Genomic DNA, 72,089 nt, shown 5'->3' with positions numbered 1-72,089 from the left:
CTGAGCATGCGCTGGGTTTTGCCAGAATGATTCAGCACGTGGCGGGGTTAAGACATGTTTGTTTATTACTGTAAATAAAAGGTCTCTAATTCTTCCAGAATATGATTCTTTGTTGTTAACCCACGGTATGTTTAAATAGAAGAGATATAACACGGTGTCAGAAGTGCTTTTGGAAGAATAATACGGGAGAATTGAGAATCGAAGATAATGGAAAAAAGGAGAAGAAGAAAAAAGTTTGAACTGCAAACAGTAAAATGGAAGGCTTACAAAGCTGTGCTCCGCTCCATATAACTGGGAATGCAGCGGGAGAGGTATATAATAATTTTGTCTTTGAAGAGGGAAATAATTTCAATTTATAGTCGATAATGGACAGATTTGAAATATTTTGTATACCTAAGTGCAATTTAACGTAGGAATGATATAAATTCTTCACATGTGCGCAGACAGCTGCTGAAATGATTGATCAGTATGTTACTGAGTTAAGAAAATGTAGTAGCACGTGCAAGTCTGGATTGCTCACAGACTCTCTTATTAAGGCGGATGAGTTGAGGGCGTGGATTGACACGTGGAATTATGATGTTGTAGCAATTACTGAAACTTGGCTACAGGAGGGGCAGGACTGACAGCTTAATATTCCAGGGTTCCGATGTTTCAGATGTGATCGAGGCAGAGGAATGAAAGGTGGGGGAGTAGCATTGCTTGTTAGGGAAAATATTACAGCAGTGCTCAGGCAGGACAGATTAGAGGGCTTGTCTACTGAGTCCTTATGGGTGGAGCTGAGAAACAGGAAAGATATGGCCACATTAGTGGGATTGTATTACAGTCCACCCAATAGTCAACGAGACTTGGAAGAGCAAATCTGCAGAGAGATAGCAAGCAACTGCAGGAAACATAAAGTTGTGGTGGTAGGGGATTTTAATTTTCCATACATTGATTGGGACTCCCATACTGTTAGGGGTCCAGATGGTTTAGAGTTTGTAAAATGTGTTCAGGAAAGTTTTCTAAATCAGTATATAGAGGGACCAACTAGAGGGGATGCAATATTGGATCTCCTGTTAGGAAACGAATTAGGGCAAGTGACGGAAGTCTGTCTAGGGGAGCACTTTGGTTCCAGTGATCATAACGCCAATAGTTTCAATTTGATCATGGACAAGGATAGATCTGGTCCTAGGGTTGAGATTCTGAACTGGAAGAAGGCCAAATTTAAAGAAATGAGAAAGGATCTAAAAAGCGTAGATTGGGACAGGTTGTTCTCTGGCAAAGATGTGATTGGTAGGTGGGAAGCCTTCAAAGGGGAAATTTTGAGAGTGCAGAGTTTGTATGTTCCTGTCAGGATTAAAGGCAAATTGAATAGGAATAAGGAACCTTGGTTCTCAAGGGATATTGCAACTCTGATAAAGAAGAAGAGGGAGTTGTATGAAATGTATGGGAAACAGGGGGTAAATCAGGTGCTTGAGGAGTATAAGAAGTGCAAGAAAATACTTAAGAAAGAAATCAGGAGAGCAAAAGGAAGACATGAGGTTGCCTTGGCAGTCAAAGTGAAGGTTAATCCAAAGAGCTTTTACAAGTATATTAAGAGCAAAAGGATTGTAAGGGATAAAATTGGTCCTCTTGAAGATCAGAGTGGTCGGCTTTGTGCGGAACCAAAGGAAATGGGGGAGATCTTAAATAGGTTTTTTGCGTCTGTATTTACTAAGGAAGCTGGCATGAAATCTATGGAATTGAGGGAATCAAGTAGTGAGACCATGGAAACTGTACAGATTGAAAAGGAGGAGGTGCTTGCTGTCTTGAGGAAAATTAAAGTGGATAAATCCCCAGGACCTGACAGGGTGTTCCCTCGGACCTTGAAGGAGACTAGTGTTGAAATTGCGGGGGCCCTGGCAGAAATATTTAAAATGTCGCTGTCCACAGGTGAAGTGCCGGAGGATTGGAGAGTGGCTCATGTTGTTCCGTTGTTTAAAAAAGAATCGAAAAGTAATCCAGGAAATTATAGGCCGGTGAGTTTAACATCAATAGTAGGTAAGTTATTGGAGGGAGTACTAAGAGACAGAATCTGCAAGCATTTGGATAGACAGGGGCTTATTAGGGAGAGTCAACATGGCTTTGTGCGTGGTAGGTCATGTTTGACCAATCTGTTGGAGTTTTTTGAGGAGGTTACCAGGGAAGTGGATGAAGGGAAGGCAGTGGATATTGTCTACATGGACTTCAGTAAGGCCTTTGACAAGGTCCCGCATGAGAGGTTAGTTAGGAAAATTCAGTCGCAAGGTATACATGGAGAGGTGGTAAATTGGATTGGACATTGGCTCGATGGAAGAAGCCAGAGAGTGGTGGTAGAGAATTGCTTCTCTGAGTGGAGGCCTGTGACTAGTGGTGTGCCACAGGGATCAGTGCTGGGTCCATTGTTATTTGTCATCTATATCAATGATCTGAATGATAATGTGGTAAATTGGATCAGCAAGTTTGCTGATGATACAAAGATTGGAGGTGTAGTAGACAGTGAGGAAGGTTTTCAGAGCCTGCAGAGGGACTTGGACCAGCTGGAAAAATGGAATGAAAAATGGCAGATGGAGTTTAATACTGACAAGTGTGAGGTATTGCACATTGGAAGGACAAACCAATGTAGAACATATAGGGTTAATGGTAAGGCACTGAGGAGTGCAGTGGAACAGAGGGATCTGGGAATACAGATAAAAAATTCCCTAAAAGTGTCGTCACAGGTAGATAGGGTCGTAAAGAGAGCTTTTGGTACATTGGCCTTTATTAATCAAAGTATTGAGTATAAGAGCTGGAATGTTATGATGAGGTTGTACAAGGCATTGGTGAGGCCGAATCTGGAGTATTGTGTTCAGTTTTGGTCACCAAATTACAGGAAGGATATAAATAAGGTTGAAAGAGTGCAGAGAAGGTTTACGAGGATGTTGCCGGGACTTAAGAAACTCAGTTACAGAGAAAGGTTGAATAGGTTAGGACTTTATTCCCTGGAGCGTAGAAGAATGAGGGGAGATTTGATAGAGGTATATAAAATTATGATGGGTATAGATAGAGTGAATGCAAGCAGGCTTTTTCCACTGAGGCAAGGGGAGAAAAAAAACAGAGGACATGGGTTAAGGGTGAGGGGGGAAAAGTTTAAAGGGAACATTAGGGGGGGCTTCTTCACACAGAGAGTGGTGGGAGTATGGAATGAGCTGCCAGACAAGGTGGTAAATGCGGGTTCTTTTTTAACATTTAAGAATAAATTGGACAGATACATGGATGGGAGGTGTATGGAGGGATATGGTCCGTGTGCAGGTCAGTGGGACTATGCAGAAAATGGTTCGGCACAGCCAAGAAGGGCCAAAAGGCCTGTTTCTGTGCTGTAGTTTCTCTGGTTCTATGGTTCTAAAGATAAACTAGATTGTGGCTTTCGAGATAATGCACTGAGAGAAAGGCTGATGACAGAGAAAGATTTAAATCTTGAAAAAGCTTTCGTGATCTGCAAAGCTTTTGAGACCATAATGTCGCAGGGTGAAGAGCTTTTTGTTGAAAACTGCAATATAAATGCTGTAAAAAAGTAGGAATATATCACGAAATATAATAATATGTCGACAAAACCAATGGAGAGCAAGACGGCATTTGAAAAAAAGGTCATGTGATCGCTGTCCGCAGGAACACTGTCCAAATCAGTGTTTCGCATATGGCAAAATTTGCTACAACTGCGATAAGATTAATCATTTTTCACGCTGTTGTAGAAGTAGAAAGAAGGAATATAAATTGACTAGTAAATGCAGTGATTGAAGATGAATGTGAGGAATTTTATATAGATGCGCTTTATGAAAATGCTGACATGGAGAATATAAAAGCAGCAGCTGCAGTGTCTGAGACGACCAAACAGGAGGCAATTGATGATGTGAAAAAGCAATGGCAGGAGGAGGTTGCTTCAATGCAAGCAATAATGAAAGAGACTCTGAGAGAATATGAGATTCAGTCTCATCACCGTCTAGAGCAAGAACGCTCACAGTGGGCACAGTATAAGCAAGAAGTGAAAGCACAAGTAACGGAATTGAGATGTTGTATTGAATTGATGTAATCTCAGCATAAAAAAGAGATTACACAGTTAATGAATGAATTAGATGAAGAAAAGATGATTCGTATTTCATTACAAATGGAAGTGGAAGGAATTTGGAAAGATACAGTCCAAACAGAAGCAGGGAAGCAGATTGCTGAGGAGGATAGCGTGAACTGCTTACCTGAAATTCCAGATTCTAACCGGGAGGCATGTTAGAGTATACCAAAGTGCACATGCGCCGGTCGTGCATGCAGCCTGGTACAGCCGTTCCGATCTATTCTTACTTTCTTCTTCTTACTTTTTAATTTATGTTTTTTTTGTATTTTTTTTTCTTTTCTCACGGTAACACGTCGAAGCTGCACACTCTCTAACATGCAGGTAGAGAGAGTTTTATTTGGGTTTTCTTTAGCGCTGGAAATGGTTACGTCCCGACACACGGGACAGAAGCAAGGTCGCATTGTGTATTCCACGGACCAGCAAATCCCAGCCGGCTTAGCTAACAGAGCAGCGGACACCCCTGCTGAAATCCAGAGGAAAACACACAGAGGATGCAGAGGGGGATCACAAAGCTGAGGAAAGAGGACCGGGTCGAGACAACAGAGACTTGGAGAAGAGGAGTTCGGTGGGTAATACCATTCCGGCTGACCGGAACTGCACTGAGAGCGGTAACCGTAAAGGAGTTGGGTGCTTACTGACCTGGTTAACAACGGATGGTGCAATCCGGGGCATATTACGATTGAGGAACGTGTTTGCAGACTGGATATTGAACTTTTTACTGTTGGACTTCGGCCACATTCCACCGTAATACAACACTTGGCAGCACGGGAGGTCATTCCTGCCTGTGGCCATCGAATGTGCAGCTCCTCCCGTGGAGGGTCAGACACCCTGAGCCAAAGAGACTGGTCCTGGACTTATTTTCCATCTGGCATAGTTTGCATTTTGTTGTTTGATTGTTTGTGGTTTTTGTATTGCTATATTTACGCTCTATTCTTGGTTGGTGCAGCTGTAACGAAACCCAATTTCCCTCGGGATTAATAAAGTGTCTTTATCTATCTATCTAAAAAGTTTGGTTGAGATACATAAAGAAAAGCTTAGAGCAGGAAAGAAGAAGAAAAAGAAGAAGCACAGGAAGAGTGATGGCTCAGATAGAGAGGAGCCAACTTCAGACATTCAGTTAGCTGATATAGACCTGTTTATTGGTTAATGTTGTTATTTGTTTTTCTTTTTAAGGAAAAGAAGATGTGATTCTTCAGAGATTCAGTTAACTGACGCAGATGAGACAAAACATGTAAATAACAATGAAACAAAAAATCTGTGTGTACCACTTAGAAGGTCTACTTGTGTTCGTAAACCCACAGAGAGACTGATAGAGACTTGTTGAATTATGTATTTGCTTTGATTAATGTTGTTAATAGTGTTTCTTTTTAAGGAAAGTAAGATGTGGTGATATCATGTGCAATGATGTACTAGTACCTGACTGGACAGAGCACTGAACATGCGTGGGTTTCAGCACTTGGCAGGGTTAAGACACGTTTGTTTATTACTGTAAATAAAAATCCTCTAATTCTTCAAGAATATGATTCTTTGCTGTTAACCCACAGTACGTTTAAATAGAAGAAATATAACATACAGTATTAGTGATAGTAGGAATGTAATAAAGGTTTATCAGATTGATTCCTGGGACTGTAGATATGATGTACGAGGAGCGTAAGTATGCTGGGAGCTCAGCAGACTAAGTGGCGACTTTATCGAACAATACAAAATTCTACAGGGCTTGAAAGGGTAAATGCAGGAATGGTATTTCCACTAACTGAGGTGTCTATAACCAGTCATCAGTATCTGATAGTAAGAGACTAGCTTTCAGGACTGAGATGAGAAGCTTCTATCACTAAGTTTAAACCATAATAAGTTTATTCAGATCAATTAGCTAGGAAAAATTTGAAAAAAACAGAGATTTGAACTTTGAAGCTTAAGAATTGAAGTACCATGGAGGGCATTCTAACTAGCTGCATCACTGGCTGGTATGGGGGTGGGAGGTTTCCTACACGGGATCAAAATAAGCTGCCAAAAGTTGTGAATTCAGTCAACTCCATCATGTGCACTAGCTACCATTGTAATGTTTGGATCTATTTCTTTTAGAGCAATGACCACCAACCCTAAGCACTACGTATTGATCCATTGTTTGCACATGTACTGTTTACGCATGTGCATTGTTCTCTTGCTCTCTTGCTGCAATGTGAGAACACTAGTTAAAGCCATCTCCTGCATGCAAGTTTTTATTTAATTGACATGTAGTTGTGCACAGACACAACAAATTGGGAACAAGGATGGCATCTGAATGTCAGAGAATATCCCCAACCGCATCAAGTTACAGGACAAAACAGCATGAGTTAAACACCATGAGAAAGCCATCACGGACGCTAACAAACGCATGAGTACATTGCACAGTAACAGTGAAAAATGCACTGGACTTAAAGTGAAAATAATGTGGCGATGGCTTCAGTTGGGAAAGTTGACGAATTTGATAGTGCTAATGAAGGCTGAGAGTCATATTTCGAGAAGTTGAACTGATTGTAAAGCAAACACATGGAAGAGCAAAAGAAAAGCCCTACATTTCCTAGCTTAATGGGTGCAAGAACGTACAGTCTCTTACAGAATTTACTAATCCCTGCAAAGCCAGCAAGCAAGATGCTTGACAAAATTGTTACAATTTTACAAATTATTCAGAATCAGAATCAGAATCCTTTATTATCGCCAAGTATGTGGACACATACAGGGAATTTGATGCCAGTTTCCCTGAGCTCTCGCTGTACAGAATCAAAAAGCAAACAAGACAATAGTGCAACTAATCATGAACTATATACAATGAGGCATACCTGTGTATGTACAGGTGGACTTGGTTTATAATAAACTAAAATTCAAGTGTTCATAAGACTGATGGCATACAGAAAGAAACTGTTCTTGTACCTATTCATCCTGGCATACAGTAAACTAAAGCGCCTACCAGAAGCCCTAAATTCAGGTCCTAAACCACTGGTAACAGCTGAGAGATTTAGATTTTACAAAATGAACCAGTCACAAGATGAAAACCTTTTGGAATACATTGTAGAACTCTGCAAACTTTCCCAATACTGTGACTTTAGAGATGAATTTTCTGATGCACTAAGCCTTAGTGACTAGGGGACAGTGTTCTATGTGGCATGCATAGCCAAAACACTCAAATGAGGCTACTGTCTGAAAGAAACCTAGCCTTAGAATAGGCATTGACATTCATAATATCATTAGAAACTGCAGTAAAGGATGCAGCAGAACTACAGAAAGTGAGGTTAGAATGTGAAATGCAAAAAATGCCCCGAAAGGAGCAAAGGGCCAAAAATGTTATCAATGTGGCAAATACTCCCATGATGCAAATGACTGTTGGTTCAAAGAAAATGTCTGCAGCAAGTATCAGAGACAAGGTCACATAGAATATGCAAGGCATTCAAAAAGCAAAACTGAGTGAAAAGTCTCAAACACAAAACTAAGCAAATGCATAAAGTTGGAGAATGTAACACAGAATCGGACAACATAGAGTCTGACAAAGGTGAAATGACATGCCTAGAACTGTGTAGTATAACTGAAGCAGATCACAAAGTTAACTGAATCACAATAGATGTGTCTGGTGTAAAACTCAAAATGGAGTTGGATACAGGGTCAGCTTTATCCATAATTCCAGAGGATGACTACGACAGACCATTAGAGAAGAGCTCAGTGATGCAAAAGAGTGTCTCCCAAAGGCAAACTGAAATTAAATGTGGTGTATGGAGGCCAAAGGCAACAGTTAGAGATTTACGTATTGAAAAATGAATAGCCAGCACTTTCCGGACTTGAACAGTTGAGAAAAATCCAACTAGACTGGCACTCAAACAAAGCTCTCAATGTGTCATCAACAGGCAGCAGCAGCCCAAATGGTAGCACTAACCAGAGACTGGCACAGCAGCTTAGTGCTAATGAGAAGGAGATCAGTAAACTCAAAGGCCTGAATTAAATTGAATGAAGCAGCAACACCAAGATTCCACAAAGCCTGTCCAATGCTTGACACACTACGTCCTAAAGCGGAAAATGGATGCTGTACTGCAGAGCTTGGAGGCATCTGCAATTCTCTCCAAGGTTGAGTGGAGAGACTGGGCCATGCCCATTCTCCCGGTAATCAAGAAAGTGAAGGCTGGAGCCGTTCGCATATGTAAGGATTTCAAGTGAGCATCGGCCCAGTGCTGCGTACTGTGTAGTATGTCCTGCCACAAATAGAAGATATCTTTGACAGGCTTTGCATCTTTGACAGGTGGGGAGAGATTTTCAAAGATTGACTTTTCACAAGCCTATCTGCAAATGGAGATTAAGGAGTCAAGCGGTCCTCACAATCAACCCTCACAAGGGTCTGTTCCAGTATAATCGTCTCATCTTTGGTGTTGTATCAGCTCCAACAATTTGCAAAGAGCTCCAAGGTATTCCACAAACACAATGTTACCTTGAAGACATCATTGTAGCTGGTAAAAATGAAGGGACCCTCCAGAACCTTGGTAAAGCTGAGTGAGTACGGTCTGCACACAAGGAGAGAAAATGTGAGGTTTTCATGAATGAAGTCTCATGTTGTGGACACGTCACTGACAAGCATGGTTTACATAAGTCACAAGAGAAGGCTGAAGCTGTGCTACAGGCACCCAAAATGGAAAATGTGTCACAGCTCAGATCATACTTGGGCCTTGTAAACTACTACCACCAGTTTCTCCCAAACGGTGCTGCTTTCTTTGAATGCCTTGTTACAAAGAGCAGCAAAGTGGGAATGGTCAGAGAGATGTGAAAAAGCAGTCAAGGAAACAAAGAGACTAATAACATCCGATGAACTGCTTATGACCTATTCCTGCCCATCAGACTGACTGGCGTGCAATGCATCCTCTTATGGCATTGGAGCCGTTTTGTCACACGTTTTGAAAGATGGATCTGAATGCCGTACTGTATTTGCTTCAAGATCACTGACAAGCACAGAACGCAACTACGCACTGATCGACCGAGAGGCCTTTAGTCTGGTATGGGGAATAAAGAAGTACCAACGTTACCTCTATGGACAATAAGTTTATGCTAGTAACAGGTTACCATTTTCTGTCCATTTTCAATCCCAGGAAGGGAATTCCAGTAATGACTGCTACACAGTTACAACACTGGGCACTATTCCTTGGAATCCATATAAGTTATTGTGAAAGCAGATTTATTTAGAATGTGGGTTCACGGAAGGGAAAATTAAATGTTTGGTACATATACAGTTTTAGGTTGCATTAATCTAAAGGGAGAGGAAGTGTAATGAATGAATCTATTTCTTTTAGAACAATGACCCCACCCTTAGCATCATGTATTGATCTGTTGCCTGTGCATGCGCAGTTGTCTACATATGCGGATTATTTTCTCTGTCTCTCACGCTGCGATGTGACTGCACCAGTTAAAGCCATCTACTGCATATGTACTTATATTTAATTGATATGTAGTTGAGCACAGGCACAACAACCATAGCATCCAGGAGTGATGCCTCAAAAAGGCAGCGTCCAACATTAAGGACCCTCATCACCCAGGACATGCCCTCTTCTCATTGCTACCATCATTGAGGAGGTATATCCTGACCAGCTGCATCACTGCCTGGTATGGGAACTGTACTTCCCTCAATTTCAGGACTCTGCAAAGAGTGGTGCGGATAGCCCAGCACATCTGTAGAAGTGAACTTCCCACTATTCAGGACATTTACAAAGAGAGGTGTGTAAAAAGGGTCCGAAGGATCATTGGAGACCAGAGTCACCCCAACCACAAACTGTTCCAGCTGCTACTACCCGGGAAATGGTGCTGAAGCATAAAAGCCAGGACCAACAGGCTCCAGGGCAGCTTCTTCCACCAGGACATCAGACTGATTAATTCATGCTGACACAATTGTATTTCTATGTTATATTGACTGTCCTGTTGTATGTACTATTTATTATAAATTGCAATTTGCACATTTAGACAGAGACATAACATAAAGATTTTTACTCCTCATATATATCAAGGCTGTAAGGATTAAAGTCAATTCAATTCAATTCAATTCAGGAGCTTGAAGGCACGCATTCAATGATTCTGGAACAACATCTTCCCCAATGCCATCAGATTTCTGAATGGACATTGAACCCATGAACTCACTACCTTTTACCCACTACTTATTTAATTTAGTTATTTTATGCATATACTTACTATAATTCACAGTTTTTACTATATATTGTATTGCACAGCTGCCACAAAAACAAAAAAATTCACAACATATGCCGGTGATATTAAATCTGATTCCAATGCAAAAGTATCCACTTAGCAGTGCAGAAGTTGTATATAAAAAATGTTGCTTCAGAGGTTGATTGAACGCAGCAGATTTTATTTTTTTAAATAAATAATTCTAAGCGCACTTGCCAAAATTTGCAAGTCAGGAGCCACTGCTGAGTCTTTAGGATCTCTTCACCAAGGGGTCTGTGGACGATTAATCTCTAAATTCAAGGCAGCAACTGAGTGATTTTTGAATATTAAGGGAATCAAGGGATGCGGAGTTAATACAGTAAAGCAACATTGAGATCAGTCATTATCTTAATTAATAGTTGCATCGGCATGATAGGCTGAATGGCCTCCCTGGTTTTTGCTTTTACATTGTTAGCCCCTTGTTAAAATACATAACAATCTTATAAACAGTCCCATTAGTCACTAATGTATTATGAATGAAAAATCAGAGAAGCAGACTTTAATGACTACCATCTATAACAGTACAAAGAAACGCTCTAATCTAATCTAATCTTTGCTTTAAAAACAATGGCTACTCATACTATGCCTTCTACCATAAAGTTTAATCCATGGTGCATTTAACCAAGTCACTTAGCTAGGGAAAATTTAAAAATCAGATCATTGAAGTTTGAAGAGATCGTACTCAATCAACACGGCAGAGGTTGTTGATAAAAATAGAAACATTTCTACTTACCCTGAAAAGGCTTGGCTGATATTGGGCCTCTAAGACCAATAATTAAAGATACAGAGAGAAAACGTCTGTCAAGATGATAACCTTTTCAGCATTGTCAGAGTCAAATGTAATAAGACAGTGGTAGACATCGATCAGTTTCAGCAGATTTCTAATTTTTTAAGTAAATAATTCAAAGTCCGCCTGCCAAAAATCATAAATCAGGAGGTTTTAGTCTGTTGTCTGGAAGAGTAGAGCACATCTCCTTATTTTGGAGTTGCTTCGTAGCAATTTTGTTGACTTAGATTGCTGAAAGCTGTTGGCATCTTGATGTAGCTAACATTATCCTGATTCTCCTGTTGCTATGATACCAATCAGTGACACACAGGATGCAAGTAATTCCTTCCTTTACTTGTCCTTCCCTGAATAATCTCCACAAAACTCCATTTCATTTCCTACTTGCTAAATCAAAGCTTTTTTAAGGATAATTTAGGAGTGAAGTATACCAAAATGTATCAAGTAATTTCAAACATAAATGCCACAAATATATTTGTAAACAAATTGTAGCCAAATTACACAAGACAATATAAAGTAAAATCATGGATTGGGAATTATATAAAACTAAGGAGAGTTGCAATTAAATTAATTATAGCACTGACAAGAGAAATTTCTTTCACAAATAAGAGCATTAAACATACGACTCTAAATCAAATGGTATCTAAAAATTGTCAAAACTTTCCTTATGTGGAGATTTACATGAAAATACTGTTCATTAGTGAAACAAAACATATAATAAACAAACACATAATTCAAATTTATTCAGAAATCCTCAGTTAAAGACAGCTGCATCATAGCTTTTGTGATCTGTCATGTTGTGTCCACTGGACAACCAAGATTTTGCTTCGTGAATACTTTTGAGTGTATCTTTTGGGATTTTGGGCCACTGACCATGAAAATCACCATGAAATTTCCCTATCATGCACTATTTATTTTTGAATTCACTTATATTTGTTATTTCAATTCATAATTCAAGTCAGAATAACTGTTGCCAAGATTAAGGAAGGCATTTTTGTTGGTCACAAATCAAACAGGTCATTAATGTTGGGCAACTCGAAGGACTTCTAGTGGGACCGGAGAAAATCACATGGAAGGCTTTCAAGGATGTTGTTGGAAATTCTCTTGGCAACGACAGAGCACCAAACTATGTGCAGCTGGATGACAACATACTTTAAGCATACAAAATCACAAAGTTCAACATATCATTCATTTTCTGCAAAAAAAAAATTCTCCCCTGAAAATCTTGGCACTGTTAGTGATGAGCATGGTGAAATGATTCCCAAGGACATTGTGGTCATGGAGAAATGGTATCAGGGCAACTGGAATCCATCAATACTGGCTGATTATTAGAACATAACACATAGAAATCTACAGCACCATACAGACCCTTCAACCCACAATGTTGTGCTGAGCCTGTTACCTACTCTTAGCTGCCTAGAATTTCCCTACCATATAGCCCTCTATTTTTCTAAGCTCCATGTACCTTTCTAAGAGTCTCTTTTGTTGGACACTTAAGTGAGCAGCCTCCAAAGCCTCAGATCTCAGACACCGAGTACAAATGGAAATCATCAACAAAACATTTCTAGCTCATTTGAATTATTGCAAAGCATCAGCGCCATTATGCAACTAAATGCATTATATTCAATAAAGGCTTATTTTTGTTTCTCCAAATACCTACATGATTCAAGTAGTCTGAAATTATATTTGTGTTCAGCTTCAAATGGTCTATCATAACATTAATAACAATCTTAATAACGGGCGAGGCGAGGAAGGTTTGGCATTCATTTTCTGTTGTTATTTGAGGAGAGGAGCAGTATGAGTGTGAGGGCGGTTTCCTGTTCTTGGTGTCGGATGTGGGAGGCCCTGAAGTCTCCAAGCCTCCCGGACGTCTACATCTGCGCCAAGTGCATCGAGATGCAGCTCCTAAGGGACCGCGTTACGGAACTGGAGCTGCAGCTCGATGACCTTCGTCTGGTCAGGGAGAGTGAGGAGTTGATAGAGAGGAGTTGCAGGCAGGTGGTCACGCCGGGGCCACGGGAGGCAGACAAGTGGGTCACGGTTAGGAGGGGGAAGGGGAAGAGTCAGGTAATAGGGAGTACCCCGGTGGCTGTGCCCCTTAACAATAGGTACTCCTGTTTGAGTACTGTTGGGGGGGACAGCTTACCCGGGGGAAGTGACAGTGGCCGTGCCTCCGGCACAGAGTCTGGCCCTGTAGCTCAGAAGGGTAGGGCAAGGAAGAGGAGGGCAGTTGTGATAGGGGACTCGATAATAAGGGGGTCAGATAGGCGATTCTGTGGACGCAGTCCAGAGACCCGGATGGTAGTTTGCCTCCCTGGTGCCAGAGTCCGGGATATTTGAAAAGTCAAATGGTCTATCAGATTGTTATTAATGATTATGATAAAATTGGGATCACAGAGACATGGCTCCAGGGTGACCAAGGACGGGAGCTCAACGTTCAGGGATATTCAATATTCAGGAGGGATAGACATGAAGGAAGGGGAGGTGGGGTGGTGTTGCTGGTTAAAGAAGAGATTAACGCAATAGAAAGGAAGGACATAAACCGGGAAGATGTGGAATCGATATGGGTAGAGCTGCATAACACTAAGGGGCAGAAGACGCTGGTGGGAGTTGTGTACAGGCCACCTAACAGTAGTAGTGAGGTCGGAGATGGTATTAAACAGGAAATTAGAAATGTGTGCAATAAAGGAACAGCAGTTATAATGGGTGACTTCAATCTACATGTAGATTGGGTGAACCAAATTGGTAAAGGTGCTGAGGAAGAGGATTTCTTGGAATGTATGCGGGATGGTTTTTTGAACCAACATGTCGAGGAACCAACTAGAGAGCAGGCTATTCTGGACTGGGTTTTGAGCAATGAGGAAGGGTTAATTAGCAATCTTGTCATGAGAGGCCCCTTGGGTAAGAGTGACCATAATATGGTGGAATTCTTCATTAAGATGGAGAGTGACATAGTTAATTCAGAAACAAAGGTTCTGAACTTAAAGAGGGGTAACTTTGAAGGTATGAGACGTGAATTAGCTAAGATAGACTGGCAAATGACACAAAGTATTGACGGTGGATATGCAATGGCAAGCATTTAAAGGTTGCATGGATGAACTACAACAATTGTTCATCCCAGTTTGGCAAAAGAATAAATCAAGGAAGGTAGTGCACCTGTGGCTGACAAGAGAAATTAGGGATAGTATCAATTCCAAAGAAGAAGCATACAAATTAGCCAGAGAAAGTGGCTCACCTGAGGACTGGGAGAAATTCAGAGTTCAGCAGAGGAGGACAAAGGGCTTAATTAGGAAGGGGAAAAAAGATTATGAGAGAAAACTGGCAGGGAACATAAAAACTGACTGTAAAAGCTTTTATAGATATGTAAAAAGGAAAAGACTGGTAAAGACAAATGTAGGTCCCCTACAGACAGAAACAGGTGAATTGATTATGGGGAGCAAGGACATGGCAGACCAATTGAATAGTTACTTTGGTTCTGTCTTCATTAAGGAGGACATAAATAATCTTCCAGAGATAGTAGGGGACAGAGGGTCCAGTGAGATGGAGGAACTGAGCGAAATACATGTTAGTAGGGAAGTGGTGTTAGGTAAATTGAAGGGATTGAAGGCAGATAAATCCCCAGGGCCAGATGGTCTGCATCCTAGAGTGCTTAAGGAAGTAGCCCAGGAAATAGTGGATGCATTAGTGATAATTTTTCAAAACTCGTTAGATTCTGGACTAGTTCCTGAGGATTGGAGGGTGGCTAATGTAACCCCACTTTTTAAAAAAGGAGGGAGAGAGAAACCGGGGATTTATAGACCAGTTAGCCTAACATCGGTGGTGGGGAAACTGCTGGAGTCAGTTATCAAAGATGTGATAACAGCACATTTGGAAAGCGGTGGAATCATCGGACAAAGTCAGCATGGATTTGTGAAAGGTAAATCATGTCTGACAAATCCCACAGAATTTTTTGAGGATGTAACTAGTAGAGTGGATAGGGGAGAACCAGTGAATGTGGTATATTTGGATTTTCAAAAGGCTTTTGACAAGGTCCCACACAGGAGATTAGTGTGCAAACTTAAAGCACACGGTATTGGGGGTAAGGTATTGATATGGATGGAGAATTGGTTAGCAGACAGGAAGCAAAAAGTGGGAATAAACGGGACCTTTTCAGAATGGCAGGCGGTGACTAGTGGGGTACCGCAAGGCTCAGTGCTGGGACCCCAGTTGTTTACAATATATATTAATGACTTGGATGAGGGAATTAAATGCAGCATCTCCAAGTTTGCGGATGACACGAAGCTGGGTGGCAGTGTTAGCTGTGAGGAGGATGCTAAGAAGATGCAGAGTGACTTGGATAGGTTGGGTGAGTGGGCAAATTCATGGCAGATGCAATTTAATGTGGATAAATGTGAAGTTATCCAGTTTGGTGGCAAAAATAGGAAAACAGATTATTATCTGAATGGTGGTCGATTAGGAAAAGGGGAGGTGCAACGAGACCTGGGTGTCATTATACAGTCATTGAAAGTGGGCATGCAGGTACAGCAGGCGGTGAAAAAGGCGAATGGTATGCTGGCATTTATAGCGAGAGCATTCGAGTACAGGAGCAGGGAGGTACTACTGCAGTTGTACAAGGCCTTGGTGAGACCACACCTGGAGTATTGTGTGCAGTTTTGGTCCCCTAATCTGAGGAAAGACATCCTTGCCATAGAGGGAGTACAAAGAAGGTTCACCAGATTGATTCCTGGGATGGCAGGACTTTCATTTGAAGAAAGTCTGGATGAACTGGGCTTGTACTCGTTGGAATTTAGAAGATTGAGGGGAGATCTGATTGAAACGTATAAAATCCTAAAGGGATTAGGCAGGCTAGATGCAGGAAGATTGTTCCCGATGTTGGGGAAGTCCAGAACAAGGGGTCACAGTTTGAGGATAAAGGGGAAGCCTCTTAGGACCGAGATTAGGAAAAACTTCTTCACACAGAGAGTGGTGAATCTGTGGAATTCTCTGCCACAGGAAACAGTTGAGGCCAGTTCATTGGCTATATTTAAGAGGGAGTTAGATATCGCCCTTGTGGCTACAGGGGTCAGGGGTTATGGAGGGAAGGCTGGGGCGGGGTTCTAAGTTGGATGATCAGCCATGATCATAATAAATGGCGATGCAGGCTCGAAGGGCCGAATGGCCTACTCCTGCACCTATTTTCTATGTTTCTATGTTTCTATAAACAAAACTATTTCTGAGGAGGCAACACTTTTGGAAAAAAATTGTTGTCCAGTGTAATTATTTCAGTGAGTTGAATTCAATGTTCAATCATTGTAAAACACAAATGCTCCAAATTAATTTACAATGTAATTAACCAAGCAATATTCATCTACTTTATTTTTGTACTGTTCCATTAAGTGACAGAAGTAAACTTGTTACTAAAGGAACAGAAAATTGCAACTGAACTATTTTATCCAACAACCTGTTTCCACATTACCAGCCAAGTACATAACAAATTCACAAATCGGCAGTTGCACAATGTGCAAAGGGAGCTTACTGTTACCTATAACCTAATTACTGTACTCATGAAATTGTTCATTATGTTGTTGATCAAGTATCTATTGGATTTAGAGAAGCTCGTTTTCTCACTGGGGTAAGTTATTTCTCCTTGCTGTTCATTCTTTTTCAAACTGCCAGTGTTCTATCTGGTGTGTAGACCAACCTTTGAGTTTTATGTATCTCACTTCATGGAAGACTTAACTGTTTAAGAGCAAAACTAAGCCTTTCAGCCCTAAATCCTACTCATCCATTACACAGGTCATGGCTGATCTATCACCATCTGCCTGACTAGGCTCCAAATACCTGAAAAACAGCAGGAAAATCTCAGAAGCTGGTTGCAATTATTGGTAATGCTTTGTGTGCAGTTACAATAGGAATCATCAAATATTCCTGTTCAGGACATCTACAGCTGAAATCCACAGACACCATCTGGGTATTTCTGTAAACAACATCATTTTAAGACACTTTAAAAAAATCTATTGATTCTCTAAATCCCAGATAGCAGACTCAGGTCACGAGTGCAGTTCCCAGTTTTAAAAAAGGAAGCAAGGAAAGCGGACCTGTCTGCAAGTACAATTGAAACATAAAGGCCTTAGCCCTGTACTGTCGCTATCCTTCTGGCAAATGTAGAGTCTCTGGAAAACAAAACTGAAGACCTTAGAACAATATTGCAAAACTAGAGGGACATCAGAGACTGCTGTGTACTTTGCTTCATGGAAACATAGCTCACCCCCACCATTTCAGGTGAAAGAGCTTCACCATCTGCCACAAACTGAGTCTTTCAAAGGTGGAGGAGGTGGAGTACACTTAATGATCAATTCTTCATAGTGCACAAGCGTGGCAGTTCTGTCTCAATCCTGCTCACCCAACCTGGAACATTTAGCAGTCAAGTGTCGTCCATTTTATCTGGGGAGGGAGATTTCCATCATTATCCTGGCAGTGGTGTACATTCCACCTCTAGCTAATATCAGGCAGGCACTAGAGGAGCTGAGCATCATGATTGATAGCCATGAAATAGCGCACCTTGATGCTTTCACTATCGTTATGGGAGATTTCAACCAGGCCAGCTCGAAGAAGTCTCTGAACAACTACCACCAATGTATCACCTGTGAAACCAGAGGAGGCAACACACTTGACCACTGTTACACCACCAACAAGAACGCTCACTGTTCCATCCCACTCTTGTACTTTGGAAACTCCTACTTCTACTTCCAGCATGCAGGCAGAGACTAAAGACCGCAGAACCAGTGGTGAGGACCAAAATGGTATGATCAAGGGAGGTGGAGGAGCACTTACAGGACTGCTTTGAGTTGGTGGACTGGACAATATTCAGTGTCACCGTTGTCACTGACTTCGTCAAGACCTACGTAGATGAGTGTGTGCCTTGGAGAATGTACCAGATTCACCAAAGCCAAAAGCTGTAGATGAACCAGGAGATTTGTAGTCTGCTGAGGGATAGATTCAAGACCAGTGACCCATAACAATACAAGAAGTCCGTGTTCAACCTATGGAAGGCTATCTTGAGAGCGAATAAACAATTCTGATTGAATTTAGATATGGAATCAGGTGCACGTCAACTCTGGCAGTTTTTGTCGGCCATAACTTCCTGCAAGACAAAACCCAACATTATGATTGGCTGTGGTGCTTCACTCCCAGATGAACTCAATGCCTTTTATGCACACTTTGACAGAGAGGATAAAACTACACCTGAGTGAATTCCTGCAGCAACAATGATCTCTGTCACAGAGGCATACATCATCACATCTTTCAAGAAGGAGAACCCTTGCAAGGCATGAGGCCCTAATGGTGTACCTGGTAGGACACTGTAAACCTGTGCCAACCATCTGGCGGGACTGTTGAAGGGCATCTTCAATCTCTCACTGCTGCAGCCAGAGGCTCCAAACTGCTTCAAAAGGGCAACAACCATACCAGTGCCCAAGAAAAGCAGGGTGAGCTGCCGCAACAACTATCACCCAGTTGCACTCACATATACTGTGATGAAGTACTTTAGGAGGTTGGTCAAGGCTAGAATCAACTCCTTCATTTTTAAATCTTTTTATTAATGTAATCTTCTATAGCTATAAAATACAGAGATTCAACAAATTAGTATATGTATAGTTAATGAAGTTGAAGAAAAAAACCATATATATGCTAATGAAAAAAAAAATTATAAAAGAAAAAGAAGGAAAAAAGAGAACCCCAGCTCACTAAAAAAAAACCCCACTAATCATAAAACAAAAAAAAGAGAAAAAAAAACCCATTAGGAACCAACTCCCGGAGCGATACATCTTACAATCATATATATATAAATAAAGAAAAAGAAAAGAACCACCACCAAATCACATTTATATAACATAAAATTGGAAGAAAACCATGTAAATTGATTCAAATTAAATGATAATATTTTGCAAAAGAGCCCCACCTTCTCTCAAAATCAAATCAGGGATCAAAAGTTCTACTTCTAATTTTTTCCAAACTGAGACATAACATTACTTGGGAAAGCCATTGAGTTATTGTAGGAGCAGAGGCATCTTTCCACTTCAATAAAATAGCTCTAAAATCTACTAAAATGTAAAAAAGAAGATGGACTCGCACTACCTAATTTAAAATTGTATTATTGGACTGTTAATATTCGACAATTAATGTTTTTGCTTATATTGGCTTAATAAGAACCAAAAGCCAGCTTGGATTGATTTAGAATTTAAAGTTATTAATCAGTTTTATTTAACTTCACTATTAGGAGCTCCATTACCTTTACAACTTGCTAAAATCTCTAACTTAAATTTCTACCCTGTTATTAAACAGTCCTTACAGATTTGGTTTCAGTTTCACAACTTTTTAAATTTCAAACAATTTAAATTGTCCAGTCCTGTATTTCAAAATTTGCTACTTAAACCAACTACCGATCCCATTTTTCTTTTATGGAGAAATAAGGGGATTTGTTCTTTTGCAGATTTATTTAGTGGTGGTCAATTGATGTCTTTTGAAGAGTTAATTAGTAAATATTCTCTCTCTCACACACATTTCTTGCAATATTTACAGGCCAGACATTTTTTACAAAAATATGTTTCTACATTTCCATATATGCAAGAATCTGATTTGTTAGACACTACTTTGAATATGAATCCCTTAGTGAGAGGTTCCATTGGTAGAATATATAATTTATTTTTACTACAAAAAGATAACCTCTCACTAAAGATTAAACAAGACCGGGAGAGAGAACTTAATATGACTTGATAATGGAGACTGGTTGCAAGTTTTGAAAATGATTAATTCTTCTTCGATATGTGCCAATCATTGTTTAATTCAATTTAAAATTGCTCACCGCTATTATCTAACAAAGGAGAGGCTATCCAAAATATTTCCTAATATAGATAATTACTGTGATAGGTGCAAAATTGAAGTAGCTACTTTGTCACATATGTTCTGGTCATGTCCCTTGTTGAAATCTTTTTGGAAATCTTTATTTTCTACAATTTCTAAAGCTTTGAAAATTAATTTACAACCTAATACATGGACTGTTCTGTTTGGAATAGATCCGCATCATATTAAGAGTATTTCATTTTCAGACCAACATGTAATTGCATTCGTTACATTGTTGGCAAGTAGAATCAACTCCTGTCTAAGCAAGGACCTGAACCCATTGCAACTTGCCAATCACCACAACAAGTCTACGGTGGGTGCAATCCCACTGGCTCTCTACTTGACCATAGATCACCTGGACAATAGTAATTACCTGCTACCTACGTCAGTCTGATGTTTGGCGATTATAACTCGGCATTCAACACCATTATACCCCAGTACTAATCAACAAACTACAAAATCTGGACCTCTACACCTCCCTCTGCAACTGGATCCTTAACTTCCTTATCGGGGGACCACAGATAGCATGGATCAGAAATAATATCTCCTCCTCACTGACTAGCAACACCAGTGAACCTCAAGGGTGCACACTTAGCCCACAGCTCTACTCTCTCTACCCACACAACTGTGTGGCTGGACACAGCTCAAAATGCTACCCATAAATTTACTGATGACTCTGCTATTGTTGGCAGAATTTCAGATGTTGATGAGGAGGTGTACAGGAGTGACATGAATCATCTGATTGAGCAAGATCACAAGAACAACCTTGCACTCAACCGCAGTAGGACCAAGGAATTGATTGTGGACTTCGGGAATGGGAAGTCGAGGGAACACCTACCAGTCCTCATTGAGGGATCAGCAGAGGAAAGAGTGAGCACTTTCAAGTTTTTGGGAGTTAACATCTCTGAAGATCTATCCTGGGCCCAACTTATTGATGCAATTACAAAGGAAGCACAACAGTGGCTCTATTTCATTTGGAGTTTGAGGAGACCCAGTCTGTCACAAATCTCTACATGTACAGAGAATTCTAACTGGTTGCACCAGCACCATGTGGTATGGAGGGGCCACTGCACAAGATAGGAAAAAGCTGCAGGAAGCTGCAAATTCACTCAGTTCCATCATGCGCTCTGGCCTCTCCAACCCAACATTGTGGACATCTACAAAAGGTGATGCCTCAAGAAGGCAGCATCCATCGTTAAGGGTCCCCATCACCCAATTCCTGCCCTCTTCTCATTGCTGTCATCAAGGGCAATGTACAGGAGCCTGAAGACACACACTGAATATTTTAGGAGCAGCTTCTTCTCCTCCACCATCAGTTTTCGGAATAGACAATGAACCCATGTACAACGCCTCACTATTTTCTTTTTTTTGGCTTTCTTTTTGCACTAATATAAAAATATTAAGTTAAATTAAATTAAGTATTTCTTATTTTAATTATTTTTTATTATAATACATTGCAATGTGCTGCTGCACTGCAAAACAACAAATTTTGCAACATGCCATATCTAATCTGTTCAGGCCTTTTAACATTTGGAATGTTTCTATGAGATTCCCCCTTATTCTCCTGAACTCCAGGGGATACAGCCCAAGAGCTGCCAGACGTTTCTCATATGGTAACCCTTTCATTCCTGGAATCATTCTCGTGAATCTTCTCTGAACCCTCTGCAATGTCAGTATATCCTTTCTAAAATAAGGAGCCCAAAACTGCACACAAAACCCCAGGTATGGTCTCACAAGTGCCTTTTAGAGCCTCAACATCACATCCCTGCTCTTATATTCTAGACCTCTAGAAATGAATGCTAACATTGCATTTGCCTTCTTCACCACCGATTCAACCTGGAAGTTAACCTTTGGGGTATCCTGCGCAAGCACTCCCAAGTTCCTTTGCATCTCTGCATTTTGAATTCTCTCCCCATCTAAATAATAGTCTGCCTGTTTATTTCTTCCACCAAAGTGCATGACCATACACTTCCCAATGTATTTTACATACATTTATAATGTATATAACCATATAATGTATATAGAAATGAGATAACATTTCTCTGAACCAGGGTGTAAAGCACAGTAGTACACATAACACATGATAACTTATGAATGTAGGGATAAAAACTACAGATGAATCATGCATAAATAACAAACTAAATTGCATTAATATTAAATATTGTAAGGAATGGAACGGATTAACCAGTGACACTTTGAATACGATGCAGAAGGGAGTTCAGAAGCCTAATGGCCTGGGGGAAGGAACTGTTTTGCATCCTGACTGATTTTGTTTTTATGCATCATAGTCTTCGGCCCGATTGTAGGAAGTCAAAGAGGACGCTGAATGGATGGGTGGGATCCTTAATTATGCTAAGGCCTTGCGTATGCAGTTGTCCTGATAAAGGTCCCCAGTGAATGGTAGGGAGACCCCTATGATTCTCTCAGCTGTTCTCACAGTCCTTTGTTTGGACTTCTGGCCTGATGATTTGCTGCTCCCATACCAGATGGAGAAGCAGCTTATCAGGACACTCTCAATGGTGCTCCTGTAAAACGTAGTTAGGGTGGGGAGGGCAGCCTTGCTTGACTCAATCTTCTCAGGAGGTGGAAGTGCTGCTGTGCCTTCCTCTTCAGGGGGGAGATATTAAGGAACCAGATGAGGAGAAGATTTAAGCTTCTTAAGGTTAGGCATACCATATTCAAAGTGTCACTGGTTAATTTCTTCTGTACCCTACAATATTTAATTTATGCACTTTAGCTTGTTATTTATGTGTGACTCATCTGTAGATTTTACGCTGGCTTTCATGTCATCATGTGTAATGAGTGCTAACTGTACTACTGTGCTTCACGCCCTGGTTTGGGGAAATGTTGTCTCATTTCTCTATACATTATATGGTTATATGCAGCATCTGCATGTATATAGTTATGTGACAATAAACTTGACTTGAAGAGACTTCACAGTGGAGCAGCAAATCATAAACACAAGAGATTCTCACTCAGACTTGTTACCATGGGCACGTGTCCTTCCTCGAAACTTGTATCAGCTGCCCCACCCACCCACCCACCTTTCCCTTCACCTGGTCTCACCTATCACCTGCCCGCTTGTAGTCCTTCCCCTTGCCACCACCTTCTTACTTTGGCTTCTTCTCCCATTGCTTTGCAGCCCTGATGGAGGGTCTCGGCCTGAAACATTGACTCTTTACTCCCCATAGATGCTGCTTGACTGGCTGAGTTCCTCCAGCATCTTGAGCATTTTGCTGGCATCTCCAGTATTTTGTTTTTATTTCAGCTCTCGGCTCTGAAGTTTTCAAATATCCGTCATGCCACTAGGGGGCCTCCGTTAACCTCAATCGATGTTCAGGTTGTGAAGTTTCTCAAGGGAATGACAACAGCTTTCTTCAGGGCAGCACCAGCACTTGCAGCTTTGATAATCTGCTTTTTTCTGAGATTCATTCTATTCCATTCTTCTCCCTGGCAATAATTTGAGGCTGAGCACAACTCTCTGTATCCTTAATGTTCAATCGGACCCTGAACTGAGATTCCACGATCACCTCCAGGAAAATAACCACCAACATCCCTGTCTCTGTTCTCTTGTGGCTGAAACGTTCACCCATGCCTTTGTTACCTCTAGATCTGATCACTTCATTGAGTATCCACCATCTTCCCATCTTCAGCACTTTGAGCTCTTTCAAAGCTGAAATAAAGAGTTTATATTACAGATGATCTTCACCTAAAGAACACAATCTTGAACTTTGTAATATTCAACTGAGCATGAACAAAATATTTGCATTTACATTGCACCATTGTTAACTCGAGGACACCCTTTATCATCTTTATAGTCTGATTCTGATTCTATAAATGTTCTGAAGTGCTTTTGGCTTTAAATATAGACCATAAGACATAGGAGCAGAATTGGGTCACTTAACCCATCGAGTCTGCTCTGCCATTCACTCTCGATTGATCTATTATCCTTCTCAATCCCATTCTCCTGCCTTCTCCACAAAACCATTGATGCCTTACTGTTCAGGGCCCTATCAACCTCTGCTTTAATTATATTCAATGACTTGGCCCCCACAGCCATCTGTGGCAATGAATTCCATTGAAGGAGGAAGGAGAACAAGCAGGCAGGTGATAGGTGAGACCAGGTGAGGGGAAAGGTGGGTGGGGTGGTACAAGTTTCAAGAAAGGACATGTACCCATCTCAAGTTTCAAATAAATTACAAAACTGGGGGCAGGCTTATTTAAAAGCATTGGTGCGAATTGCATACATTGAGGGATAGTTTAATTCACTTTGAACATCTTATTCATTCACTCAGGCTGCCTTGTATTTTAGGGGAATGGAGAGAGAAGTGGACGATGAGAAAGGTTTGGAAATAGTGGGAGTGCAGGAAACTGGGGGGGGGGGTGTTATTTGCCAGAAAATGAAAGGGAAAAGGCTTAAAAATGTCTAGGTCCCTGCGTAAAGGGAAAATGTCAGCGATCAAGCTAGGAGCAAGTTAGCTAATCACACATGATGCTAAGGTGGCAGGTAATTTTACTTAAGATATAAGTCAAAGGAAGTTGTATGTGTTTACTAAAAGTAAAGAAAGCCCGTCCTAGCAATGTCCGTTTAAATTGTAAGGGATTCTCTCCTTTTGGTGTAATATGTGCATTATTAACCTGTGAATTTTGGCCTTTTTATCCAACTACTGCTACAAAGTATATATTCTATTATTGATGACATTAGCAGATACAAAATTACAAGGGAGAATTACATTAATGTAAAGATGAGCCACTATGTGTAACGCCCGGTCTAATTTCCCAATGACCAGAATCATGAGTTATATGCTGTATGTGTGGAGAAAAAAAAATGCCAATGGATTTTCTCCAATCTAATTTCTGGACATGTCTGACAGGAATTCATTGGTGAATTGATGTCTTTAGAACTATGTCCTTATATTGAGATTTATGTATATAGACCCATTGGTGGGTAAATCTTCAAGTATTCAGCTCAACTTTTAGACCATAAGACCATAAGATACAGGAGCAGAATTAGGTCATTTGGCCCTTCGAGTCTCCTCCACCATTTCATCATGGCTGATCCATTTCCCTCTCAGTCCCAATCTCCTGCCTTCTCTCCATATTGCTTCATGCCCTGATTAATCAATAACCTATCAACCTCTGCATTAAATATACCCAATGACTTGGCCTCCACAGTTGCCACGGCAATTGTTCACCACTCTCCGGCTAAGGAAATTCCTCCTCATCTCCCTCTATTCTGAGGCTGTGCCCTCTGCTCCTAAACCCCCCCACCAAAAAAACATCCTCTCCACATCCATTCTTTCCAGGACTTTCAACATTTGATAGGTTTCAATGAGATTCCCCTCCACCCCCATTCTTCCGATTTCCAGGGAGTACAGGCCTAGAACCATCATTCTTTTATTCTGAGAATCATTCTCATGATTATGTATATTAGGAATTTACATATATTGGAAATTTGCTGTGGTGTGTAGGTGCAACATATGACAAAAGACAACAACATTCAGCAATTATAAAGAATAAAGAATTATATATAAATAAAGTTAAACATCAGAGGAAATTCAAATCTGGTGCTCAGACACCAAATATTTTTCTCCTGCATATCAACTTTGGTGAAAGAATCTTCAATTGAATTGTAAATGACTGACAAAAAATATTTTTTGCTGCCTTCCTCAAAGGCTAGAAATGTTTTAGTTGTCACTCTACTGCTGTTGCAAGTGCTGTGTTAAAATTTTCCATTGAGTTTTGATAGAACCATTAGCTGTTTGAAATAAATATTAAAGAGAAAAAAGTAGTATTGTCATGCACCTTCTATGATCTTAGGAAGTTCCAAAGTATATAATAAGCAGGAAAATAATTCAAAGCACAGTTAATATTGTATTGTCAAAATAAAACGAACGAGAGAAATATGATACAAGCATTGCTCCTCCCAAAGACCGGGTAGTGTTACACTTGAATTTATTTAGTCACAACACCGATCACCTCCTACGTGCCTCATCTCACTTGGAGCTTACCTGGGGAATTGTTGAACATGCAATCCACAATTGCAATGCTCATTTTCTTTTGCAGGCTTTCGGATGCACGTTCAGCCAGATTCTGTGACAACACTGGAGTAATCAGAGCTCCAGGAGATATCATCATCGGAGGGATCTTTCCAATCCATAGAAAAGTGGCCTTAGCTAACAGAACAGAACCTGGACCATTAGAATGCTCGGAGTAAGTTTGTCCCTTTGATTCAATGCCTGTATTTAATGTGCAATTAATTTAAAGGTGTTTGAAAGAAGCTAAGTATGAAAGATATTTTTTATCAGAATAAGATCATAATCAGGTTTATTATCACTACCATAGTTAATGATTTTTTTTGTGGCAGCAGTGCATTGCAAGACATAAAAATTACTCCAAATTACAATAAAAAAAATAGTGCAGAAGAGTGCTGAGAGTGATAGTGTTCATGAGTTCACGGATGTTCAGAAATATGATGATGGAGGGAAGATGCTGTTCCTGAAATATTATGTGTGGGTCTTCATGTTCTTGTACTTCCTCTCTGTTGGTAATAATGAGAACAGAGCATGTCCCAGATGGTGAGGGCCCTTGATAACGAATGCCACTTTCCTGAGACCCTGACTTTTGAAGACATTCTCAATGGTGGGGAGGCTTGTGCTCATGGTGAAGCTGACAGAGTACAACCCTCAGCTGCCCTTTTCAATCCTGTACAATGGAGCCTCAATACCAGTCAGAATGTTCTCCACATGCGTGTTTCTGCTGTGTTTCAGAGCTTTGCAGTGATCCAGAATATTGAGCAGTCAGTGAGGACGGTTATCTCCACACTGACACACTCACCTGCAACCTCTCCCACTCCATGTACATATCGGCTCCGTGTTTACAGTAAGGGAGTCAAAAACCCAACTTGCGTTCCTTTCCTTAGCAAGCCACTTAAGGCAACTACTCCACTAACATACTTTCTTAAATTTATGTGGAAACAATAAGCACTTATATATACTATTTTATACATAACACTTGCTAATATTCTTTGCCAGAACAAGATCATATGAAATTAAACACAGAGCAACGTAGGGAAGTATTGGATCAGATCGTGGGCAGTATAGACAAGGAGAGATTTTCTAAGCAGAGCCTTAAAGGAGGAGGAAAAGGTAATGAATGAGGAAGATGATCTTTAGACTTGGGCAGCAGAAGAGCAAGAAACCGAAATTGAAGAAACTCAAAGATATCAATTATTTTCAAGTGCGGTGTAATTTACACAGCTTTCAGATACTGTAAAACCCCTGAGTCTAGAATCCCAGCAGGGAAAGAACTCAAAGCTTGACTGGAAATTAAAGACAGCTTAAAGAAGGTACCTTATAGTGCCAAAAAGAGCAGTTATCCTGATGACTCAGAAAATTTCTGAATTCAGAAAACAAGGGCCAAGACATTGATAAGGAAAGGGAAAGTAAAATGAGGAAGTAATTATGAAAGAAACATAAAAATTGATTGTAAGAACATATGCAGGTGAATAAAAAGTAGAAAGTAATCAGTTAATGTCAAGACCATCAGACCATAAGATATAAGAGCAGAATTAAGCTATTTGGCCCATCAAGTTTGCTATGTCATTTTATCATGGCTGATCCATTTCCCTGTCAACCCCATTCTCCTGCCTTCTCCCCATAACCTTCCACTCTCTGACTTATCAAGAACCGATCAACCACACCCTTAAATACACCCAGAAATATCTGTCAACTTTCAGGCTGTGCCCTCCATCTGGTCCTAGACACCCTCACCAAAGGAAACATCTTCTTCACATCCACTCTGTCTGGGTCTTTCAACATTCAATGGGTCTCGATGAGATCACCCGCTAAGGTAGACCCATTACAGAATTAGTCTGAGGAAATTGTATTGTGAAACAAGTAAATGACAGATAAATTATTCAGATTATTTTGTGTTGTTCCTTACATATGTATACATTTATGTGTCTTATTTTTAAGACTTGGGTGAATAAGGAACTGAAGGAAGATTGCAATGCTGCGCCTTTTGAATAATAATAAAATTCAGCAGCATTTATGAAAGGGAAATCAGATGTCGCAAACTATTTTTAGTTTTTTTTTAAGTTGTAAACCTTGGGTATGTTGTGTAGCACCTGCTTAGAACCCCTCCTCCTCCCCCCAATCAGGATCACATGAAGCCACGGGAGCAGGTGGTGGATGGTCGTATGAGCAGCTGGTGCGTATCACAAACCCTGGTTATGTGACCACTACCGCCAGGCAGATAACCCCTGAAGAGTATTGATAATGGCTGGGGTCACCCGAACAGTTAAGACACTGCCCAGAAGGAGACCATAAGACTATGAGACATAGGAGCAGAATTAGGCCATTTGGCCTAACGAGTCTGCTCCGCCATTCAATCATGGCTGATCTTTTTTTTCCCTCATCAGCCCCACTCCCCAATCTTCTCCACATAACGTTTGGTGCCATGGTCCAGCAGGAACCTATCAATCTCCACCTTAAACACACCCAATGACCTGGCCCCTCTACAGCTGCCTGTAGTAACAAATTCCACAAATTCACCCCCATCTGGCTAAAGAAATTTCTCTGCATCTCTGTTTTGAAAGGGCGCCGCTCTATCGTGAGGCTGTGCCCTGGTGTGCTAGACTCTCCCACCATGGGAAACATCCTTCCCACATCTCCTCTGTCTAGGCCTTTCAACATTCTAAAGGTTTCAAGGAGATCCCTTCTCATCTTTCTAAATTCCAGCTAGTACAGACCCAGAGCCATCAAACATTCCTTGTATGATAACCCTTTCATCCCTGGAATCATCCTTGCGAACTTCTTCTGAATATTCTCCAATGCCAGCACATCTTTTCTTAGATGAGGAGCCCAGAACTGCTCACAATACTCAAGGTGAGGCCTCACCAGTGCCTTATAAAGCCTCAGTATCACATCCCTGCTCTTGTATTCAAGACCTCTTGAAATGAATGCTAACATTGCATTTGCCTTCCTCACCACCGACTCAACCTGGAAGTTAACCTTTAGGGTGTTCTGCACAAGGGCTCCCAGGTCCCTTTGCATCTCAGATTTTTGGATTTTCTCCCCATTTAGAAAATAGCCTGCACATTTATTTCTTCTACCAAAGTGTGTGACCATGCATTTCCCAAATTTGTATCTGATTTACCACTCTCTTGCCCATTCTCCCAAACTGTATAAGTTCTCCTGCAGACTTCCTGTTTCCTCAACACTACCGCCCTTCCACCAATCTTCATATCACCTGCAAACTTGGAAACAAAGCCATCTATTCCTTCATCTAAATCATTAAAATACAGTATAAAAAGAAGCGGTCCCAACACTGGTCCCTGTGCCTCACCACTAGTCACTGACAGCCAATTAGAAAAGGATCCTTTTATTCCCATTCACAGCCTCCTATCAACCAGCCAATGTGCTAACCATGCCAGTAACTTTCCTCTAATGCCAGGAGTTTTAGATCGTAAGACCATAAGGCAGAGGAGCAGAATTAAGCCATTCAGCCCATCGAGTCTGCTCCGCCATTCCATAATGGCTGATCCCGGATCCCACTCAACCCCATACACCTGCCTCTCACCATTTCCTTTGATACCCTGATCAATTAAGAAACAATCAACTTCCGCCTTAAATATACCCATGGACTTGGTCTTCGCCACAGTTTGTGGCAGAGCATTCCACAGACTCACCACTCTTTAGCTAAAAAATTCCTCCTTACCTCTGTTCTAAATTTTGAGGCTGTGCCCTCTCGTTCGGGATACCCCCACCATAGGAAACATTCTCTCCACATCCACCTTATCAAGTCCTTTCAACATTTGGTAGGTGTCAATGAGATACTCCTGCATTCTTCTAAATTCCAGTGAGTACAGGCCAAAAGTTGCCAAATACTCCTCTTATGTTATCCGCTTCATTCTCAGAATCATCCTTGTGAACCTCCTCTGGACTCTCTCTAATGACAACACATCCTTTCTGAGATAAGGGATCCAAAACTGTTGACAATCCTCCAAATGCGGCCTGACTAGTGTCTTACAAAGGCTCAGCACTGTCTGCTTGCTTTTATAATCTATTCCCCTCACGGCAGCCATCCTTTTATTCCCACTCACTGCCTCCTAAATAACAGCCATTCCGCTATCCATTTCAGTACCTTTCCTGGAACACCATGGGATTTTATTTTGTTAAGCAGCCCTCAAGTATGGCACTTTATCAAACGAATTCTGAAAACCAAGCAAAATGACATCCACTGCCACTCTTTGTCCACCCTGCTTGTTACTTCCTAAAAGATCTCTAACAGATTTGTCAGACAAGGTTCCCCTTCATAGAAACCATGCTGACTTAGACTTATTTTATCATTAGTCTCCAAGTACCTCGAAATCTCATCTTTAATAATAGATTCCAACACTTTCCCAACCTCTGAGGTTGGGAAACCTCATAGATTCCTTTCTTTTGCCTTCCTCTCTTCTTAAAGAGTGAAGTGACATTTGCAATCTTCCAGTCCTCCGGGACTCTCCATTATCTCTTCAGCAACCTCTCTCTGGACTCTGGGATATAGTCCATCTGTTTTATCCAACTTAACACCTTTGACTGTGCCTGGCACTTTTTCCTTCGTAATAGCAATGGCCCTCATTCCTGCTTCCTGACACTCACGAACCTCTGGCACACCACTAGTGTCTTCCACAGTGAAGACTGATGCAAATTACCTATTATGTTCATCTGCCATTTCTTTTTCCCCAATGCTACCTCACCAGCATCATTTTCCAGTGGTGCAATATCAACTCTCACCTCCCTTTTACTCTTTATATAACCAAAATAACTTTTAGTATCCTGCTTTATATTTATTGGTTAGTTTGCCCTCTTATTTGATTTTTCCTCCTCTTATAGCACTTTAGTAGCCTTTTGTTGGATTTTAAAAGCTTCCTAATCATCTAATTTTCCACTTTTGAAACCTTATATGCCTTTTATGCAATCCTTATCTTCCCTTGTCAGCCATGGTTGCCTACTCATGCCATTTGAGAACTTCTTCTGTGAGACATACCTATCCTGCATCTTTTGAACAATTCCCAGAAACTTCAGCCAACTCTGCTCTGTCCTCCTCCAATCCACCTGGGCAAGTTCCTCACTCATGCCTCTTTAATTCTCTTCATTCCATTGAGATACTGATACTCACAGCCTCCTAAGGGTTCCTTTACATTAAGATCCCTGAAAAGACCTGGGTTATTACACAATAGCCTTTCCCTCAGTAGTCTCAAGCACAAACTGTTCTAAAAAGCAATCTCATAGGTATTCAACAAATTCCCTCTCCTGTGATCCGACACCAACATCCCCTTGCATTATGAAGCCCCCCATTTCCCAGTCAATGTCTAAGGAACCTGGAGCAGAAATAGGTCACACTGCCCCTCCTTCTCATAATGAATATGATAATGGCTGATATGCCAAAGCCTCAGTTCCTCTTCTGCGCCAGTTCTCCATAGCCCAGAATTGCCTGATCCTTCAAAAAATTCAGAAAGAAAGATTGAAAGATTAGCTTCATTTGTCACATACTCATCAAAACATACAGTGAAGTGCATCATTTGCAATGTGCTGGGGGCAGCCTGCAAATGTTGCCACACTTCCAGTACCTGCAACTCACTAACCTTAATCGTACAACTTTAGAATGTGAGAGGGGAACCAGAGCACCTGGGGAACACCGATGCGCTCACAGGGAGAACGTACCAGCTCCTAATAGACAGCGGTGGGAATTGAACCCCGATCAGTGATTGATGCTGCTGTTAAGCCATTACACTAACTGTTACTCTTCAAAAAATATCAACTTTTGTTTTAAATACCCCTGATGACCTTGCATCCACAACCTACCGGCACAGGAAATTGCAAAGATTCACCACCTTGTGCAAGAAGTTTCTAAACAGAACTTGATAGCAACAATTAAGTCCTTCCTTTGTTAGTTTAAGATTAAACTGTATCAAAATAACACAAGATGGAATATGAAGACTGTTAAATCTTTATATCTTTCTAGATTTAATACTGCCACATTCGTCATGGCCCAAGCTATGGTGCATTCTATTGAGCAGATGAATAATTCTACCTTGCTACCGGGTGTCAAATTAGGATATGAAATTTATGACAACTGCGCTGATGTTGCCCCTGCAATACAAGCCACCATGAAATTTCTTTCCAAGTTTAATTCCTCGGACAAGAGTGTCAATATTCACTGCAATTACACAGATTATTTACCAGCTGTAAAAGCAGTTGTAGGTGATTTGTTTTCAGAAATCTCAATCGTGATTGCAAGAATGTTGAACTTCTACCTCATCCCACAGGTACGTACATCTATTTTTAAAATTTATTTTATTTTATTGAAATACAGTGCAGAATCTGCCCTTTTTGCTCTTTGAGCCGCACCGCTGAGCAGTCCCCTAATTTAATCCTTGCCAAATCACAATTCAAAATGGCCAATTAACCTGCTAACTGGTACGACTTTGGAACGTAGTAGGAAACCAGAGCACCCAGAGGAAACCCACATGGTTACGAGGAGAACAAGCAGTGGTGGGCATTGAAACCAGGTCACCTGAACTGTAAAGCATTGTGGCAGAAAGTTTTACAGAACCAGAGACCCAGGATTCAACTCCTACCACTACCTCTAAGGCATTTGTACGTCCTTTTCGTGACCATGTGGGTTTCCTCTGGGTGCTCTGATCTCCTTCAACACTCCAAAGACATACTGGCTAGTAGGTTAATTAGTCTTTGTAAATTGTCCTGTGAGTAAGCTCAGATTAAATTGTTGGACAGCCTGGCTCGAAGAACTGGAAGAGCCTATTCCGCGATGTATCTCAATAAATAAATAAATTTTGTTACATAAGATTTAGCTATTTTTATTTCAACCACGGGCTTTTGTAATTCATTTTTGAGATGTGGTCATCTGCTCCTAAAAGTTTCAGTGGGTTATTGTCCATCAAGACATGCAGAGAGTCATCATTGACCAGGGTATTCACCATTCATCGAGCTGTTGACTTGTTGTTTTTACATATGGGGGAGACTTCAGAGAGATAAACGGTGAGATAGTCACGGTAATAACTTTTGATTTGGTCGTCTAGCTGTAACAACTAGGTGAATGATCCAATTCAGATTTTAGTCAATAGTGACTGGGAGGTTTAAAATATTAAAACAAAATCTCATATAGAAAGTCTAAATTAGAGAAAGGCTAATTTTAGTGGTATCAGGAACGATCTGACCAGTGTTGATTGGGACAGGTTTTTTTCTGGCACAGGAGTACTTGCTAATTGGGAGGCCTTTAAAAGTGAAATTTAGAGAGTACAGAGTTCTTATGTTCATAGAAAACATAGAAAATAGGTGCAGGAGTAGGCCCTTCGGCCCCTCGAGCCTGCATTATCATTCAGTATGATCATGGCTGATCATCCAACTCAGAACCCTGTACCTGCCTTCTCTCCATACCCCCGATCCCTTTAGCCACAAGGGCCATATCTAACTCCCTCTTAAATATAGCCAATGAACTGGCCTCAACTGTTTCCTGTGGCAGAGAATTCCACAGATTTACCACTCTCTGTGTGAAGAAGTTTTTCCTCATCTCGGTCCTAAAAGGCTTCCCCTTTATCCTTAAACTGTGACCCCTCGTTCTGGACTTCCCCAACATCAGGTCGAATCTTCCTGCATCTAGTCTGTCCAATCCCTTTAGGATTTTATACATTTCAATAAGATCCCCCCTCAATCTTATAAATTCCAGCAAGTATAAGCCTAGTCGATCCAGTCTTTCATCATATGAAAGTCCTGCCATCCCAGGAATCAATCTGGTGAACCTTCTTTGTACTCCCTCTATGGCAAGAATGTCTTTCCTCAGATTAGGGGACCAAAACTGCATACAATACTCCAGGTGTGGTCTCACCAAGGCCTTGTACAACTGCAGTAGTACCTCCCTGCTCCTGTACTCGAATCCTCTTGCTATGAATGCCAGCATACCATTCGCCTTTTTCACCACCTGCTGTACCTGCATGCCCACTTTCAATGACTGGTGTACAATGACACCCAGGTCTCGTTGCACCTCCCCTTTTCCTAATCAGCCACCATTCAGATAATAATCTGTTTTCCTGTTTTTGCCACCAAAATGGATAACCTCACATTTATCCACATTAAATTGCATCTGCCATGAATTTGCCCACTCACCTAACCTATCCAAGTCACCCTGCATCCTCTTAGCATCCTCCTCACAGCTAACACTGCCGCCCAGCTTCGTGTCATCCGCAAACTTGGAGATGCTGCATTTAATTCCCTCATCTAAGTCATTAATATATATTGTAAACAACTGGGGTCCCAGCACTGAGCCTTGCGGTACCCCACTAGTCACTGCCTGCCATTCTGAAAAGGTCCCATTTATTCCCACTCTTTGCTTCCTGTCTGCTAACCAACTCTCTATCCACATCAATACTATACCCCCAATACCATGTGGTTTAAGTTTGCACACTAATCTCCTGTGTGGGACCTTGTCAAAAGCCTTTTGAAAATCCAAATAAACCACATCCACTGGTTCTCCCCTATCCACTCTACTAGTTACATCCTCAAAAAGCTCTATGAGATTTGTCAGAGATGATTTTCCTTTCACAAATCCATGCTGACTTTGTCCAATGCTTTCACCACTTTCCAAATGTGCTGTTATCACATCTTTGATAACTGACTCTAGCATTTTTCCCACCACCGATGTTAGGCTAACCAGTCTATAATTCCCCAGCTTCTCTCTCCCTCCTTTTTTAAAAAGCGTGGTTACATTAGCCACCCTCCAATCCTCAGGAACTAGTCCAGAATCTAAAACATTTTGAAAAATTATCACTAATGCATCCACTATTTCTTGGGCTACTTCCTTAAGCACTCTGGGATGCAGACCGTCTGGCCCTGGGGATTTATCTGCCTTTAATCCCTTCAGTTTACCTAACACCACTTCCCTACTAACATGTATTTCCCTCAGTTCCTCCATCTCACTAGAACCTCTGTCCCCTACTATTTCTGGAAGATTATTTATGTCCTCCTTAGTGAAGATGGAACCAAAGTAGTTATTCAATTGGTCTGCCATGTCCTTGTTCCCCTCAATTCACCTGTTTCTGACTATAAGGGACCTACATTTGTCTTAACCAATCTTTTTCTTTTCACATATCTATAAAAGCTTTTACAGTCAGTTTTTAGGTTCCCTGCCAGTTTTCTCTCATAATCTTTTTTCCCCTTCCTAATTAAGCCCTTTGTCTTCCTCTGCTGGACTCTGAATTTCTCCCAGTCCTCAGGTGAGCTGCTTTTCTGGTTAATTTATATGTTTCTTCTTTGGAATTGATACTATCCCTAATTTCCCTTGTCAGCCACGGGTGCACTACCTTCCCTGATTTATTCTTTGGCCAAACTGGGATGAACAATTGTTGTAGTTCATCCATGCGATCCTTAAACGCTTGCCATTGCATATCTACCATCAACCCTTTAAGTATCATTTGCCAGTCTATCTTAGCTAACTCACGTTTCATACCTTCAAAACCTTTCTTTAAGTTAAGAATCTTTGTTTCTGAATTAACTATGTCACTCTCCATCTTAATGAAGAATTCCACCATATTATGGTCACTCTTACCCAAAGGGCCTCTCACAACAAGATTGCTAATTAACCCTTCATCATTGCTCAAAACCCAGTCCAGAATAGCATGCTCTCTAGTTGGTTCCTCGACATGTTGGTTCAAAAAACCATCCCGCATACATTCCAAGAAATCCTCTTCCTCGGCACCCTTACCAATTTGGTTCACCCAATCTATATGTAGATTGAAGTCACCCATTATAACTGCTGTTCCTTTATTGCATGTATTTCTAATTTCCTGTTTAATGCCATCCCCAACCTCACTACTACTGTTAGGTGGCCTGTACACATCTCCCACCAGCATTTTCTGCCCCTTAGTGTTATGCAGCTCTATCCATATCGATTCCACATCCTCCCGGCTAATGTCCTTCCTTTCTAGTGCGTTAATCTCCTCTCTAACCAGCAATGCTACCCCACCTCCTTTTCTTTCATGTCTATCCCTCCTGAATATTGAATATCCCTGAATGTTGAGCTCCCATCCTTGGTCACCCTGGAGCCACGTCTCTGTGATCCCAACTATATCATATTCATTAGTAACTATCTGCACTTTCATTTCATCCACCTTGTTACGAATGCTCCTTGCATTGACACACAAAGCCTTCAGGCGCTCTTTTACAACACTCGTAGCCCTTATACAATTATGTTGAAAAGTGGCCCTTTTTGATTTTTGCCCTGGATTTGCCAGCCTGCCACTTTCCACCTTATTACTTTTTGCTTCTACCCTCATTTTACACCCCTCTTTCTCTCTGCACTTGTTCCCATCCCCCTGATGCATTAGTTTAAATCCTCCTGAACAGCAGTAGTAAATGCTCCCCCTAGGACGTTGGTTCCAGTCCAGCCCAGGTGCAGACCATCCTGTTTGTACCCGTCCCACCTCCTCCAGAACTGGTTCCAATGCCCCAGAAATTTGAATCCCCGTTCCTGTCAGAATAAAAGGCTAGAATAACATGATTAGGAAAATTTGGTAAGAAATGCCTGAAAACACTTAAGAAGGAAATCAGGAGGGCTAAAAGAAGGCATGAGGTTGCTCTAGCAGACAAGGTGAAGGAGATCCCAAGAACTTCTGCAGATATATTAAGTGCAAAAGGATAGCAAGGAACAAAGTTGGTCCTCTGGAAGATCAGAGTGGCCATCTATGCATGGAGCTGAAAGAGATGGGGGAAATCTTAAATGGATTTTTGCATCTGTATTCACACAAGAAATGGACATAGAATCTACAGAAGTGAGGCAAAGCAGCAGTGAAGTTATGGACTGCATACAGATTATAGACAGGGAGGCGTTCGCTACCTTGAAGAAAATTGGGGTGGGTAAATCCCCAAGACCTGACAAGGTGTTCCCTCAGACCTTATGAGAGGATAGTACAGAAATTGCAGGGGCCCTAGCAGAGATATTTAAATCATCCTTTGTGACAGATGAAGTACCGGAGGGTTACAGGATAGCCAATGTTGTTCCATTGTCTAAGAAAGGCACTAAGAGGAAGCCAGGAAATTATAGGCTCGTGAGCCTGACATCAGTAGTGGGCAAGTTATTGGAAGGCATTCTAAAGGACCAGATATATAAGTATTTAGATAGATAGAGACTGATTAGAGATAGGAAACATGGCTTTGTGCATTGTAGGTCATGTCCAACCAACCTTTTCGAGGAGTTTACCAGGAAAGTTGATGAAGACAAGGCAATGGATGTTGTCTACATGGACTTCACCAAGGCCTTTAACAAGGCCCTGCAGAGGAGGTTCATCAAGAAGGTTCAGTCATTTGATACTCAAGATGAGGTATTAAATTGGATTAGGCATTGGCTTTGCGGGATAAGCCACAGAGTTGGAGTAGATGGTTGCTTCTCTGATTAGTCTTCAGGGCGTTCTTATATGCAAATCACATGCAAGTACAGGCAGCAATTCAGAAAGCAAGTGGCAAGTCATCATTTACTGCAAGAGCATGTGTAGTGAAATCTTATTCCAATTATACGTAATGGAGGTGAAATACCATTTTGGAACTATGTGTGTAGGTCTGAAGTCCCCATCCTTGATGCCACAGTTCAAAGAAATTGAGTATGTGAGACAGCAAGATAGAGGATCAGTTATGGTCTTATTGAATGGTTCATAAGGCCTACACTTGCTCCTATTTCATTGTTCCAGGGTACATGAATAGACTTGCTACATCTCGTAAACTGGTGCTGTTGCCATTGGAGGTTTTTTTTTTAATTATTGGGGGGAGATGGGGTAGGACAATTCCAAAAAAAAAGAAAGACAGAAAAAATGGGATATGTGTTCATGATTTGAAGGCTTGTAAACTATTAATGGCTCATGATAATGTTATAACATGAAATGATATTAGCAAGATTTGACAGCTACTGAACATGATAATGCAACAAATCAGCAACATAAGCAGACTGTTTTTGATCTTGTGTTAATTTAGTGAGGATTTAATTCCAGAAACCCCAGAAATAGCTGTTTCTGTTCAATGCAATAACATATGTTATAACTATTGAGTTAGATCATGAGACCACAAGACCATAAGACACAAGGGCAGAATTAAGCCATTTGGCCCATGAAGTCTCTGCAATTCCATCACAACTGACTTATTTTCCTGCCTCGTCCCTGTAACCTTTGACACCCTTACAAATTAAGAACCCATCAACTTCCTCTTTAAATATGCCCAATAAATATAATCTATTTCTATTTAATTTGGAGGACTAGACTTGAAATGTTATAAGGTAGGAAGTTTTGAGGTTGAGGATTGTCCACATCACAAGTGCTTATGGTAACTACTTACATCAGACTTAATGGGCTTATGATTGATGTGACCGAGAAATTTTAGATGAGGAGTTTCAAATAGTACTGGGCCATTTTTGCTTTGGACTGGAAGTCACTGAAATAGTACAAATTTATTTCTCCTTCGTACATTTCCATCCTTACTATTTGTAAAAAGATATAAATTACTTCCAACACTTTTGACATTTGCTGTAAAGAAGCTGTGTTTGCATTTAATTACATTTTCAGATAATGGGAGATACTTTCATGTTGAAACATTGCTCTTTTTTGAACTCCCAACAGATAAGTTATGGGTCATCAGCAGAAAGCCTCAGCGACAAAACAAAGTTTGCGTCATTTTTCCGAGCTGTTCCCAGCGACAAGCATCAAACATTTGCCATTGCCAAACTTCTTCAACGTCTGGAGTGGAACTGGATTGGAGTCCTAGCAACTGAAGATGATTATGGAATAGCAGCAATGAACAGTTTAATTTTACAAGCACAGAAACTGGGAATATGCACTGATTTTCGTTTCCTAATCCCTGTTCAGAACAAGAAAGGACAGGACCATTACATCAAAAAAGCTGCAGAAAAAATTATGAATTCAAGTGCAAAAGTTATGGTTGCATTTCTTAGATCATCAGCAATTAAGGAACTGTTAAAAATATTGATTGACAATCAAGTAAATAAAACTTGGATCGCCAGTGATGCCTGGTCTAATTCTAGGAAAGTTGCCAGCATGATTCAAGTTGAAAAAGTTGGAACTATTTTGGGCTTTATGTTCAAAAATGGAACCATTCCAAATTTTAATGAATACCTGAAGAAACTGGTGACACATCCCAAAAATACTGATGATTTTACCAGAGAATTTTTTAGCCTTTCAAATAATAGCTACAGAAGTAATGTTTCTCAGAAATGCACAAGTTCACAGTCAACTGAATCTTGTCAATATTCCAAACTAACAGAAAATATTAATGATGCGTACAACTATTGTGTATATTTAGCTATCAAAGCCATTACTCATGCTCTTCAGAAGGTACTCAATTGTGGTAATCAAAAATGTAATAGAAATTTTGATTTTGCACCATGGCAGGTAAGGATATCAAGGTTGCTTTCGTATTAGACCAGCATCTCTTAAACGCTGAGAGCCTTTTCCTCTTCCTTGCTGCTAGACCTTCTCTTCCAGCATTGATTGTCCCAGTACTTTACTATTTGCCGTTTTTCTTCCACACGTCGCTTCGTTCAGATATCTGCCGCTGCTTTCCTATTCTAAAAAAAAGCACCTGCCCTCGGCTTCAAATTTCTTCATCACCTCAATCAATCCTTTCTTTGAAATTCTACCCATAACATGTGCACATTCTATTCTTCCACTCTTAGAATCATAGAAAATGTATTATTTTAAGCCATTCAGCCCATCTGGTCTCTCCTGATCAAAGTAGAGCTATCCAACAATAATGCACTTTTTATCATTATGTTTGTAATCAGTTCATAATGCTTTTAAGTACATACACAGGAAGTTTAAGTGTAGAGAGGGTATTTTCTTTCACCATCTTTTTAGGGCCTGAGTTTAAAAGCCCTATCATCTTCTAGTTAAATCTTCTAATTGCACTCCTCAAAGGGTTGGCTTCAATTTTTAAACTACACCATCTAATCCTGGGCACCCTAATTAGCAGAAAAGGATTTTTTCATTATCTGGCCAGTTTATTCAAATCAGCCATCAAGCTGCTAAATTCAATGGTATAAGCCCCTAAATTATGTAACCGGGGGTAAATCTACATTGTATTCCCTCTATGGCCAACGTACCTTTCTCAGAACTTTTCACTTTACTCTCAAGGTTTGATTAATAATGGCACAACTTCTCCCTCCAGGTGCCAACTCCTCCAGATTTGAAGGCAAGCATTCCCTCAATCTCTATGATCATTTTGCTTATGAATGTCCATTGTATCAAATCTTCACCTTTTAGAAAATAATTTGTTTTATTCCTTGTGGATCGAAAGACCCTTCCATTTATCATCTCTGAACTTGATTTTTTTTCTCTCTTTTTGCACTTGCATGGCTTGTAGTCTTTTGCACATTGGTTGTTTGTCCGTCTTTGTTGTGGGTAACTTTTCATTGGTTCTACTTTATTTCTTTGCTTTTACTGTGAATGTCCACAAGAAATGTCTATATATATATACTCCATTTTGTTATCCTACCCTTATTTATAGGCTGGAAATTTCCTCACAACAGAAGTTAGTGTAACTTTAATTGTCTACAATTCCTTGCTTTTTAGATTGTAAAATGACACTATTTTCCAAAGAAATGGAACACCCAGATTAATATAACCTTGGATGTTTGAAAGTGATAGTCTCACCAATTTCCCATTGCTTTGACCTTTCATCATATTATTTCTTACCCTTCAGGAACAGACATCAGTAAACATAATGAATAAAAGCTGACATTGTTAGGAACACAATATCATGATGCTGTGCAAGCGGGGTGGGGAGAGAGAGGTGGATGACTCTTCTGCTGCTTGTACACTGGGATTCTGCCACTTCTGCCATTCATTATTAAGGGTTTCATGGATGTTAGCGAAGAGTAAGAATTTCAGGTTGTATACTGTAAACATTCTTTGAACTTAAGTTAAACCATTTGAACTATATACACCAGGGCTGGCAGAGAAAAATGACCTGCTGTCAGATCGAATATTAGAACCCCGCGGAGAATGATTATTTGAGGAAAATAAATGCTTCACAAAATGTATAACATTTTTTCATAACAATCAGAAGTTTTGCCACAGCAAAAACTTCACTAAGGGTGAGCTCCTTTTCGGGAATTCCTGTTTTCCAAAGTTTGCAATTTCATTGAGCTGGTTCTGTAGAATAAATGTAACTTATAAACTCTGCTGAAGTTTCTCTCTGGAACCTGAAACACAACCAAACTAAACAAAAATCTTTCTATTATGTCTTAGTTTTATCCATTGCTGCAAAAAAAAATGATTACTCTGGCCACAACCATGTCACTACAGTGGTGCTAGGAAGTTTGTGAACCCTGTAGAACTTTCTTCATTTCTGCATAAATATAATCTAAAATGTGATAAGATCTTCACGTGTTCTAAAACTAGATAAATAGCGTAAAAAACAACATACTTGTTCATTTATTTATTGAGAACAATGATCCAATATTATATGTGACACACACAAAATGCTGGGGGAACTCAGCAGGCCAGGCAGCATCAATGGAAAAGAGCAAACAGTTGATGTTTCCAAGACCAAGACCCTTCAGCAGTCTTGTTGCATTATCCAACTTCTATTAAGCTTTAGGTGACAGACTGCTGCCCTGATATTCTCCTGTAAAATGTATGGATACAATTTTGGGTTTGTTGTTCCCTCAATGATTGCAAACTGACCAATCCCTGAGGCAGCAAAGCAGCCCCGAACCATAATGCTCCTTCCACCATGCTTCACAGCTGGGATGAGGTTTTGGTGTTGATGTAAAGTGCCCTTTTTCCTCCAAATAGAGCAAAGTGTATTTCTGCCAACACGTTCTACTTTGGTCTCATCTGTCCACAGAACATTGTCCCAGAAGTATTGTAGAATATCCAGGTGGTCTTTCGCAAACTTGAGGTGTGCAGCAATGTTTTTTTTTTGGAGAGCAGTGGTTGCCTCCGTGGTGCCATTCCTCGAACACCATTCTTGTTGGGTGTTTTTCTTACAGTGGACACATGAACAGAGACTTCATAGCAAGTTCCACAGATTTCTGCACATCTTTTGCTGTTACTTTTGGGTTCTTTTACACCTTCAGCATTGCATATTATACACTTGGTGTGATCTTTGCAGGATGCCCATTCCTAGGGAGAATAGCAACAGTACTGAGCTTCCTTCAGCTGTATTTGTCTTTCTGTTTTATAAATTTAAAATAATTGATCATTCCTTTATTTCCAGTTGCTCAGTGAAATGAAAAAGGTTCGGTTTCCGACAGAAAATGGATCCTTTCATTTTGACAGTTCAGGAGATTACTCCAGTGGCTATGACTTAATACACTGGAAAACAGTGAACAATTCTACAGAATTTATCACAGTTGGAAACTATAATGCAGAAACAAAATCAATTACCTTCCAGCCTGGTTTTAATGAAATTGCAAAGGTATTTACTTTAGATTCATGTTTTTTCTTTGTGCAATTTCTTTTACGTATCTTCTATAGAATGATTTGGAATTCTACTTCCCTATTGTACTTCTTAATGGTCTTAAGCTTAACTTGGCAAATTCATATTCCAAGTAAAAAATAAAGAATGATGTTGAATGTGATTTGTTTAAAATGTTCTATACACATTACACCAAACTACATCAAATATACTATATTTTAACAGTGCATTGAAAAGGTACATTAACATTTTTGTTAAGAGTTAAACGCATGAAATCCTGTTATGCTGGAAATCCAAAGTAACAAACACAAAATGCTGGAGGAACTCAGCAGGTCAGGCAGAATCTGTGGAGAGGAATACACAGTCGATGGTTTGGGTTGACACCCAAATGATGAAAGGTCTCAGCTCAAAACATAGACTGTTTATTCCTCTCCAATCATACTGACTGATCTACTGACTTCCTCCAGCATCTTGTGTGAGTTACTGTTAAATTTTACGATTCCCTGCAATGATATGCAACAAAGTATGGAACATTTTAACAGCAAGGAGGAAAACAAAACTGAAACAAGCAAGACTAATTTTAAAAATCCAAGCACAGAAATTTAATAGTTTGGATTAAGTGATAGAGGCTGCCAGTCCCCAATAAGAAAGATTTATTACAAAAGGCAATTAATCAAATTAACCAACAGGAATTACCGGAGTATGGTCTAATGTATTAACCTTACTTGTAACCTGGCATGTTAAGTGATTTGGGTGAATACATTTTCTAGTCAAAGTAAGTGATGCATATTCCCTCTTCCTCTCTCTTTGTAAGTTCCACCAGCTAGGTGTGTCAGATTAAATTATTTACCAGAGCTTTGGCTGATGCAGTTTTCAAATGTGTTATCCTAGTCTTTAGAATCTCTCCAGCCAATTGTAACTCTGATTGTGTTCCTCAGGAACTGTTTTAATTCAATAATGGACTTTAATATTGTTTTCCTTTAAGAATAGAACATAGAACATAGAAAACTACAGCACATTACAGGCCCTTCAGCCCACAATGTTATGCCAACCATGTAACCTACTCTAGAAGCTGCCTAGAATTACCCTACTGCATAACCCTCTATTTTTCTAAGTTCCATGTACTTATCTAAAAGTCTCTTAAAAGACCCTATTGTATCGGCTTCCACCACCATTGCCAGCAGTGCATTCCATGCACCCACCATTCTCTGTGTGAAAAACTTACCCCTGACATCCCCTCTGTACCTTCCAAGCACCTTGAAACTATGCCCCCTCGTGTTATCCATTTCAGCCCTGGGAAAAAGTCTCTGGCCATCCACATGATCAATGCCTCTCATCATCTTAAACACCTCTATCAGGTTACCTTTCATCCTCTGTCACTCCAACGAGAAAAGACCAAGTTCACTCAACTTATTCTCATAAGGCACACTTTCCAATCCTGGCAACATCCTTTTAAATCTCCTCTGCACTCTCTCTATAGTATCCACATCCTTCCTGTAGTGAGGTGACCAGAACTGAACACAGTACTCCAAGTGGGGTCTGGCCAAAGTTTTATATAGCTGTAACATTACCTCCCGGCTCTTGAACTCAATCCCACGGTTGATGAATGCCAGTACACCATAAGCCTTCTTAACAACACTGTCAATCTGTACAGCAGTTTTGAGTGTACTATGGACACCAAGATCTCTTTGATCCTCCATTCTGCCAAGAGTCTTACTATTAATACTATATTCTGTCTAATAGTCATAATTTTCACCAGTTGTGCTATGAACAGGCCTGACAACATTTCCTTCAGATGGTTACTTGATGAATGTTGAAGTTCAAAGTTCAAAGTAAATTTATTATCAAAGTACATATATGTCACCATTTACAACTCTGAGATTCATTTTCTTGCAGGCATACTCCAAGAACCATAACAGAGTGAATGAAAGACCCCACCCAACAGGGTAGACAAACAACCAATGTGCAAAAGGCAAAAAATGTGCAAGTACTTAAGAAAATAATAACGAAGAAGCAATAAATATTAAGAATGTTAGATGAAGAGTCTTTGAAAGTGAGTCCAAAAGTTGTAGGAACAGTTCAGTAAGTAGGCTAGTGAAGTTGAGTGCAGTTATCCCCTCTTGTCAAAGAGCCTAATGGCTGAGGGTTAATAACTGGTACTGAACCTGGTGGTGCGGGTCCTGAGGCTCCTGTACCTTCCTCCTAATGGCAGCAGCTGGAAGAGAGCATGTCCTGGGCAGTGGGTGAAGAGAGCATGATCTGGGCGGTGGGTGAAAGAAAGAAGCTTGAATAATATTTGAGAGTGGTTTAAATCCAGGGTGAGAAATTGAAACCAAGTTTTCATATAAAATTATTTGTAGTATTCAACCTTCACCCTCCCATTATCACTTTACTTTTTGATATTCTTGCTGTTTTTTTGTGGGGGGGGTAAATCTCTGAAGATGCCTTCGGGCAATAGTTTGAGAAGAACACTGTTACAAGCTGAATATTCACTAACTCAGGCAATTCCATTCTGTGCCTCATAGATTGGAGAATTTCGTTGCTCACGCACCTGTATACCTGGAGAAAGAAAGACTGTTTCACTTGAAAATAGTTGTTGCTACAATTGTAGTGTCTGCCTTGAGGGAACTTACTCAGACAAAAATGGTAGGTATCAGGATGGTAGGAAGATGTACCAGATATGAGATTGGACATCCTCGTAGTAAAGTGGCTAATTATATTTAAAACCATGTGCCTTTCACTAATCTGCTATCTAATGAAGTCTCCAAATGGGGCCCTAGAGTCACAGAACACTAAAACAGAGAAACAGGCCCTTTAGCCCATCTCGTCTAAGTTGAACTATTAACCTGCCTAGTCCCATCAAACTGCACTCATACCATAGCCCTCTCATTCATGTACCCATTCAAATTTCTTTTAACTGTTGAAATTGAACCCCTATCCACCACTGCCGCTGGCAACTCATTCCATAGTCTCATCACCCTCTGAGTGAAGAAGTTTCCCCTCAAGTTTCCGTTAAATATTTCACTTTTTACCCTAAATCTATGACCGCTAGTTCTAGTCTCATCCTATCTCAGTAGAAAAAGCCTGCTTGCATTTACCCTGTCTATACCCCTCATGATTTTTATACCTTTTTTTGTTTACATAGTTATAAATCAGAAATAAAACTTTTCTATTTCAATCTGAGCTCCAAAGTTCAATATCAATCTAGAAATCATGCCATTATATTTATTTCTTCTATAGCATACATATGTGGGCATGTGGCCAAGTAGTTAAGGCATTGGACTAGCGATCTGAAGGTAGTGAGTTCCAGCCCTGGCCGAGGGAACATGTTGTGTCCTTGAGCAAGGCACTTAATCACACATTGCTCTGCGATGACACTGGTGCCAAGCTGTATGGGTCCTAATGCCCTTCCCTTGGACAACATTGGTGTCGTGGAGAGGGGAGACTTGCAGCATGGGCAACTGCTGGTCTTCCATACAACCTTGCGCCCTGGAGAGTGAAGATTTTCCAGGTGCAGATCCGTGGTCTTGCAAGACTAACGGATGCCTTTACATTAAGAGCTTCCTTTTCCAATGAACAGAAGGCTATCAAGCTGCGGTGCCACTAAAAAATATTCACCCCCCCTGTTTTCATGCTTTATTGTTTTACAACATTGAATCACAGTGGATTTAATTTGGCTTTTTTTGATACTGATCAAGAGAAAAAGACTCTTTCATGTCAAAGTGAAAACAAATCTCTACAAAGTGATCTAAATTCATTACCAATATAAAACACAAAATAATTGATTGTGTAAGTTGAGATAGTCATATAGTCATAGTCATACTATAATGATGCATTCTATATTGAGCTGGAGTTTATAGCTAAGCATGGAGCAGTATTGTGTATTTAATATTTCTGTAGTATTTGGATAATATTGTAAGTATATTGTTTGATTAAGCATCCTTTGTTGTTTACAAATGCATTGCGAGTTATATGTAAAAGTACGTAAATGGCATATGTCATTACGCCACCACATCATACATGCGTGCCTCACCTAAAGTAAAACCAAATGCACAAAAGTTGCCTTTTAGCTGTCTTGTTTTCCTTTCAATTAGTTTTACGTTTTGGCATTACAAAAAATAATAATAGCCCTCCATGCCCAATCTATCTATATATGTATCCAAAACTTCTCTTGTGTTGAAAACAAAGTGACATCCATTTCTTCCACTGGCAGCTCGTTCCACACTTGCACCAGCCTGAGAGGAAGTTCCTGTCCATTCCCCTTAAGTATTGCATTTTTTCACACTTATGTTGATTTTTTATGAATTTATAATACTACAAATCTACTTCCAACATCATGGATGTCACTTTAGCATCAGTGTGAGAAGACGGTGGGAAATGTTTTCAAAAACCCTTTAAGATGTTTTAATCAATGTGCCCTCTACACATTACCCAATCACCACCTATTATAAATTTAATGCGAGCATAAGTAATTAGTAGTTCTTTGTCAACTCTACAGTAAAATGATTTTTTTCTCGGTAGTTCTGTTTAACAAATATGAAATTGAAGTCATTATTTGTGCAAATAACAGAGAAATAGTGTGTCTGGTGTAGTATTAATTAGAAATAGTTCAATTGGTTGAGCAACTGGCAGTGAAGAGGTTAATTGCAGTACAATCCATGCCTTTTATGCATACTAATATTGGAAAAGTGATTAATGGCTGTTAATCATAATCTCAGATTTAGCAATTTAATGAATCATCCTGAAGAATAGGGTCAGAAAATATGCATAATTGTATTGTACTCTTTAATACTATTCCAATTTTTTCTAACGAACACTTCCTCCTGGAGTTCAGAGCTGATTAATGTAAGCTGTAATTTGCTCCAGTATTATTCACTATGTTGTGAGTAGTTTCAGATTCCTTAAGGTTGTTATAGCCAATGGGGACAAGGTCCCACTCCCTAATAAGTGCTCCCAATGGCGTGTGCCTGAAGTAGACTCTGATAACCAAAGTCAGCTCCTGGTCTTCACGTGTGGCTTTGCTACTAAGCTCGGCAAAAGAGTTTCTACTGAAAGGAGAAGGGGCAAAGCCAGGCTACTGGCGCCTTAAAACCAGTCGCTTTGGGTAGATGGGGCTTGTCAGCCGTGGTTGGCAGCTCATCTAGGAGAAGGAAAACTCTGATCTCAAACTTTTGCTGCCTTGCAGCTGTACTCACTCAGGGGGAAGGCTTTGGAAGTAAGTCCCGAGGGAAAAGTCTGGAGCTGGTGTCAGACGCTGACCAGCAATTCCTGAGACTCTGCTGGTGCCAGACTGTATCGGTCTCTGCCATTCTTTTAGGTTCATCAGCTGTGTGGAGAGGGGAAGCTAGCTACATGGGCAACAGCTCGCTCTCCATGTTGTACTGGCGTACCTAGACAGCTAGGACACAACATCCATGGTCAACACTGACTGACAGAGGCCTCAATAAGTAGCTTCTCAAACTCCCTGTGCGGAAGCCTTGCGTGAAAGGAATATAGTTTGGGGATTTTGTGGTGTGCCCAAATTCCAGTGATACACACAGTAGATAATTGGTAGTCAAGCTCATATAACTACCATTAATATCTCAGATCAGGTAGTTTCACAATTTCAGTGCACTGCCTCCATAATGTTTCTTCATTGCCGCAGATTCCAACGAGTGTACCCGGTGCCAAGACGACGAATGGTCCAATGCAAGTAGTTCAGAATGCCAGAAAAGAACAGTGGATTTTCTGAAATGGAGTAACGGTTTATCTATTGTGCTGATTGTAATTGCCATCTTAGGAGTACTTATAATATGTATGGTAGGCATAATACTTACAAAACATCTGAGTACACCGGCTGTGAAGGCTGCTGGAGGTTGGATGTGTTACATTATGTTGTTCTCACTGGTGATTTGTTTAGTCAGCTCTATATTCTTCATTGGAGAGCCCACTGAACTCATTTGTAAAATTCGCCATCCACTCTTCAGCCTCAGCTTTACGCTTTGTGTTTCTTGTATTTTGGTTAAATCCTTTAGGATCATTCTGGCCTTCAGTTTTAATCCGACCATCCATAAGAATCTAAAGCTTTTTTATAAGCCAGTTCTTGTTATAATTACTGCCACAGCGGTTCAAGTGATCATTTGTTCATTATGGTTATGTCTGGCTCCTCCTAAAAAAATTAAAAATACAGCCGAGCCCAAAACAATTCTGTTACAATGCAGTGAAGGTTCCCGTACAGTTTTCGGAATAATGTTAGGGTACACTGCTTTCCTTGCCTGCATCTGTTTCATTCTTGCTTTCAAAGGAAGGAAGGCTCCTAAAATGTATAACGAGGCAAGATTCATCACCTTTAGCATGCTTGTTTACCTAATTCTGTGGGTTTCTTTTGGAATCATTTATCTCAACATGGGAGAAAACAAATACATGGCAATAATTGAATCATTTGCAATATTAGCATCAGTCTACAGTTTTTTAAGCTGTCATTTTTTCCCAACCTGTTATGTAGTTCTTTTCAAGAAGGAAAGCAATGTTGAGTCAAATTATTTGACACAGGCACGGGAACATTTCAAACAGAAAGGGCAGTTTGTGTGTCCCGTCGCAAAAATGCGAAGGATCTCTCAGATTTCTAATGAAGAAGAGATTTCTAATGAAGAAGAGACTTCTAACACTACAGCAGTCAAAGCAAGTACTGAAAGTGAATGCCCCAGTAATCAGAAAATTGGTCACATATACCATAACGTTAATTTTCAGCCTCATAGAGTATCACATTGCTTGAGAAAACGGCATAAGAGTTGTTAATTTTTTTTAGCTCAAATGTAGAAGTACATGATAAATTATTAGATTAGATTAGATTATCTTTACTTGTCACATGTACATTGAAACATTGAAACATACAGTGAAATGCATTGCCTTGGGTCAACATCCAACACAGTCCGAGTGTGTGCTAGGGAGCAGCCTACAAGAGCTGCTACTCTTCCAGCACCAACATAACATGCTCACATCTCACTAAGCTGATGCGTAGGTCTTTGGAATGTGGGAACACTCAGAGGAAACCCACGTGGTCAGAGAATGTGCAAACTCCTTACAGACAATGGTAGGAGTTGAACACTCTAATCCCTGGAATTGTAAACTGTACTGGGCCTGTACTCACCAGAGCTTTGAAGAATGTTTGGGGGGGGGTGCGGATGGGGAGCTGATATCATTGAAACTTACTGAGTATTAAAAGTCTTAGACAGAGTGGAGGTGGAGAGGTCGCTCCAACAGTTGGAGAGTGTAGGACCGGAGGGCACAGCCTCAGAGCAGAAGGGTGTCCCTTTAAAACACGGATAGGAAGGCATTTCTTCAGCCAGAGGGTGGTGAGTCAGTGGAATTCATTGCCACAGGCAACTATGGAGGTCATTTACTGGGTATATTTAAAGCAGGGGTTGATCGGTTTTTGGTGAGTAAGGGCATCAAAGGTTACGGGGAGAAGGCAGGAGATAGGGGCTGGGAGGGGAAGTCAATCAACCGTGATCAAAAGGCAGAGCAGACTCAATGGGTCAAATGGCCTAATTCAGCTCCTATGTCTGATGGCCTGGCGATAATTGATTATAGGCATCGTAGGTAGGTGATTAGTGGTATCCCACAGGGATCTGTACTGGGAGCTCTACTGTTTGTGATGTATATAAATGACCTGAAAGAAAATAAGAAAATGTAGATGGGTGGGTTAGTAAGTTTGCAGATAAAATGTAAGTCTGCAGATAATATCTCTCTCTCTCTCTCTCTCTCTCTCTCTCTCTCTCTCTCTCTATCTCTCCAGCAAAGAGGCTTGCTGAGTTACAGAATTGTGTGCTTTCCAACCCCAGTGTTTTCATTAATCTTAGCACTACAGGATGTAAATGCAGTACTAATTGGAAACTCCCCCTCTGGCCTTGAAAAGATTGGAGCTTCCGACTTTTGAAAAATAAGAGAAAAGATCAAGGCTTACCACACTGGAAATCCCCACTTCTCAGACCATGATTGTGCAGTGTAAGTCAGTATGCTCAGTGGCATAAGCTCTCTATAGCAAATAAAGAGATTTGATTCCCCAAAAGAACCACTTTTATGTAACTGGACTATTATATAGCCATATAACAGTTACAGCACGGAAACAGGCCATCTCGGCCCTTCTAGCCCATGTCAAACTCTTACTCTCACCTAGTCCCACTGACCTGCACTCAGCCAATAACCCTCCATTCCTTTCCTGTCCATATAGCTATCCAATTTAACTTTAAATGACAACATTGAACATGGCTCAGCCACTTCTGCTGGAAACTCGTTCCACACAGCTACCAGTCTCTGAGTAAAGAAGTTCCCCCTCATGTTACCCCTAAACTTTTTCCCTTTAACTCTCAACTCATGTTCTCTTGTTTGAATCTCCCTCACTCTCAATGGAAAAAGCCTATCCACGTCAACTCTATCTTTCCCCCTCGTAATTTTAAATACCTCTATCAAGTCCCCTCTCAACCTTCTACGCTCCAAAGAATAAAGACCTAACTTGTTCAACCTTTCTCTGTAACTTAGGTGAAATCCAGGTAACATTCTAGTAAATCTTCACTGTACTCTATTTTGTTGACATCTTTCCTATAATTCGGTGACCAGAACTGTACACAATACTCCAAATTTGGCCTTACCAATGCCTTGCACAATTTCAATATTACATCCCAACCCCTATACTCAATGCTCTGATTTACAAAGGCCAGCATGCCAAAAGCTTTCTTCACCACTCTATCCGCATGAGATTCCAACTTCAGGGAACTATGCACCATTACACAATAGTTTGGGAGAGTAACTAAATGAGATCTCTTGGGTGATGAGCTTGGCATATATTCAATTGCTCCACATCCAGTGTTCCCAGAGTCAGCTGAGAGTGAAAGCTATGGCTTTTCAGAACCCTTGAGTTTTTATTGATCTGCCAAACATTTATTATAACAGCATTGTTATAGAAGTTTCTTCCAAATTCACAGCTGAGAGAAATATATATTAAAATACTAGCCAAATCTATTAATGCTAATTTGAAATCTGTGTTTAAGTGACAGGTTTAATTTGCTCAAGAATATTTGAAAATGTACTCAATAACTTTTGCATTTGAATGTATGGATAATAAATTTAAACGTATATATTCATGGTTTTTAGAATAAATGTTAATTTGTTCATTATAGATACAACTAAAAATAGGGTAAATCGTTAAGTGAAAAGAAACTTATTTTAGAAATAATACTTTTAAGCTATGTACAAATATGAATGATTCTGCTTTGCAACTCGAGCATTTGTGCTGTACACTTTTTATGTATATGACAGCTATAACATTTGGGAATAAAAAGCAATTCTGAACTCTTGAACAAATAAATCTTATTTCATAGAATGCCTGTGGCATTCAGAAGTATGATGCAATGAAGCTTTACGTGGAGAAATTAAATGTGACAGTCCACTTACAAACAATTTTCCACTGTTTGCACCTAACCCAGCTGTAACAGAGAGAACCTGCAAGTCAATTGAGCAGTCCAACTGCATGTTGAGAGAGTTTTGTTGTATAGGCAGATATCCATGAAGAACCTAAAGTACCTACAGTGCTGCAGTAAAATTTCAAAGATAATCAGACACTGTTCAAAGTCAATGTTCAAACTTCAAGGTCAATTTTATTATCAAAGTACGTAGCATGTCACCATATACTACCCTGAGATTCATTTTCACGCAGGCATTTACAGTAGTACGAAAAAGTGCAACAAAATCAGTGAAAAACTACACACAAAGACTGACAAATTTGCAAATACAAAAAAAAGATATAATAAATACATAAATAAATAAAGCAACACACACAAAATGCTGGAGGAACTCAGCAGGCGAGGCAGCATCTATAGAAAGGAGTAAGCAGTCTGCGTTTTGACAAGACCCTTCATCGGGGCTGGAAAGGAAGAGAAGTAATCTTTTTTGTGTGTGTCGCTTTGGATTTCCAGCACCTGCAGATTTTCTCATGTTTGTGAAACAAATAAATAAATAGAAAGAACTTGAGCTGTAGAGTCCTTGAAAGTGAGATCCTTAGGTAGACATGTGCCTTTTACATTAGGTATCATTCAATATTTAAGAGCATTTAGATCCTACTAAAGATCCATGTGACATTCAAGACTTACTATTAACATAGAAACTCATGTGACATGATGAGATGAGGGCCTCTGTCAGTCAGGGTCAACCATGGAAATTGCTTCCCAGCTGTCTAAGTACGGCAAGGCTGGGCAGCATGATAAGGACGGCAAGCTGCTGTCCATGTAGCAAGCTCCCCCTCTCCACCTGATGAACCCAAAGGAATGGTAGAAACCTATATAGTTTGGCACGAGCAGCATTGCAGGAGTTGCCATCAGCATTGAACTCAATGTAGGACTGCCTTAGGGATTCCAGTTCCAGATTTTTCCCTTGGAGTTTATCCCGAAGCCTTCCTTATGAGTGGGTACAGCGGTGAGGCAGCAGAGGTTTGGGATCAGAGTTTTCCTTCTCCTAGGTAAGCTGCCAACCACAGCTGATGAGGCCCATCTGCCTGAAATGCCTGGTTTTAAGGTGCCAGTAACCCCCCTTCACCCCTTCTCCTGTCAGTAGAAACAGTCCCACCGGGCTCAGTAGCTAAGCCACATGTGAAGGCCAGGAGCTGGACATAGTTGTCAGAGGCTATTTGAGGCGCACACCATTGGGAGCATTTAATAGGTAGTGGGAGATTGTCCACATTACCACCCCCAACTACAACAACCTTAAGGAAACTGTGACCCAGTGTAGAGAAAATTAATCTAGTAATGAAATTCAACAACATGCCAGAAATAAATTAGTTGAAAGGTGAATATATGCAATTTAAGAGGCCACATGTAAAGTTATATGCAAAGTCTAATTCCTAGAAGTAAAGCGACAACACCAATGCATGTACTGTAAGTAAAAGCTGATATGAATCCAAATCAAATTTAATGGTGAGACTCATTTACATACTGTACATTCCACAAAATCCTGCATGGAGATAACACTGAATCATAATTGGTAAAGACATACAAAAAGCATCTGTGAAATCAGCCATCCAGTAACAAAACCAAGATGAGCCTAAGCAGAGAAACTAGTTTGGCAAAGAAAGGACCTTCAGACTTTAGGAGGTATCTGATTTCCGGTTGGTTATTGAAAGAGAATAAAAAGACAAGTCTTTATAAAGCACCGGTCAGACTGCACATGGAGTATTGTGAGCAGTTTAGGGCCCCATATCTAAGAAAAATGCACTGGCATTGCAGAGGATCCAGTGGAGGTTATGAGAATGATCCAATAGACAATAGACAATAGATGCAGGAGTAGGCCATTCGGCCCTTCAAGTCAGCACCACCATTCACTGTGATCATGGCTGATCATCCACAATCAGTACCCCGTTCCTGCCTTCTCCCCATATCCCTTGACTCCGCTATCATTAAAGGCTCTATCTAACTCTTTCTTGAAAGCATCCAGAGAATTAGCCTCCACTGCCTTCTGAGGCAGAGCATTCCACAGATCCAGGGAATGAAAGGGTTAACAGGTGAGGAGCGCTTGATGGCTTTGGGCTCATACCCCCTGGAGTTAGAAGAATTGTTGGGGGGGTGGGGGTTGGTCACGTTGAAACCTACCAAGCATTGAAAGCCCTAGATAGAATGGACGTGGAGAGGACGTTTCTAATAGGAGAGCCCAGGATCACAGGGCACAACCTCAGAATACAAAGATATCTCTTTAGAACAGAACTGAGAAGGAGTTTCTATACCCAAAGGGTGGTGATTCCATGGAACTCATTACGACAGATGGCTGTAGAAGCCACGTCATTCAGTGTATTTAAAGTGGTAACTGATATTTTCTTGATTAATAAGGACATCAAAGGCTATGGGGAGAAGGCAGGAGAATGGGGTTAGGAAGGAAAATAAAAGAGCATGATATAGCAGCAGATCAAACTTGATGGACCAAATGGCCTAATTCTTCCCTTTTGTCTTCTGATCTTATGGTCATTGATCACAGGCTTCCTAGGTAGGTGGACGACTGCACAAGGAGTAATCAGCAGCAATGGGAATAGCTGTAGCAGGTTTTCACTTTTCTCCACTTAAGTTAGGAGATGTTATCAAGGTGACATGATGTTTGGTGAAGGCCCACGTGCAGAAGGAGAGACTCAGAAGTGGAGTAAACAGTTCTCCGAAGTGTACAGAAGAAAAGGAAAATAATAAACGCTAGGCTAACTAAAACTCTCAAATTAAAGTTTAACTGCTGCTCGGAAGAAATAACTAAATACAAAATTAATACTCCTCCGTTACAGCGTCAATCTAAATTGTCTTTTTCGCGGAACGTGGACTAAGGTAAGCAGGGAGTGTTGCAACCACTGTGCTACGTTCAAGACATGACAAGACCGAAACAAAAAGAAATGAGTTAAATACAAGCACAAAAAAAACCCCAACTGGCTGGAATATGCATACTCATGAGTGTGATTGCTGATCCCGTTCAGCCGCCCACCCTGCGAATGTGGGCCAGACTTCATGGTCGTGACACTGGATTTCCCATGATAACTTTACCCCAACGGACACTGGCTGGCTCGGACATGACTTGAAATTCCAACGAAAATTGATGTTGAAAAAATTTTTAATGCAATTTCTTTTATCAGTGCCACAGTACAGTTCCAAATCATGAATGGACCCAGACCTCGTCAAGGATATTTCACCCTGTTTTATTATGCACTCAGATCACACCACATGCAATTAAAGTAATTATTTTAAGCAAAAGAATAAATGAATGTGATTTAACAAAAAGCAACCTAAATGTGCCATGTAGTGCTAGGTTGCTCCATAAGTTCAAATTCAGGTCCAGGTTTCATTGTTCAAGTCTAAGTGTAGCTGTTATTCAACCATACACATGTATATAGCTGAATGAAACAGCATTCCTCCGGGGCCAACCAAGATGCAGAAGTCAGTACATAAAGCACACAGCACATGTGGTTTCTATAGCACATACAGTCACAAAATAATATTCGCACAAGTCCCTGAGTGGTATGGCCCTGAAGATGAATGGTGCATCAGGTATTGTCCTGGAGTCACACAATGGTTCACAGCTAATACATTTAACGTTTTTACCAAAACTAACCTATTTCAGTGAACATAGGAATGTATAGAATAGGAACAGGAATTATGATGTATGACCCGAGCTAAAGGGATGTTTACCCTTGATCCAAACATAACAACCCAGTAGAGGCCAATTGCCTTCTCATTCCAGATCTTCAATAAAATTTAAGAAACTCATTTCCATTTTACCAAGGCTCCTTGATAACACACTCGTTTAAGGAATTTCTTGATATCAAAGGCAGTCACTCTCACCTCACCCCTGGATTTCAGCACTTTGACCCATGTAAAAAGTGTGATGAGATGTGCAGTCAACTTGTCCTGGCTAAAACTAATAGGATTCAGTCAGCATGATTTAGAGAATATATATCTCTTGATAACATTGTCCTTGATATCTTCCATCACTCTGCAGATGACTGACAGAATGCTGATTGGATCAAAACTGGCAATCTGTTGGGGTCATATACTGTATCCTGTGCACCCACTGTGGCATCCTGTATATTAGTGAGACCCAAATAGATTGGGAGACGGCTTCACCAAGCACTTATGCTCTGTCCGCCAGAAGAAGTGGAATCTCCCAGTGCCACCCATTTTAATTCCACTTCCTATTTCCATTCGGATATGTCCATCCATGGCCCCCTCTACTGTTGCAATGAGGCCACACTCAGGTTGGAGGAACCACACCTTATATTCCATCTGAGTAGCTTCTAACCTGATGGCATAAACATCAATTTCTCAAACGTCTGGTAATGACCCGCTCTGTCACCATTCCTCATTCCTCTTTTCCCTCTCTCACCTTATCTCGTTACCTGCCCAACACCTCCCTCTGGTGCTCCTCCTCCTTTTTTTTCTTTTATGACCTTCTGTCCTCTCTTATTAGATTCCCCCTTCTGCAGCCCTGTATCTCTTTCACCAATCAACTTTCCAGTTCCTTACTTCATCCTTCCCCCTCCTGGTCTCACCTATCATCTCGTGTTTCCCTCTCCCCACCCTCCCAACATTTTAAATCTACTCATCTTTTTTTCTCCAGTCCTGCCAAAGGGTCTCGGCCCAAAACGTCGACTGTACGTTTTTCCAAAGATGCTTGCCTGGCCTGCTGAATTCCTCCAACATTTTGTGTGTGCTGAGCAGATGCCTTTCTTTTTGTGTGATTATGGCAATTTTCCACTTCAGAGCAGAAAATTAACACAAAATAACAAAAATGGGCCATTGAGCACTTCTGTAAATAGTTGTTGGTGATCTTGCATGTTCCTCTGAATAAAAACATCAGAAGTATTGAAGCCCAGATAAAATGTAAAGAAACACACACAAAATGCAGAAGGAATGCAGCAGATCCATCAGTATCCATGGAAGTGGCCAAACAGTTGAGGAATCTTTTTCAAATCCATCTCACTCTTCTTCCATGACTTACTGTTGTAAGTGTGTGAGAGGTGGGCAAAACAATCACAAACTAAATGAATCTCTGGAAAAACAAACAACACATGTTAAAGGACATAAAAGAGAATGGTCTTGCAAGAATCTAGAACAAAACTAAACAGAATGCTGGAAGAACTCACCAGAATAAACGGCATCTGTGGTGACAAAAGGCGTACACTGCTATTTTGGGTCTTAGATTTTGGGCATCAGGATCTTATTATCACTGATTTATATGATGTGAAATTTGTTATTTTGCAGTAATAGTACAAAGGCATAAATTACTATAAATTAAAATAAATACATAAGGAGTGTAAATGAAGGAATAACAGAGTAATCTTCATGGTTTCAAGGACGGTTCAGGTCTGTTGACGGAGGAGAAGAAGCTCTGACTGAATCATTGAATGAGGTCTTCGAGCTCCTTTACGCCCTCCCCAATGGTAGTAATGAGAAGAGGGCATGCTCCAGATGGTGAGATTGGTTAGTGATGGGTGCTGCCTTCTTGAGACTGGCTCTTGAAGGTGTCCTTGCTGGTGGAGAGGATTGTGCCCATGAAGGAGCTGATTGAATCTATAACCCTACACGGTCTCTTGTGATATTCCTGGACTGTATCATTAACTTGGCAGTCCGATGTTTTCTATTCTGTGCTTTTGCGCTTGCTTTTTTTTGATGCTAACACAATGTGTTCTCTTTTTTTGTGTGTTGGGGGTTTGATGTTTTTCTTTAAACGGGTTCCATGGTTTTCTGGCTGCCTATGGGAAGATGAATTTCAGGGTTGTGTGCTGATTGCATACTATGATAATAAATGTACTTTGAATCTTTGATCCTGTACATTGTTTACTCCAACCAAAGCAACCAATCAGAATGCCTTCCACTGTACACCTCAAGAAATTTGTAAGAGTCTTTGGTGGCATACCAGAACTCCTTAAACTCCTAATGAATTAGAGTCATTAGCATGCCTTTTTTGTGATTGCATCAGTACGTCGGGGCCAGGATAGATCCTCTGAAATGTTCACACCCAGGAACTTGAAGCTACTCCCCCTTCCTACATCTCAATAAGGACTAGAATTGGCCCCCTTTATTCCAATTATTTCCTTCCTGACAATCAGTCAATCTTCTATAATGCCAGTATCTTTCTGGTAACACCATGGGCTCTTATCTTGTTAATCAGTCTCACGTGTGGCACCTTATCAAAGGCCTTCTCAAAATCCAAGAACACAACACAATTCTTCTTTGCCTATCCTGCTTGTTACTTCCTCAAAGAATTCCAAGAGATTTGACAAGTAATATTTTCCCTTAAGGAAATGATTCTGACTTCGGTCAATTTTAACATGTGCCTCCAAGTATCTTGAACCCACATTCATAGCAATCGACTCCAACATCTTCCCAACCACTGAGGTCAGGCTAACTGACCTATAATTTCCTTTCTTCTACCACTCTCCCTTCTTAAAGTGTGGTGCAACATATGCTATTTTCCAGTCGTCTGGAACAATTCCAGAATCTAGTCATTCTTGAAAGATTGATACTAATGCCTCCACAATCTCTTCAGTGACCTCTTTCAGAACCCTGGAGTGTAGTCTATCTGGTCCAGGTGACTTATCTATCATCAGACTTTTCAGCATCCCAAGCACCTTCTCCTTAGTAATAGCACTTCTGCCCCCTGACACACTCAAATTTCTGGCACACTGCTATTGTCCTCCACAAGACTGATGCAAATATTTATTAAGTTTGTCTGCTATTTCCTTGTCCCCCGTTACTACATCTCCAGCGTCATTTTCCAGTGGTCCAATATCTACTCTTGCCTCTCTTTTACTCTTTACATATCTGAAAAAACCTTTGGTATCCTCTCATATTTTTGGCTAATTTACCTTCATATTTTATCTATTCACTCCCTATAGTTTTTTTAGTTGCTTTCTGTTGGTTTTTCAAAGCTTCACAATACTCTAATTTCTCAATAATTTTGCTAGATTGTTGCCCTCACTTGTCCTTTTATTCTTTTGTCACCCATGGTTTCCTCATCCTCCCTTTAGAGTTCTTCTTCATCTTTGGGATGTATCTATTCTGTGCCTTCCAAATTGCCCTCAGAAACTCCAGCCATTCCTGCTCTGCTGTTAACCCTACCTGTGTTCCCTTCCAATCAACATAGGTCAGCTTCTTTCTCATGCCTCCGCTATTCCTTTTACTCCACTGTAATATTGATACATCTGATTTTAGCTTTTCCCTCTCAAACTGCAGGGTGAATTCTATCATATTATGATCACGGCCTCCTATGGGTTCCTTTACCATAAATTCCCTGTTCAAATCTGGTTCATTACACAACACCCAATCCAGAATTGCTTTTCCCCTACAAGATGCTTAAAAAGCCATCTTGTAGGCATTCTACATATTTCCTCTCTTTTTTCCAATCTACATGCATATTGAAATCCCGCATGATTATCATAACATTGCTAGGTCATTTGGCCCATCGAGTCTGCTCCACCATTTCATCACTGCTGATCCAATTTTCCCCTCAGCCCCAATCTCCTGCCTTCTTCCTGTATCCCTTCATGCCCCAATCATTCAAAATTCCGGCAAACTCTGCCTTAAATATATATAAAATCTTAGCCTACACAGCTCCCTGTGGCCTTTCATCATTTAATAGGTTCCAGTGAATACAGGCCCAGAACCATCAAACGCTCTTCATATGACAAGCCATTCAATCCTGGAATCATTTTTGTGAATTTACTTTGAACCCTCTCCAATTTCAGCAAATCCTTTCTAAGATAAGGAGACTAAACCTGTTCACAATGCTCCAAGTGAGGCCTCAACAGAGCTTTATAAAGTTTCAACATTACATCCTTGCTTTTATATTCTAGTCCTCTTGAAGTGGATCCTAACATTGCATTTGCTTGCCTCACTACAGACTCAACATGGAAAGTAAACTTTCGGGAATCCTGCACAAGGACTCTTAAGTCCCTTTGCACCTCAATTTTTTTCTATTTTCTCTCCATTTACAAAATAATCAATCCTTTCATTTCTTGTACCAAAGCGCATGACCATACACTTCTCGACATTGTATTCCATCTGCCATTTCTTTGCCCATTCTCCTAATGTGTCTAAGGCATTTTGTAGCCCCTCTACTTCCTCAAAATTACCTGCCCCCCACCTATCTTCATATCATCTGCAAACTTTGCAACAAAGGCAAATTTCCATCATCCATATTATTGATATATAATGTAGAAAGAATTGGTACCAACACAGACCCCTGTGGAAGACCACTGGTCACCAGCAGCCAGCCAGAAAAGACTCCCTTTATTCCCACACTTTGCTTCCTGCCAATCATCCACTGCTTTATTCATGCTAGAATCTTTCCTGTTATACCATGAGCTTGTAGCTTGTTAAGCAGCCTCATGTGTGTCGCCTTGTCAGGGCCTTCCGAAAATCCAAGTACACTAAATTAACCAATTCTTCTTTGTCTATCCTGCTTGTTATTTCTTCAAATAATTCCAACGGATTTGCCAGGCAAGACTTTCCCTTGAGGAAACCATGCTGACTACGGCCTATTTTTTTAAGAACCTCCAAGAGACTTCATCCCTAATAACCACCTCCAACATTTTTCTAACTATGGTCTGATGGTCTGCATCCCAGAGTACTTAAGGAGGTGGCTCTAGAAATCGTGGATGCATTGGTAATCATTTTCCAATGTTCTATAGATTCAGGATCAGTTCCTGTGGGTTGGAGGGTAGCTAATGTTATCCCACTTTTTAAGAAAGGAGGGAGAGAGAAAACCAGGAATTATAGACCAGTTAGCTTGACATCAGTGGTGGGGAAGATGCTGGAGTCAATTATAAAAGATGAAATAGCGACACATTTGGATAGAAGTAACAGGATCAGTCCGAGTCAGCATGGATTTACGAAGGGAAAATCATGCTTGACTAATCTTCTGGAAATTTTTGAGGATGTAACTATGAAAATGGACAAGGGAGAGTCAGTGGATGTAGTGTACCTGGACTTTCAGAAAGCCTTTGATAAGGTCCCACATAGGAGATTAGTGGGCAAAATTGGAGCACATGGTATTGGGGGCAGAATACTGACATGGATAGAAAATTGATTGGCAGACAGGAAACAAAGTGTAGGGATTAACGGGTCCCTTTCAGAATGGCAGACATTGACTAGTGGGGTATGCAAGGCTCGGTGCTGGGACCACAGCTATTTACGATATACATTAATGATTTAGATGAAGGGATTAAAAGTAACATTAGCAAATTTGCCGATGACACAAAGCTGGGTGGCAGTGTGAAATGTGAGGAGTATGTTATGAGAATGCAGGAGGACTTGGACAGGTTGGGTGAGTGGGCAGATGCATGGCAGGTGCAGTTTAATGTGGATAAGTGTGAGGCTATCCACTTTGGTGGCAAGAACAGGAAGGCAGATTACTATCTGAATGGTGTCAAGTTAGGAAAAGGAGAAGTACAACGAGATCTAGGTGTCCTTGTTCATCAGTCACTGAAGGTAAGCATGCAGTTACAGCAGGCAGTGAAGAAAGCTAATGGCATGCTGGCCTTCATAACAAGGGGAATTGAGTATAAGAGCAAAGAGGTCCTTCTGCAGCTGTACAGGGCCCTGGGGAGACCACACCTGGAATATAGTGTGCAGTTTTGGTCTCCAAATTTGAGGAAGGACGTTCTTGCTGTTGAGGGAGTGCAGAGTAGGTTCACGAGGTTAATTCCCGGGATGGCGGGACTGTCATATGTTGAAAGATTGAAGCGACTGGGCTTGTATACACTAGAATTTAGAAGGATAAGAGGGGATCTGATTGAAACATATAAGATTATTAAGGGATTGGACACGCTAGAGGCAGGAAACATGTTCCTGATGTTGGGGGAGTCCAGAAACAGAAGCCACAGATTAAGAATAAGGGGTAGGCCATTTAGAACGGAGTTGAGGAAAAACTTTTTCACCCAGAGTTGTGGATCTGTGGAATGCTTTGCCTCAGAAGGCAGTGGAGGCCAATTTTCTGGATGCTTTCAAGAAAGAGATAGAGCTCTTAAAGATAGTGAAGTCAAGGGATATGGGGAGAAGGCAGGAACGGAGTACTGATTGTGGAAGATCAGCCATGATCACAGTAAACATTGGTGCTAGCTCGAAGGGCCAAATGGCCTACTCCTGCACCTATTGTCTATAGTCTATGACTACTGAGGTTAGACTAACTGGCCTACAGTTTCATTTATTCTGCCTCTCTCCCTTCTTGAAGAGTGGAGAGACATTTGCAATTTTCCAGTCTTCCGGAACCACTCCAGAATCTCGTGATTCTAGAAGGATCATTACTAATGCCTCTACAATCTCATCAGCCGCCTCCCATGTACACCACCTGGTCCAGGTGACATATCTACCTTCAGACTTCTCAGTTTCCCAAGAACCGTCTCTCTAGTTATGGTAACTTCACATACTTCATGACCCCAGACAACTGGAACTTTCACCATGCTGCCTGTATCTTCCACAGCGAAGACTGATGCAACATACTTATTTAGTTCATCTGCCATTTGCTTATCCCCTTTTTTTAACCTGTCCAGCATCATTTTCCGGTTATCCGTTATCCACTCTCGCCTCTCTTTTACACTTTACATATGTGAAGAAACTTTTAATATCCTCTATATTATATGCCCCCTCTCTTTGGCTTTTTTGTTGGCTTTGACTTCTCTTGTTCACTACAGTTGTGTCATCTTTCCTTTATATCCTTGTATGTTAAGCACCCAACTATGATCTTCTTTCTTTCAAGTCTCTGTGATGCCTGCAGTCATACCTGCCAATCTCTAACTGCACTACAAGATCATCTACCTTATTCCATGTACTGTGTGTATTCAAATATGACACCCTCTATACTGCATTCATCACCCTTTTCAATTTTGCCCCCATGTTACACTTCACCTCATCCCACTGACTGCAATTTTCTGCTATCATCTGTCTGTCCGCCTCACAGACTCACGACACACTACATCGACTGGTATACCAACTGACCCATCCTTAGCCCTATCAGCCCAGTTCCCATCTCCCTGCCAACTTAGTTTAAACCCTCCCCAACAGCTCTAGCAAAAGTCATAACTTGGAAGAGACGTGATATCAGCACACCAACCTGGCTCTGCGAAGCTCAACTTATGTGGCTAAGAGGAGCTCACAATTTCACTTTTTTTCTCCCATTAATGTCTCCTTACTGAGGAAGTGCACAAGAGTGGGATAGATCAGTTGGTTGAGTCGTGGAGCAACAACAGCCTTGCAATCAATGTTAGTAAGACTAAGGAATTAGTCGCGGACTTCAGGAAGGGGAAGTAGGGAGAATACGCACCGGTCTTCATCGATGGGTCAGCAGTGCAAATGGTGAACAGCTTCAAATTTCTGTATATCCTAGGCCGAACTTGTTAATGCAACTCTAAAGAAGGCATAACAGCTGCTATATTTCATTAGGAGCTTGATGGGGTTTGGTAAGCCATCAAAGACTGGCAGAGTTCTACAGAGGTACCATGGATAGCATTGTAACAGATTACATCACCAACTAGTATGGAGGTGCCAAAGCACAGGATCGGGAAAAAAATACTGCAGAGGGTTGTAAACTCAACCAGTTCCATCATGGGGACAAGCCTCCCCCGCATCAAGGACATCTTCAAAGGGCAACACTTCAAAAAGGGTGCATCCATCATTAAGGACCCCCATGACATACCCTTTTCACATTTCTACTACTATCAAGGAAGTATAGGACAATAACACAAGGAATTCTGCAGATGTTGGAAATTCAAGCAACACACATCAAAGTTGCTGGTGAATGCAGCAGGCCAGGCAGCATCTCTAGGAAGAGGTACAGTCGACGTTTCGGGCTGAGACCCTTCATCAGGAGGGACAATATATCAGGACAGGATAGGACAATTATCATTTTAGAACAATTTCTTCTCCTCGGCCGTTAGATTTCTAAATGGCCCATGAACACATGAAATCCATCTTACTATATTGATTGTTTTTAAAAATTATTTTATTTATGTATGTATGTATGTATTTATTTATTTATTTTTGTAACTTATATTTTTATCTATTGCAGTGAAACAGCCAATTTCATGACATAGGTCAGTAATAATAGAACATGATATATTAGTTCAATACTCCCATTTAATATTGGAGAAATGTATACAATGTACATCCTAATATTCTTCTTCACAGACATCCAGAAAAACAGAAGAGTTCCCCAAAGAATGATTGACAGTTAAAATGTTAGAACCCCAAACCCCTCTACTCCCCCCTCCCACAGACAAGCAGCAAAGCAACGACCCTCACCCATTCCCACCCAGCAACCTCCACCCACCAAGTAAGCAATAGCAAGACCCCCAATAAAGACGATGATCTGCAGTACAACAAAAACTAGTCTCATTCACCTGACAATTCAACACACCACAGGCTCTCTCTCCCTAACAAAGGGAAAAAGAGATGCCACCATTCATAGCAAGAGGGGAGGCATAACAAAATAACTTGCTGATTTACAATGTTAGAAGACTGCCATGCTGCTTTTTTCAGACTTCTATGCACCAAGAATCGCCAATAATCTCTCACCCACAGAGAGAGAGAGAGAGAGGGAGACAGCGAGCGAGCGCGCAACTCGCCAAGTACACAGCCTCCGATGGCCGATCTGCTGTTCCCGATGTTCTATTCTCTCCTGTGACGCTTCAGTCAGTGGCACTGAGAGTCAGCCTCTCTCTACAGTTCCTTTAAACCTTGGAAACCCGAAGGTATGCTCGTCTTCCAGTTATGTCCGTGGGATATCGAAAAGCGACTGGCCATGAGCACCCGGGAGTGGGTTCCACCACCATGAAGAACCAAGTTCTCAGCGTAACTCCAGGTCAGGGTCTTCAAGTGAACCCCATCCACCCAGAAAGGGAAAAGGAGAGACATCAAGATAGAAATTAAGCTGTCTTTGTAGATGAGTACAAAGGAGTTGCAATTTAGTGCTATCGTGACTCTGCCTCTGTCTTCATCATGACCGGCATGATTTTTAAATTGTTCCACCACTTACTTGTGCATCTCATCTGCTAACCCATAATCTGGCCGGCTGGTGGTGCAGTGAGATCAGCTCCGGACTCCGGAGCAAAGGTTCCCAAGTTCGAATCCAGGTCGGGCTACCCCCGCCCGAGCACACTTTTCATCCGTGCCTCGTTGAGTGTCGAGCTAGCCACTCGGCCTCGTAAAAAAATACAAGGGTCGAGTCAGGAACGTTCATAATGTGAGCCGGTTAATCCTGATACCACGTGCCAGACAAGAATGGCTGAATGTCTGGTACGACACGCTTAAAAAAAAAACCCGTAATCTACTTCAATGAAGGACAAGGTTCATAGGATCTTATATAACCCTTAATCAACTTTCTGCTTCTGCTGTCCCTCCAAAAGAGGACTAGCCATACAAACCACACCGTCAACAGCCTCACAAATACGTGACTTTACCACCAATAAGAGCAACAGGTGCAGGAACACTGCATCATGCAGGCTCCTCCATAAATGACACCAAGATATATCACCAGCCCCCCGTTTTACCACACCAAATTACCCATTCAACAGTATGGCAGGAGTACTTTCACTAGTGGAAGACTACCACCTTAGGTCTGCTGGTGGCGCAGTGAGATCAGTGCCGGGCTCGAGAATGGAGGTTCCCAAGTTCGATCCAGTGACGGACCGCCCCCATGCGTGCTCTCCATCCGCGTCGGGTTGATGTCGAGCTTGCAACTCGGCCTGGTAAAATAATACTGCGAAATGTCTGCGAGGTGTGAAGACATGAAAATGCCCGACACTAGCCTCTCAGGTCTGAGTTGATGTCATCATCATCATTCTCAAGAGTAATAAAAATAGCCTGTAAGGATAAGTGCCAGGAGGGAGATCAGTGGGGAGGGACAAATGGAGAAGGGAGTCAGCATGTCCCATTCCCTCCCCTTTTCCCTCTCTCACCTCCTTGCCTGCCCATTGCTCTGATGCTCCTTCCTCCTTTTTCTTTCTTCCTTGGCCTTCTGTCTCTTTCACCAAGCAACTTCCCAGCTCTTTACTCTTTCCCTCCCCCTCCCGTTTTCACCCATCACCTGGTGATTTTCTCTCCCCTCCCCCCACCTCTTAAATCTACTCCTCAGTTTTCTTTTCTCCAATCCTGCCGAACAGTTTCATATAACACAGAACAGTACAGCACAGTACAGGCCCTTCGGCCCACAATGTTGTGCCGATCCTCAAACCCGGCCTCCCATATAACCCCCCACCTTAAATTCCTCCATATACCTGTCTAGTAGTCTCTTAAATTTCACTAGTGTATCTGTCTCCACCACTGACTCAGGCAGTGCATTCCACGCACCAACCACTCTCTGAGTTAAAAACCTTCCTCTAATATCCCCCTTGAACTTCCCACCCCTTACCTTAAAGCCATGTCCTCTAGTACTGAGCAGTGGTGCCCTGGGGAAGAGGCGCTGGCTATCCACTCTATCTATTCCTCTTAATATCTTGTACACCTCTATCATGTCTCCTCTCATCCTCCTTCTCTCCAAAGAGTAAAGCCCTAGCTCCCTTAATCTCTGATCATAATGCATACTCCTAAACCAGGCAGCATCCTGGTAAATCTCCTCTGTACCCTTTCCAATGCTTCCACATCCTTCCTATAGTGAGGCGACCAGAACTGGACACAATACTCCAAGTGTGGTCTAACCAGAGTTTTATAGAGCTGCATCATTACCTCATGACTCTTAAACTCTATCCCTCGACTTATGAAAGCTAACACCCCATAAGCTTTCTTAACTACCCTATCTACCTGTGAGGAAACTTTCAGGGATCTGTGGGCATGTAGCCCCAGATCCCTCTGCTCCTCCACACTACCAAGTATCCTGCCATTTACTTTGTACTCTGCCTTGGAGTTTGTCCTTCCAAAATGTACCACCTCACACTTCTAAGGGTTGAAATCCATCTGCCACTTCTCAGCCCACTTCTGCATCCTATCAATGTCTCTCTGCAATTTTTGACAATCCTCTACACTATCTACAACACCACCAACCTTTGTGTCGTCTGCAAACTTGCCAACCCACCCTTCTACCACCACATCTATGACGTTAATAAAAATCACGAAAAATAGAGGTCCCAGAACCGACCCTTGTGGGACACCACTAGTCACAACCCTCCAATCCAAATGTACTCCCTCCACCACAACCCTCTGCCTTCTGCAGGCAAGCCAATTCTGAATCCACCTGGCCAAACTTCCCTGGATCCCATGCCTTCTGACTTTCTGAATAAGCCCACCGTGTGGAACCTTGTCCAATGCCTTACTAAAATCCATATAGATCACATCCACTGCACTACCCTTATCTATATGCTTGGTCACCTCCTTAAAGAACTCTATCAGGCTTGTTAGACATGATCTGCCCTTCACAAAGCCATGCAGACTGTCCCTGACCAGACCATGATTCTCTAAATGCCTACAGAACCTATCTCTAAGAATCTTTTCCAACAGCTTTCCCACCACAGACGTAAGTCTCACTGGTCTATAATTACCCGAACTATCCCTATTACCTTTTTCGAACAAGGGGACAACATTTGTCTCCCTTTAATCCTCCGGTACCATTCCCTTGGACAACGAGGACATAGAGATCCTAGACAGAGACTCATCAATCTCTTCCCTCGCCTCATGGAGCAGCCTGGGGGAATATTCCGTCAGGCTCTGGGGACTTATCCGTCCTAATCTATTTTAACAACTCCAACACCTCCTCTCCCTTAATATCAACATGCTCTAGAACATCAACCTCACTCATATTGTCCTCACCATCATCAAGTTCCCTCTCATTGGTGAATACCGAAGAGAAGTATTCATTGAGCACCTCACTCACTTCCACAGCCTCCAGGCAAGTCTTCCCACCTTTATCTCTAATCGGTCCTACCTTCACTCCTGTCATCCTTTTGCACCAGGGAGGCCCCAGACGTTGACTGTACTTTTTTCCATAAATGCTGCATGGCCTGCTGAGTCTCTCCAGTACTGTGTGTGTGTGTGTTGCTCATGCCACAGTGCTCAGGGGTCGGAACGCTCGGCAGAGATGGTGCTCGGTGCTCGGTGTCAGAGAGGTGGTCGGAGGCTCGGAGTTTTCGGACGGACTTGGAGTCGGACTGTGGTCGGGTGCTTCCGGGATGCTGCATCGGCAAGTTGGCAGTGCTGGATGTTTACCGTCTGCGTGAGATGATGGGACTTTCGAGAGACTTTGAGATTTTACCGTGCCCATTGTCTGTTCTTTATCAAATTACGGTATTGCTTTGCACTGTTGTAACTATATGTTATAATTATGTGTTTTTTGTTAGTTTTTAAGTCGGTTTGTCAAGTGTTTTCGTGATATCATTCTGGAAAAACATTGTATCATTTCTCAATGCATGCATTACTAATTGATAATAAAAAGAGGACTGCGTGTCCTCATAATCTGATCTAATAATCTAATCATTGCCCTCATAGAACACCAACAATGGCTTTTGGAGGAGGGATAAATTTGCATACAGAATACGAGTGACAAGCAATCTATCACAAAGCTACATCACAAAGGAGATAGTCAGATGCACTATAAATTGTGGAAGCAAGCTGGAACAGCTGATTAAACTTCTTCCCTTCTCTCTCAAAAAACTTGCACTGCCATACAAGTGTTTTTTTGTTAAATATCAAGTTACAATAGACAATAGGTGCAGGAGTAGGCCATTCAGCCCTTTGAGCCAGCACCACCATTCACTGTGATCATGGCTGATCATTCACAATCAGTACCCTGTTCCTGCCTTCTCCCCATATCCCTTCACTCTGCTATCTTTAAGAGCTCTATCTAACTCTTTCTTGAAAGAATCCAGAGAATTGGCCTCCACTGCCTTCTGAGGCAGAGCATTCCACAGAACCACAACCCTCTGTGTGAAAAAGTTTTTCCTCAACTCCGTTCTAAATAGTCTACCCCTTATTCTTAAACTGTGGCCTTTGGTTCTGGACTTCCCCAACACCGGGAACATGTTTCCTGCCTCTAGCGTGTCCAATCCCTTAATAATCTTATATGTTTCAATCGGATCCCTCTCATCCTTCTAAGTTCCAGTGTATACAAGCCCAGTTGCTCCAATCTTTCAACATATGACAGTCCCAGTAATATGGGTCTCTGCATATTTTGCAGGAATATTTTTCAGATGCAAGCACTTGTTTATTTTAATATCTACACTCAGTGGCCTCATTATTAGGGTCCTTCTGTACTTAATAAAGTGGCCACTGAGTGTACGTTCATGGTCTTCTGCTGCTGTGGCCCATCCACTTCAAGGCCTGGTGTGGCTTGAGTTCAGAGATGCTGTAGCAGGCCAGTGGTGTAGTGGCATCAGCACCAGACCGCAAGGGGAATGGCCACAGGTTCAGATCTAGCTGGCTCCTAGCATGCTTTCCGTCCGTGCCAGGTTAAGCATCAAGCTAGCAACTTGCCACCGGATGTGCCACAAGGCACAAAAAGGAACAACAACACTGCTGTAACATGTGGTTATTTGAGATATTGACACCTTCCTGTCAGTCTGGTCATACTCCTGTCCCATTACCAAGGTTTTTTCACCGCTGCAACTCAATGGATTTTTTTTTGTTTTTGTTTTTTTGCACCATTCTCTGTATATTCTGGAGAACATTGTGCCTGAAAGCTGCAGGAAGTCAGCAGTTTCCAAAATACTCAAACTACCCCATCTGGCATCAGCAATCATTCCACAGTCAAAGTCATTTAGATCACATTTCTCCCCCTCATTCAGCTCTTTGGGCTGAACAACACCCAAACCTCTTGACCAAGTCTGCATGCTTTTATGCATTGAGTTGCTGCCACATGATTGGCTGATTGGGTATTCGGATTAATGAGCAGGTGTTCCTAATAAAGAGGCCACTGCGTGTCTATGACGGTCAACACATGAGCTGTGAACTGTTATTTCAAATAAGATGAGGAAAGGAAGATCTCACCTGCAAGTTGTTCTGACATAGGTGCTATTGTTTAAACGTTGTCACCTGTGTGATTCTTTTCAAATCAATGGCAAGGATTACAAAGCAGAATGTTTAATAGTTGGCTCATTCCCAATAACATATTTAAATCAAGCTTTGTAACTGAGAGCTCCAAATGAAAGCAAACAACATATGATGTTGGCACAACAAAGCAACTTTCCTGTGAATTTTGTTGAGTCTCATTACCGCAAATCTGTAATATAGCATTGAAGCAAATATTTCACATGGACATTTGCTGAGAATATATTGAATTAAAAGTTGTGTGACTTGCAGCCACTCAAGTCTAGCAAAATATCGTAAATTTGTACTGTCACTTCAAAATTTCAAATATATATGACGAAAAAAACCTTGATCAATATAATCTACTTACATGAGTAGGTCCTGCTTATGAAGATAGGTTAACAAGATTACACAGTATAAAGCCCGGAGCTGAGTCGTTGTTCTCTGCGAGCTCTTCCCCCACTTCCTGATCAGGCTTCAGCATGTAGCCAAAAGGAGATGGAGAGGAGAAGATGGTGACGCGACGGCAGCGCGCGCAGCCTTTCCGGTGAATGATATCTGTTATCTGTCAAGTAGGGGACCGTGCACAATTCTGATTTGATGGAGACGGGCGTGAGAGTACGGAGGAACAGCTGGAAAACTTCTGAAATGTCCACTTCGCTGCCGCTGCTACTGTGTGGTAACCGGAATCTCTGGAGCAGAAGGACCCAAAATCCTCGGCTTTGCGTGTTTCAGCGGCTGGGGCGAGGTCGAAGGCGCTCGGCAGAGGATGGCGCTCGGGAGGCTGTATCGGACAGGCTGCTCGGAAGCTCGAAGTTTTCGGACGGATGGACTCAGTGTCGGCTGTGGTCGGCTGCTTCCAAGACATCGGCAAGTCGACGGTGCCTGGAAGTTTATGGCAGGGAGTTTCTCCCTTTTGCCGCCGCTATCGGGGACTCAGGAGTCGATCGACTCGGGGACTTTATTTACCGTGCCTTTGTTTTGTTCTTCATCAATTATGGTATTGCTTTGCACTGCTGTAACTATATGTTATAGTTATGTGGTTCTGTCAGTGTTAGTCTTTAGTTTGTCCTGTTTTCTGTGATATCACTCCGGAGAAACATTGTATCATTTCTTAATGCATGTATGCATTTCTAAATGACAATAAAAGAGGACTGAGTGTTCTCATAATCTAAAAAAAAAGGCCAAGCTTGTGACCTCCCTGCCTGATGCTCCAGTGCCCCTACACTCAGTCTCAACACACGCAAAGGCACAAATCACAGCTTGCTTGAACGTTACATTTCTTTCCTTGGGCCAGAATGAGCGTAAGAATTATAATCTATGGGGGTCGTCACGTGATGACATAGGATCGAGACGTGGAAATCCTGCTGTCCCATAAAAAATCAATAAAGTATCATTTAAATAAAGAAAAGTTAAATATTTTTTGAAAACTACTTATAAACTACTTAAGATTATTTTAAGATATGCCCTGTAAACAGAAACAGAAGAAGACTACTGTTTTGATGACACCGCGAGATGGGAAGAGAAAGGGCCTACTACTACGATGGAACCTCGTACTCAGGTTGGATCTCCTTTTGAGGAGACACATTTTGTTTCCGGCATTGAAGAACAGGAAGCAGCAGCAATGGCAGCAGTCTCTAGGAAGAAGAAGTGGGAATTGCGCATGCGTAAAGGAGCGGGCATGCACAAATTGGTACAAGCCGAACTACAAGAACCAATTGCCACTGAAAGTGAGAGTAATTTTGAGCTAGAATCAACTCCCCGGTGAATACAGATGAAGAAACGGAGGAAGAAGAACAAGAAGAGACTAAAAGTAAGAACATCGTGGAGACATAAAAGAGACCTTAGTGCAAATAATGGTTGAATTAAAAGTAATAAAAACAGATGTTAGAAACATGAAGACTATGTTTGATAATGTTATGAAAAAACAGGAGAAAATGGATAAGAAATTTGAAAAGTTGGAAGAAATAATGGAGGACACCAAAGATAGAGTGGACAGGTAGAAAATAACATCCTTGCCTGGACAACAGAAAGAAAATGGCTGTTGGAAAAAGTGGATGTGCTAGAAAATTTTAGTAAGCGAAATAATATTAAGATTGTTGGTCTTAAAG

At 41.1% G+C, this 72,089-nt stretch overlaps 2 protein-coding genes across 2 annotated transcripts; both read left to right on the top strand.

Annotated features, from left to right (window-relative positions):
- Positions 1–26,190: 26,190 nt before the first annotated feature.
- On the top strand, positions 26,191–45,626 carry LOC140211193 (G-protein coupled receptor family C group 6 member A-like). Its single transcript, XM_072280775.1, has 5 exons — positions 26,191–26,204; positions 32,004–32,307; positions 38,656–39,444; positions 42,275–42,475; positions 45,621–45,626. The coding sequence occupies exons 2-5, from the start codon at positions 32,026–32,028 to the stop codon at positions 45,624–45,626; spliced, it is 1,278 nt and encodes a 425-aa protein (XP_072136876.1). The 5' UTR covers positions 26,191–26,204; positions 32,004–32,025.
- A 104-nt stretch (positions 45,627–45,730) lies between these two features.
- LOC140211188 (G-protein coupled receptor family C group 6 member A-like) lies at positions 45,731–71,746 on the top strand. Its single transcript, XM_072280761.1, has 3 exons — positions 45,731–45,740; positions 48,120–49,139; positions 71,457–71,746. Exons 1-3 carry the CDS (start codon positions 45,731–45,733, stop codon positions 71,744–71,746), a joined length of 1,320 nt encoding a protein of 439 aa, XP_072136862.1.
- Positions 71,747–72,089: the final 343 nt, after the last annotated feature.

This window comes from Mobula birostris, chromosome 2 (assembly GCF_030028105.1).
Source record: "Mobula birostris isolate sMobBir1 chromosome 2, sMobBir1.hap1, whole genome shotgun sequence".
In the NCBI taxonomy this organism is placed as follows: Eukaryota; Metazoa; Chordata; class Chondrichthyes; order Myliobatiformes; family Myliobatidae; genus Mobula; species Mobula birostris.
This window is presented reverse-complemented; position numbering and strand designations above follow the sequence as displayed.

What these genes read in the sequence shown, in the direction of transcription:
- LOC140211193 (XM_072280775.1), top strand. Translation starts at nt 32,026, where the DNA reads ATGGCCCAAGCTATGGTGCATTCTATTGAGCAGATGAATAATTCTACC. An exon ending in ACTTCTACCTCATCCCACAG is followed by an intron (nt 32,308 to 38,655) that starts GTACGTACATCT and finishes AACTCCCAACAG; the next exon opens with ATAAGTTATGGGTCATCAGC. An exon ending in TTGATTTTGCACCATGGCAG is followed by an intron (nt 39,445 to 42,274) that starts GTAAGGATATCA and finishes CTTTATTTCCAG; the next exon opens with TTGCTCAGTGAAATGAAAAA.
- LOC140211188 (XM_072280761.1), top strand. An exon ending in CACTACAGCAGTCAAAGCAA is followed by an intron (nt 49,140 to 71,456) that starts GTACTGAAAGTG and finishes CCCTGTAAACAG; the next exon opens with AAACAGAAGAAGACTACTGT.